A 72,089-nucleotide genomic window follows, 5' to 3' on the forward strand; every position below is an offset into this window, starting at 1 on the left:
CCTATGGTATTGCGACAAGCTTCCTGTGATTTTCAATTATGTAATGGCACTATTATACCCGAAGGAACACAAATTGGTATCGATATTTTCAACATGCAACGTAGTGAACAAGTTTGGGGTACTCACGCCACAACCTTCAATCCAGACAAACATTTTGCCACAACCCATAAACCACATCCATTCGCGTTTATACCATTCACAAAGGGGTTACGTATGTGCATTGGTTACCGCTATGCTTTAATATTGATGAAAATAATGTTGGCAAAAATATTTCGCAATTTTCTCATACACACAGATGCAAAAATGTCCGATTTAATTATAAAGGGGACAATATCACTGAAATTGTGCCAATATCCACTATGTATGCTCCAAAAAAGGACATCTTATAATGATGACAAAATTAATTAAAACAATAACGCTTATATAATCAAAAAAGTGTCATTAAAAATCAAAACCACTATATATATATATATATATATATATATATATATATATATATATATATATATATATATATATATATATATATATATATATATATATATATATATATATATATATATATATATATATAAAAATATTGTAATATGTATTACAATCGATGTCATATCGTTTTGTATCGTTATATGTCATAAAAGATTTTCAAATTAAATATTTTGAAACAAAAACAAAACAATAGTAAAAACAAGTATGAATTTATAGCCGGACTTTGCCGACCATATGATACCCTACACCAGTCAGTATGTTAAAATTGTGGATTTTTTTTTTTATAACATTTAATTTGTTTTATTGTGAAATTTTTACTTATTATTGACAAAAAAGAGATTTTCTACAAGGGGCTCATAGGGGAGAAGGGGTAAATATGGGCCTATTCTAATAAATTTTGGTAAATGAATTTACGTCTACTTCAAATTCATTTATGTAGATTTTGATCGTTTTATTAGTAATTATACCCTACACGACAATAGTGGGGAGGGTATTATGCGTTTGTGCTGAAGTTTGTAACACCCAAAAATATTGGTCCTAGACCCACCTTAAAGTATACCAATCGCCTCAGAATCACTTTCTGAGTCTATGTCCCTCCGTCTGTCTGTCTGTCTGTCCATGTGCCCATGTGCCCATGTAAATCTTGTGCGCACGCTACAGGTCGCAATTTTCAATATAATTTAATGAAATTCGGGGGTACGGTTGTATGGGGGCTAGGAGAAATAATGGACCAATTTCAACCATTTTCAATAGCGTTCGTCCCTGATCCAAAAGAAGAGTATGTACCAAATTTCATCAAATTACCTTGAAAATTGCTACCTGCAGCGTGCGCACAAGGTTTACATGGACACACAGACAGGCACAGCTAAATCGGCTCAGAAAGTGATTTTGAGCCGATTGGTATACTTTAAGGTGGGTCTAGGACCAATATTTTTGGGTGTTACAAACTTCAGCACAAATACTATAGTGGTGTAGGGTATAAAAATACAACATGATATGATACATCCTAACAACACAGATTGTGAATTGGAAAAATAAATTCAATAAAATTGTAATTATGTAATTAATATATGTAATTTTACTCCCATATTCACAAACAACATTTTATTTTATAAAATTTTTAATAAAAAAGATTTCCATAAAAAATTTTATAATTTGTTAACCTGAAATGGAAATAACAAAAACGAATAAGAAAAAAATAACAAATATGTTTGCTGATGTTTTCTTGTTTAAGATTGAGTTTTTCAGCATTTCAATATATATTTTTTTAATTATACAAAATAAAGGATTATTATCTACTAAATATGGAAACAGATTAGTAGATAATAGACTTTGTTGGCAATTTGTTCATGAATATTGCACTTTGAACTTTTAATATTTTGAATGAAAATGGTTTGGGAAAAAAGTCATGTTCGATTCATACAATTACTAATTACAAAATTCATTCCAGTTATGTATTATTTTTTTCTGTGTATATAATTTTGTATAAATAATAAAAAAATTATTGTATCTTATAATACATACAAATATAAGATAAATATAAACAAGTAAGATAAATATAAACAAGTAAGAGTGTTATATTCGACTAAGCCGAATTTTATATACCCACCATCACCATGCAGAGCATTCTGCTATAAACATTATATTAATATTATTATGAGATATTTTGTATCTAAGCCAGTAATGCGCGAAAAGTCAATTTAAAGTGACCTTATATGGGTCAATCAATAAAATTACTTGTGTCAAATTTAAGCGCTATGCATGCACTTATAAGCTAGTAGTGAACTTTAAAGTCATTTTTTGATGGGGACCTTATATAGGTGTAGGGTTAATTATAGACCGATCCTCATAAAATTAGGTTGATAGATTCTTACTTAAAAGAAACATACTTATAACGTATTTCGGCACTAAACTCTTATGTTTAAGCCAGTAATGGCCGTTAAATTCGATTTTTGGTGGACAGATCCTCGTAAAAGTTGGTAAAGAGAATTTGGCTCATATAAGAAGTATGTGAATTTCATTGCTATACTCGCATTTTTTAAACAGTTATGACTGTTAAAGCTATTTTTCGGGGGTTCACTTGAATGACATAATCAATATACCCATCTTTTTTGATGGTGGTTCATTTCATGAAAATTTTTTGTAAAATTTTATTTCATTAAAAACAATTTATCAAAGGTTTATTAAACAAATTTTGTATGAAAAATTGTCTTATAACCTGTGAATTGTAACCTTATAACCTGTGTAAATTGTTATTAATAATATATTAAAATTTGTGATAAAAATATATTCTGAATTTAATAATGTGTGTTTAAAATAAAAAATTCTATACCGGCAGATTTATTTGCATATTTTAAGTGAGTGCCTGAACTTAATTTTTTGTACATATTCATAAACTACTCCGGCGGAGTAGCCATAAAGTAGCAAATGCCGGCCGGGTAAATACCTCATATGGGGTTTGTAATATTAAGCGTTCCGGAAACATTGAAGGAAAGATTGCATACATGTGCACCAAAATAAAACTTTTTCTATGCAGTTTTTTACACCCTAAAAAAAAGTATACATATTCTGGGTCCTTATAAAATTTTGAGTCGATTTAGCTTTGTCCGTCTGTCTGCTGTGTAAAACACGCTCACACACTCAGCAAAAGAAATAAACGAAATTTGCCCAAAATATTTATTACTTTCCAGTACAGGTTGGTATTGAAAATCTGCAAAATCGGCTGACAACATAAGAAGTTATGAGTAAAAATTTCACACTTTTTCGAAAAAAATTAAGTTTGTTTTCGTAATTTTTAAGTAGTTTTCTCAGAAACTACAAAAGATAATTTTGAAACACATTAGTTTTTCTACTAGGGATCAAGTATGGTATACATATATTCATGGAAATTAGTTTATCGTTAATAACTCCCTCAAATATTTCGATATCAACACAAAGTTTTGTACATATATCTATCAATCACTCTACAAAAATTTTTTCCAATCGGCCCACAATTGGTCATCGCTCTCATATAAGGTCTACTTTTGAAAATTTGTTAATCACAAGTTATTAAGATAAAATACGTTCTGTATATGTATAAATTACTCTGTTATACATACCAATTATGTCATTATTTAAATAAAATGATATTTGTTTACGAGAAGCTTGGTATTTTCAGATTTTTTACTAAAATAATTCAAAATACTAACGTTTAACGGACATTTTTAAATATAAAAATGTAAACAATAACAAACTTTGACAGCTACGTAAACCAGGCGAATTAAGAAAAATATTATCAGCTGATTGAATAACACCACCTTATATGAACTCGCCTTGGCCACTACCTTGTATGAATTCGCCTTGGCCATCACCTTATTTGAATTCGCCTTGCTTGCATATGTCATAAAGTGTATATGTTGCCAGAGTGGAAAATTATAAAATCCACATTCAAAAACGAATATTTATAATCTGCCTTATTCAAAAACATATATACCAAATTCAACATGCATCTTGTTTTTGTTAAAAATTCTAAATTGGCACAAGAAGTCGGAAAAAGTCGAACTTTCGAAAATAGTAGAAAAAAGTCAAAATTAGTCGCTAATTTCAAAAAAGTGGAAAAATGTCAAAAACTCGAAAATAGTCAGAAAAACCCGAAACAAGTAAAAAAATTGTCGAAAATAGTCAAAAAGTCGAAAAAGTCGTAAAAATTCGGGAAAAGTCGAAAACTCAAAAATAGTAGAAAACGTCAAAATAGTAGAAAATTTTAAAAAAGTGGAAAAATGAAAAAAGCTCTAAAATAGTCGGAAAAACTCGAAAAAATAATAAAGAAGTCGAAAGTAGTCAAAAAGTCGAAAATTCGGATAAAGTCGAAAAATCGGATAAAGTCGACTATATATAAAATACTAAAAGTGGAAAAGTTTAATTCTATATTATGTATGTAATAACAAACGTTCACAAAAATAAGCAATAATTTTGAAGAAGTCAAAAATTGCGATTTTCATATCTTAACGGTAACACTGAATCCATTTATTGTGATTGTCTTCCCAGATGCAACTCAACTATGAGGTTATATAAAATTGAATGTTACAGTCTATCTCGCTTATAACGAACTTTTAATACAAAAATGTTTTCATGTCTCGATATTTTGGTAACTATTTTCATACAAAGAACATCTCTTATAAACAACTTTTCAGTCCTTTAACTACGATTTTTTTATAACGAACTTCAAATTATGTATAGAAATCATAAAAATTAAAAATAAAATTATATATTTAAATATTTTTGTAAGTATTTGAACAAATAACATCAATGGTGTCTTCTTTTTTTTATAATTAATATTGTTTTAATATCGAAACCACAAAGAATTTACGTCGTATTACGAACTTCACTTATAACGAACATATCTGACTGGTCACTCGGAGTTCGTTATAAATTAGTTTGACTGTACTTATAAAAAACGTCAAAATATTCTTGATAATCAATTTCATGTATTTTGTTTATGAAAAAAGTGATTTATATTAAATTTATTTCAATCAAATAAGGTATAAATCAATACTTAAACAATATTTTCCAAACATCAAGTGCAAAAAAGAAAATTATCAAACTTGTATTTAAAAATTTTATGTTTTATTGTTTGATATTGAGATTTTCACTAGTTTTTTCAAGGTTCTAATAATTTTATATATTAATTTGTCAGCATTGCTTATAATATTTTAACAATCTGATCTGGTATCACTGTCTCATTTTCTAATAATCTTTTAGCTTCGTGGTTGTGTGTTTCTTCTTATTTCTGCAGTTTTTTTATAGAACAGAAATTGCAAATACAAATAAAATCGGATTAAATTTAAAAAATACATTTGAAATCAATCATTGATTAAAAATTTCAAAGAAAGTATTCTTCGTTAAAGGTTGTGAAAGCCCATAAGAGCCGAGTAATAAGTAAAAATTTTATATGCACGATTATACGCACAAACATCCATACATAAGTGGAGCAAAATTTAATAAATCTTCCATTGTAAATAAATAAATAAAAACAACAAAGGAAACATTTCATTAATAAAATCAAAATTGTGTCAACGTGTTAATTATTTTTAGTGCTCAATCAAACATTATAAAAACCTGATATTCAATAAATTGAAAAAGACCCAAAGATATACATAGGTACAACCACCAAAAAATAAGGTAATAACTACATACAATGCGAATACGGGTGATAATGGCCAAAAGTAAAAATAATATACATAGGTACACAAAAATATGAAAAATGAACAAGTTCGTATTTCCACCATGATTTTTAAAATCAATGTTAACAAAACAAAAACAATACAAAAAGTTGTTTTGTTCATATTAAATTTGTATAAAAATATATGAACATATTTATATTTAATAACAAAGTGTGAATATTATCATTATACTATGTTTAAACGTACTTCGTTGTCGATTTGTTGTAATGCAAATCTTGCGGGTGTTTTCTAAAATGTCTATATTAATCAATTTGCAAATATCTAAAAGGACTCCTGAATTTTTTGTGAAGCAATTCTCTTGCCATTTCTTATTTTTAAGAAATATTTATTTATACATATGTACGTACGTGTATACATACATATGTATGTACATATGTTAATCAACATTGTATATACATTTGTACATACATATATACACATTAGGCCGACACACTTTTTATGAAAAACAAAATAGTGTTTTTTATTGCCTTCTTGTTTATTTATTTAATAACCATTCGCAAAAAATTTTATTTTTTACAACTAGTAACATCCATTGTTTTGCACAATATACAAAAAAAAAAAAAAACTAATTTACAATGTTTAAAGGTTCTAGCTGTAATGGTTTCCCTGCATATTTTTTTTGTATTTACTTCATATGTTCAAATGTTCGAACTTTTGAAGTTCGAACATTTTTTTAAAACGTCAATTTGAATTTTATTGAACAATTTAAATTATTTAATGATATGTGTCTACTGGCTTCAATTCTACTAGATTTAAGTAAACCTCTTAGGGCGGGTTTTTCTGATAAAGATAATTTTCATTCATTGGTTATGTTTCGTGTTTTTCAGTTATTAGTAAAGTTACTTATTATCTTAGTTTAACTGAGTGTAATTGGCCAATTAAACTCAGGTTATAAGTGAGAAAACACAATTAACAAAAACTATAAAACAATGATTTCGGAAGAACAAAAACATAATATTTTAAGTAAATTGCAATTTTCTGATTTGCTTTGTTTCATTAATTATTGTTTTAAATGTTTATTTAACATTTTTCCAAAATTTTCCATTCTACAAAAGTATTGTTTGCAAAAAACAGCTGTTCATTGTTTATGTTTTTGAGTGAAAACTTGGCAATACTAACAAAGTTAACTGAGCTTAAATCTAAAACTGAGGGCGATTTTTTCTGATAAAGATAATCTTCATTCTTTGGTTAAACCTGGTTTAATATATGTTTCGTGTTTTTCAGTTATCAGTAAAGTTACTTATTATCTTAGTTTAACTGAGTGTAATTGGCCAATTAAACTCAAGTTATAAGTGAGAAAACGCAATTGACAAAAACAATGATTTCGGAAAAACAAAAACTTAATATTTTAAGTAAATTGCAATTTTCTGATTTGTTTTGTTTTATTCATTATTGTTTTAAATGTTTATTTAACATTTTCCAAAATTTTTCATTTACAAAAGTATTGTTTGCAAAAAACAGCTGTTCATTGTTTATGTTTTTAAGTGAAAAGTTGGCAATACTAACAAAGTTAACTGAACTTAAATCTAAAACTGAAAAACACAATCATTGGTTAAAGTCCGCCTAAATTTGTTCCAAGTTTAATCTAACAGCAAGTTAAGCCTAGTTTAACTGAGGAGTAAGAAACCCGCCCTGAAAAATACAATCATCGGTTAAAGTCCGCCTAATATACGTAAACGCTGTCTTAAAAATGCTAAAACAGCGAAGAAATTTAAGATAACTAAGTTTATAACTAGTCAAAAACCCACTCTAAAAATTGTCTTATGCTTGCAAGTTTTTAAATTTTTTTAAGAGATTTGCAAATCAAATGAAAAAAACATAAAAAATCGTAAAAAAGTTAAGAAGCAATAAGGAACAAAAATTAATCATAGTTACGTTCAGAAATAAATGATTTTTCATTAATTTATTATTTACTAAACTGAATAAAACATTTTTAATCGCTTTCTTCAATAAACTTTTTTCTTAATTTTTATACACAGAAAAAAATTAATATTTAGGAATAAGTTCCTAAATTGTATGAATTTTTTAATTTTATTTTTCAAATATTTTAAACAAAAAAGTATATTAAAATATGGTGAAAAATATTATAAATATTATTGTGTAAACATGAAATGTATTTTTCGGGTTTATTTTTGAAAATTCGAATTATTTTCATAATATTTTTAATTTGAAGTATGTTAATACTCAGTATTGTAGTCTGAAAATACTTTAATTTTTACAAAAAATACAAATCAGATATAAACAAATTGGGGCTTGTCAGTTGGTAATTAAAGTAGTTGTCATTTAGAAATCTATGAATGTATTGGTAGAAATTTTGTATAAGTATTGGAGCTCCAACCGCTTTAACCACTCTTTCCAAACATACATCGTTGCATAAAATCGTACTTAAAAATTTTAGCAAATATAAAAACCCTTTAGCTTTCTCATACTTTTCAATTTATTTTGCCCATGTCTGATCAGTGAACATTTAATTAACATATTTTTATACCCTTCATCTTCGTAAGAAGGGTATATGTAAGTTTGTCGTTCCGTTTGTAATTTCTATGATATAATTTTTCGACCCTATAAAGAATATATTTTCTAGATCCTTATAGATAGCGGAGTCGATAAAGCCATGTCCGTCTGTCTGTTGAAATCAGTTTTTAGAGGACCCCAGATATCGGCGAGATCCGAATCTTCGGTCGGTAAATAACGGAGATATGAGCAAAAATCCGAGACAAAAAATTTCAACAAAAAATGTCATATTCTTTCATGCTTTGTTAAATAAACAACAACACTGTATATTAGAAAAAGATGTGTGTGTAGATGTATTTAGTTTTTTTCAGCTGTGTATTTTTTTGTATATTTTTTTAGTTTGGGAAAATAAAAAATATTTCGGGTTGTTAAATGCAATAAATTTGTGTAAAAAAATAACAAATAACTTTGTGTTAGGCTGCCAAACGGCAGAGCACTAAGAAGTGAAACGCTGGCTAGAAGTACTTAAGTCTACTGTCAGTCGGTACCTAACTCTAAAAATGTATTAGTTAAATTTTCAAGCCAACAGAGTTTCAAAAATTCGGATTTAAAAATATTGAAAAAAAATATTTCATTTATATTTATAAAGTTAAAAGATTTATTTAAATACTTTGCAATATAATGTATCTATAAACATTTTAAAAGAATGTATGTTTGCTTTTTAATCTGTAATATTGAAAAAAGTATAATAAAAATTAATAAGCAAACTATTGTGAATTAATTTATCTTTTATATTAAAAAACGTCAGAAAACTTCAATTATTTCGTGTTTGTTTTCAAGACAAGTGTTACGTTTTTAAATGTTCTATAATTGCACAAACGTGCTAAAAGTACTGTACGTTACAGTACGTGGACAGCAACGTTCGGGGAATTCTACCTTTAGTATTCAGTGTTCTTATTATTCTTTAATACAAATCAAAAGCAATTTGTATTTTCTGAGAAATAAAATACAAATCAAATAAAAATTTTGAAATTAATAATTATAGATAAATTATGCTGTAAAACATTAAATGCAATAATTTTTTTCAATATTTTTAACTCCGATTTTTTGCAACTATATTGGCTTGAGAATTCTACTAATACATTCTTAGATTTAGGTATCGTCTGACAGTAGAATTAGATACTTTTTGTCAACGTTTCAATTCTTAGTGTTCAGTGTATATACCGAATACGTATGCAAATACAAAGTTTTTAAATTGTTTTAAAAAATTTATGAATATTGATTGACATAATTTATTAGCAAATTTTGTATAATTAATTATTGAAAAATTGAAACACAAATTCTAAAACAAGAAAATATCAGCAAACATGATCAATTATCTTTTTCAATTTTGCGAACATTTAATCGATGTTAATCTAAAAATCATAAAAAAATAAAAAAATTCCAACAAAAATATCTAACATCTTTAACAAAAAGAAAAATATAAATTAAATTTTGTTAAAAAAATAATAATAATATGAAAATATTCATACTACATATATATAAACTTATTCTTAAACATTATTAACTTTTGTCAATGAAGTAGTTCATAATATTAAAATAATATTAATTGTCAAAATTTGTTTGATAATATTTAGTTTATCGATCCAAAGTTAGTTTCTTTATAGGTATGTTCGGTTGATTGTTTAACAGCAAACCAATTGAATGCCCTAATGTATAATAATCAATTATTCACTTTTTTTTGACCTTCACGTATCTAAATCTTCAACTGTGTGGAGATTTATCTTTATTATAATATTTTATCTGTATTTGTTTAATATTATTCTAAACAGGTTTCAAAAGTGAAAGATTTTTTAATTGTATGTGAAATCAAAAAAATATACTTAAAAACGACATTGAAAGCATTACCCTTTTAAAAAATATTGATTAAAACACAAAAGTTTCAATGTACATAGGTCTAAACACAAAATGATGTTATTGATGTTTTGTTTTTTGACTTAGTTTGAATTTAATATGAGAGGTAATTTGAATAAAAACTATATTAATTTTTATGTATCAGCTGTTTACGCTTCTGTATTTCTTGCTAAAGTTTACAAAATAACTAACAGAAACAATTTTCGAAGAATAATTTTTAATAATAATTTTATTAGCAAAACTACAAGTAGTTTAGATCTATCTATTTGCAGATTGGTGTGCATGAAATATGTACTGGCGTGGTTGGAATAGATTTTGTTTTCTATGAATCTTGTTTACATCGATTTTCATAGCTTCACATATATAAACCGAAACCGATAAGAATTGATAAAAGGATTTTTGCAATTTTCGATTTTCTATACAATTTTATTGCTTTACTGTTTTTCGTTTTACTTACGGAGATATGATACTTACGCTCTTGAGATTTTTTTCTGAAAACCAAAAGGGCGTAAGTTACATTAAAAAATAGTAAGGTTCAACATTTTTAACTTAATTCCAATCGATTTTTGCCGAAACATGGAAGGCATAAGGCTTTTTTGTTTTCGTAAAGATTTTCGAATTTTTTACACTTTTATTATTTTCTTTGCTATTAGAATTTTATGTTGATTAATATTTTAATTTAGTTTGAAAAATATTTTCCATTTTATAATTTTAAATTGAAGAAAAAATTAAAAAGTAAACAAAAAACTCGGATTTATAAAGTAATTACGGTAGCATATTAAGGGTGGGTTTCTTACTCTTCAGTTAAACTAGGCTTAACTTGCTGTTAGATTAAACTCGGAACAAATTTAGGCGGACTTTAACCGATGATTGTGTTTTTCAGTTTTAGATTTAAGCTCAGTTAAGTTTGTTAGTATTGCCAACTTTTCACTCAAAAACATAAACAATGAACAGCTGTTTTTTGCAAACAATACTTTTGTAAAATGGAAAATTTTGGAAAAATGTTAAATAAACATTAAAGACAATAATAAATAAAACAAAACAAATCAGAAAATTGCAATTTACTTAAAGTATTAAGTTTTTGTTCTTCCGAAATCATTGTTTTATTGTTTTTGTTAATTGTGTTTTCTTACTTATAACTTGAGTTTAATTGGACAATTACACTCAGTTAAACTAAGATAATAAGTAACTTTACTGATAACTGAACAACACGAAACATATATTAAACCAGGTTTAACCAAAGAATGAAGATTATCTTTATCAGAAAAACTCGCCCTAAATAATAAATCGCTTAAAAGTCAGAAGTTTAATATGGCAACGAAAAGAGAGAACGGTTGTACCCAGGATGCACTAAGTAAGGTGCAATCGTTAAGGCAGCTGATTTTTATTTGTTTATTTAAAAAGTGCTTGGTTGTGTCAAAATAAATTAATTTATTTTTAATCCAAAAAAATTATATTTGTGTTTTCAAAGCAAAAAATTAAATTTAAAATTATGAATTAAAATGTTCATAAAAAGTTTTCAAATAAGAAAATTCAAATGAAGAAGATTTGAAACATTGTCCTGCTGCAGATACAAGCTAAATGTAACGACAGTTTTGTGGGTAATATTGTGAAATACACAAGAACTATTTCTTTCCAATGTTTATTATTTTTCAAATTTAGAAATTTTATTTTGACAAAACCCAACTCTAGACAACAAAAAATTATTGTGTTTGTTGTGTTTACTTACCACCTTACTTTTTACATCATGGTTGTACCAAAGTATAACTAGTAGTCCGACTTTTTGACAGCAGTACCTAACTCTAAGCATGTGGTAGTGAAAAAGTACATAACTCTAAATATGGAAAAAATATTTTTTTCCAGTTTAGGAAAATTAAACAAAATTTTGTATGAAAAGTGAGATAGAATTATTTTAAAAAATTACAGATTTTTTGTGCACAACCGTAATTTCGCGTACAATCCTTAAAAGTGGCCAAAAAAGTAAGTTAAACATTCGAAGTTTTTTGACAAGTTTAAATTTCTCACAAGAGAGTCGAATTCACACGACACTCGTAGATGTGAGAGAGTAATTTCCTGTATATGAGAGTCGGACTACTTGTTATACTTTGGGTTGTACCTTTATTTTTTCTACTATGCACTGAACCAAAGAATAATAAGAAATTGGACTATGACATTGTTTTACAACAATAACATATCCTCTCCACACGGACGAGTTTTGTGAGAATTCAACACACTGGTCAAAGTCCGACTCTCTCACAATACGTCAAAACTTGTTCGCGAAAATATAAGGATACTTTACCTTCTTACACATTTTCTTACCCGCACAACACATTTTTTATTTTTTTCGCAATTTCATACCGTTAAATGGCCCGAAATTGTTTTATTTTTTGTAAACGGGAAATATTATTTTTTTAATTTTTTGGCGATTCATTTTGAGGAATTTTAATAAAATTAAGAAAAAGCAAAGTTGAAAATTTTGGTATTGAAAATGAGAAATAAATATAAAATAAACATAATGTTTTGCAAATATGAGAATAAGCAAACTAAAAAATGTATTTATTAAATATTTACAGATCAAATGTGCAATAAAATGATAAAATATCTGCGAAAATATACATTAAAATGTTTTATATTTTTCCTAAAAATTTTAAGTTTAACTATGTAGGTTTGGAATCAGTGGTGAAAGTGGTTGGAGCTACAATACTTATACAAAAATTCTACCAATACATTCTTAGAGTTAGGTACCGAATGACAATTCCTTTAGGTACCAACTGACAAGCCCCAATTTCTTTATATTCTTTGCACTGAACAACAAGAAATGAAACTGTGACGTTTTTTTACAACAATAACGTTACCCCAGCTGTTCGACAAAGAGTCAATGCATACGAAAAAGACAGTAATTTCCACTAATAGTTAACCACCTGGATGATCGTACATTCGTCACGGTACATTCGTGACGAATGTACGATGTAATCGAGAATGAAGACAGTCGTCACTTTAGTTTATTCTTTGTAAGCGGGAGCGGGACAGTCGTTACATTATTATCCCATAGTATTATAGAGGGTAGACACTTGAAATTTTTAAATTTTAGTTCCATTAATATCTTACCACCTGGCTGACCCCAATTCGAATTTTTTTGGTCTTTCGTCGCAAATAAACTCTTTGTAAACGAGAATGAAGACAGTCGTCACTTTATTGTCCCCTTTGTAAGCGAGAGCGGAGGCAATCGTCTCTTTACTGACCAACCATTTTAACAAGCCCATGTTAAAATGGTTGGTCACCTGGGTAGTCAGGTGGCTAGGGGCCAGCACAAGTGGTAGGTTAAGTGGTCAGTTCGGAACTGTCCCGTCGAACTGCTGGGACGCTCTTCTCAAAGACGAGTTCTGTGTAACTCCAACACACATGTAAAAATGTCACTCTCAAACCTTTAAAACTTTGTCGCGAAAATTCGTGGCTTATAGCACTATAAGGTATTTTTTATCACTTAAAGTTATATTTTATTATTTTTTTGCAAAATTTAAATACATTTAATAGCGCGAAAAGAATTTTTTTGACATTAAATTTTTGTTGTTGAAATTAAAACTGAAAAAAGACAATGTTGTAAATTTTCGAAGAAAAAAATATTTCAAATAATTTTTTTTCAGTATTGCGTATTAAAAATAATGTCTGCAATATTGAAATAATAAATAATTTAGTTGAAATATTTTTTTCTTGTACCATACGAAAAGTTACTACATTTTGAATAATGCAATTATTTTGATCGTAATGTTATAAGCAGTTTTTTTGAATAATTATGTTTTTATATAAAAAATATTCGAATCTTTCTTTGCAGATATTCTACATACCTATGAAGACAATATAAGGCCAAAAGCATAATTCGCTTTATTTCTTTTCTTAAAATCCGAAATATTAGTAAAATTTAAAATGCAAAACGACGTTGTTCGATGGTCATCAACAAATTGCAATTTATATAGCTGTAATAATAAACATTCTTATGTAAATAACAACAAATTATATAAAAGAACTGTTCATAAGTTGTCCTCTTGCAAAGAAGAAAAATATAAAAATGTGGACAAAACAACATCACATGATATTGAGTTATTATCAACCATAGCATTTAATGAATCAAAAAATTTATCCGTCAAATGTGATACTAATGTGTATGACTTATATTTAGTGCAAAATATAGTTAACTCTAGAACATTTTTAAAAAAGGATAAGAACCAAAAATATTTCTACCAGCAATTGAATGGTGTTAAAGGAAGTAGACGAAGCAACAATAATATTAATAATAGCTATGGTACTCGTTTAGTACTTTTATTACAATTAAGCGTCCTAGTGATTTTGTGTTCATACAATATCGGTTTCGTGACAAGTGCCAACCTTGAGGAAAAAGTTCTTCCCAGCTCAGATACACACAAATATCTACAAGGATTGCAGGAAGAAGAAAGTTTAGACAAAAAGGCTGGACATTATACACATACGTGGGCGGTACATATTCCTGATGGAGATAAAGACGGTAAAGCAGAAAAAGTTGCTATTGATCACGGATTCATAAATTTAGGAAGGGTATGTTATTTAAAAAAATTATTCTTTTTGTAATTAAGTACTTGTCTCATATGAACAAAAAATATTAAAACAATTGTATTTACAAGAAAAATCTGAATAATTTTTGTTAGATATTTTTTCTTTTCTATAATCATAATTTTTTTTATTTATTTTATTCATTTATTTTGTAATATTACATAGTAATAACAAAATCCTGAGATTAATTAGTTGGAATACATAATAAAATATAAAAAATAGATAAAATAGAAAATACAATTTTCGTGTCGAATATAAAATTATGTGGCAAAAAAAAGGAGTCATCTCAAGTTATTCAAGTGGCTTTTCAAGTCGTGTTTTTCTGTTTAAACGTTCTCCTGAAAAGTCACATTTGTCTTTATTCCACAGAGTATTCGTTACAGATTTATTCAAATTAATTAAAGTGATTGAAAATAAGATTTTAATAAGTAGCAAATGTCTACATTTTCCGCTATTATATCTTCGCATTTTAGAGTTGCCAAGTCCATATAAAGCCGAATTTTTAGGAAGAGTACATACAAACTAGTGAATAACAACAATAGTTTTTTAAACATACTTTTGTATAATTATATCCAAGAACACTTTAGTAGGGTTTGTCACCCCTATTATAAATTTTCAAATCATTTGAAGAAATGATCGTGATTATCTATTTATAATAAAAATATTTACTTTATTTAAAAAAGTGTTGACATATTTTTATTTTTGTCCCTTAACATCTCTTTTAGTTTTGGAAATGTTTTTTAGTAAGTGCTTTACAAAGGTTTCTAATTGTTTTGAACTTTGTTTAACACTATTTAAAAGTCTGTGGATTATTAAGATACTCTCAAATTAAGTAATCGTTCAATGTTTTAGTTATTATTATATATAATGACCCTAATTCGTTTTTCTAAATTAAAAATCATTATACTACATCGATTGAAAGATAGTTAGATCCATATAAATACTAAGTACTCTCTTGCATTATAGTTGTACCGATAATTCGAAAAACTTTTTTATTTAATAATTTATCGTATCGTGACCCTGTTAAAAACTGAAAACAAAAAGAAGATAAAGATAATCTTCATTCCCTGGTTAAACCTGGTTTAATATGTTTTGTGTTTTTCAGTAATCAGAAGAGTTACTTATTATCTAAGTTTAACTGACTGTAATTGGTCAATTATCACTTATAATCACTTATAATTATTAAGGAGTGAGATCGAAAAATTCTTAACATACATATATGTTTATAAAAAAGAAACCACTAAACTTACAGCTTTATTTTTTTTATTTGATTCAAATTATTATTACAATTTACAAAAAAAAAAAAAAATATTTTTATAGTTTTAATCACTAGTGATGAAATTTTAATTTAATTCATTTATTTCCTTTTTATGGTCTAGAATTGGACCAAAATCATACGAGGCTTTTGATACTAGAGATGAGCTCAAAAGCCCTTTCGGGGGATTCAGTTGTATGGGGGCTAGGTGAAATAACCGATTTTAACAATTTTCAATAGGCTTTGTCCTTGGGTCAAAACAAACGTGTATTCCAAATTTCATCCAATTATCTTAAACTGCGACCTGTGCTTTAATAACAACGTTTATATGGACACACGGACGGTCGACGGACATCGTTAAATCGACTCAGTTGGGTATGTTGTAATAATGAAAATATTTAAAGTTGTAATAATGGCTCTTAATAAATGTCTTAATAATAGCGATATAAATACCGAAATATTGCTTTAATACCAGTAAAATTTAAATACCGATACCGAAATAATAAAAAATTTAATACCGATACCATTGTTGTTGTTGTTGTAACAGCTTAAACTATACAATTTTAATCCGGGGGTTCTGTATTTAGGTCCAAGCCAAGAAATTGGGCTACTTCTATGGGGTTAGTCCATAAATCCATTGGGCTAAGTGAAGTAGGGTGGGCTGGACAGTTGAATATGTGGCGGGTATCATGGGGACCCTGTCCACAAGATGGGCATATGTTGGGGATGGCACGGTCTATGCGGGACCAGTAGGCGTTGAGCCTGTTGCTCCATCCCGATCTCAGTTGTGCCAGAGCAACTCTTATTTTCCGCGGCAGGTTCTCTATTTCTGCTATGGGCGGTGGGCGACCTCCAAGAACGACATTCATGTGGTAACCTGAAACCGCGGTATTGATGGCGTCTCTATGAATGTCGTTCAAAGCTGCTGTATACGAAGTCCGATCTAAGGGATCCTGAACATAACTTCGTATGCTCTCTTCGAATACACGAAGGTCCTTCCTGACATGCCTCGGGGAAGCATCCAACTGTGTGATGTTAAAGTTGGGATGACTCCTCCGGTGACATCCCAGGAGGAACTGTTTAGTCAGCATGACATTATGTTCCTTGACTGGGAGAACCTTCGTTTCCTCATGTAGATGGTGTTCTGAGGTTATTTGCATGCAGCCCGTTACAGTCCTTAGGGCGGCATTTTGGCAGCTTTGAACATTTCTCCACTGGGTATCACTCAGCGATGGAGACCACACTGGAGCAGCATTATTGACCACTGACCGGCCAATAGTTTTATAGGTAGCCAACAAGTCTTCTTTGTCCATTCCCCAGGTGCTGCCGGCTAGCGCTTTGAGGACCTTGTTTCTACTTCGCAATTGTGCGTAATTGCAGTGGCATGAGCTGAGGTAGTAAACAGGCTGTCAAAGGTGACCCCCAAAATCCTTGGATGGTTCACAGTCGGAATTTGGTTTCCATCGACTACGACGCCTAAGTTCAAGTTTACCTCCTTCGTCCAGGTGGTGAAAAGTGTAGCTGAAGATTTCGCTGGTCATAGTTTCAGGTTACGTCCAGTGAAGAAGTTGTAGCAACAACTACAACTACCGATACCGTTATTCGTTTCGGTTGTTTAGTTTTTATATTTTTAACTTTTTAAACGTCTGTTTAGATTTCTTCCTTTTCAATATGAGTTGTGAAACAATTAAGGATACAACAATACTGTTGTATCCTTCGTAAGTTTTAGTCAACGATTTATCATTTATACCGTACAAGTGGTTCCTCGGACAGTACACCTTGGTAATCAATGCAGCAATAGACACAAACTAACTTAAATCGCTTCACTCATTAATATGAATTTCGGTCCATATTTTATCATAGCTCATATATAAAAAACTATTAAGGAATAACAATTAAAATACCAGAATTGTAATGAAATTCGTCATTAAAAAGTTTATTGGAAACCAAAATCTATTTCAACATTTTTATGAGGATAAGGAGTTGTTTGAACTTTTAATATCATAACTGGCTTAAAATATCAGTTATTAAATTCAACATAAACAAGTTTTGTAGGAACCAAATTTTCTCTACTAACTTATACGAGATTGGTTTTATAATTTACTTTATTCTCTATATCAGTCCTCTCCAAAAACAATGGTTAACTGATATTGGTGTACGACAGTTGAGTTGCAATTTGTTACAACTGCTTTGGATAAGTTGTAATTTTTTTCCAAAAAAAAGAATTAATAAATTTCAACTTTAAATTTTTAATATACACTGCATTATTGTTATTAAATTTATAAATGTATTTAAAAGTCGTTATAAGCTAAAAAGACGTGAGTATAATCTAAGCTACATCATTAATGGGGCACAAAATTCGTAAAAATTATCATAATTTGCATGTTTTCTTAACACTTTTAAGTAAAATTTTGGCACATCAATGAAGCAAAAAATTGTAACAATTAAAAAAAGTTTGTTTTGTATACTCTAAATGCAAATAATCCTAGACAAAAATCGAAATTCCTAAATTAATATTTCTAGCTGTTGTGTTTAAAATGTGTTTACCGACACTTTTAAATCTAAATATACAAACGACATTAAATACAGGTTATTGTAATATAAAAGAAAATTCTAAAAACACTGTGTTGTCATAATTGAGTAATGTACATTTCCTACTAATAAATACATTATTTTTCATCAACAACCCCAATCTAGACATAGTATATATTTTAGGCCGACACAAAAAATACGCTCCTCAAACTATGTATAGCATATGGTGTCACTCTAAATATACTGAGTTTACTTTTGAACGTTTATGAGCTGAACCTCACAAAGAGTATTTTTTTGAAATCGTTCCAACACACGAATGAGATATTTGGCACGTTTATACCGACAAAAATAAACGCTTTTCAATAGATTTCCTAGTTATAATAAATAACAATCCTAATAATAAAGAATAATAATTTACTTCTAAATTTAATTGAAATCAGACCAGTGCCTTATGAGATATCAGTAATTAACCATATTAATTGAAATTGATTCATATTTGTTAAGGATTTTGTATAAAGGACATACTTTAAATTAATTAATTAAAAGTATTCCACTAGAATGTAGAAATGAGTTTAGGTGTACTCATAACATGTATTTTTATAATTTTTAACACAGGGATGTCTGACCTATTAGACATTGAACTACTGTATACATACTATGAACATTGACCTTAAACCTGTTGGAAATTAAAATATTTAATTTACACGATTTTAAAGACAATATATTTTTTTTAATATGAAATAAAAAAATTATGTTGGACTTTGTGTAGTTTCAGAGTTATGGACAATATTGTTTATAAACTTTTAGGAAATTTTAACATATTTTTTAATTTTCAAATCGCGATATTTTTACATTGAAATGAGTTTCCTTAAAAAAGTCAATAACATGTAGAACATATTGTATACATTATATGTGTGGTAATTTTCACTAAATTCGGATATGGAAAATTCGACTGGTGTCCGCTTTCACATGGATTGTCCCGTTTTGAAACTACCGTGTAAAAAAATATTTTTTTTAATCATAGCTGAGAACAGGTTCACTTTTATGTTTTTAGGACAAAACCTTATATTCGAGTAAATATTTAATAAATAGCTCTATTGGAATATTTCTCAAAATAAGTTAAATTTTTTTCACATTTTTTAATGAAGTGCTCCGTGACACGCCGAATTTTTAATAAATTTTACATTAAAAAATTTTTGTTTTATATCTTTTTAAAATACAAAATCTATGATGGTACATTATAATTCTTTAAAATATTTACCTAATAACTACATTTATCACATAATGTCAAAATATACAAAGTATGCTCCTACAGCGACTAGGTCACGTTTTTGGTGACAAAAGCTGTTGTAACTCTGTTTGACTTAAAGTAAACAGGAATTTTTTAAATAATGCTAAGTAGCTTTGTAGCTTTGTTTTGAGATGCTAAGTGCTTCTATTATGTACCGTTCTGGTGTTATAGGTTCATATCATATATGGGCAATTCCATACGATTGAATGTGACATTTACCGAATATTTTTGAAATTGTGATATCATATCTTTTATGAAAGTTTTTGGATTAGCACTAACATTGGTGTAATTATTTTGTTAAAATTTTAACTCCTTCTTCTGCATATCTTTGGCCAAAACGCCGATTTTAGGTGACATTTTTTGATAGACCGAAAACTGCTGAACATATTTCAAATCCGACTTTAGTAAACTTAATTTGACAGAATTTGGATGCACTATAAAAGCATAAGAGCAAAAGAAAAATTGCAATATTTTCGATTTTATCATTTGTAAATATTATATTTAATGCCCTTCAAAAATAGAGTTAAAATTTTTAATTTATTGTAATCCGTTTAGAAGTTATAATGGTTATAATGTTAACTTGAGAGTTCATCATAACCTCTGAATTTAATAAAACTCCACACAATTAATATTCCATATATAACATGTATAATGACAAATTTTTGGGCTTCTTACTTTCGTAGTTTTCGAAATATAGCGTTGTAAAGTTTGAAATCTGAAAAGGGTTAATGATAGAATTTTTTGTTTTTGCACCATTTGTTTTAGCAAAAAGAATACTTTGATTGTGCGTAAAGAAAACATTTTTTGAATATTTTTTGAAAAAGTGCATCTTTGGATAATTCTAAATGCACTTTTGAAGCATTATAAATCAAGCTCATTCTTATTGATTTTGCCTATAAAATCAATTATTAGAGCATGATTTCCTATAAATTCTGCAGTTTTTGCTTTGTAAAAAATGTCGCTCAAAATCATTGGTTTCCGCCTCAGATATGAAGAAGAAGAAGTGGAATTTTGAATCACTGATACAAAAACCTTTTAAAGAGTTGTGTGATCACAAAAACGGGAAACATTTTATAAACATTTTATATAAATAGAATTAGGGTCATATAAGGTCCAATCGTTTTGAAAATCGGCATAAAGGTTTAGGCTTATAAACATTTTAGATCTGGCGATTTTTGAAGAGGTAGTATTATAATTAACAGAATTATGAGCTAAAAAGTGATATTTTTGGGTACGTTTGTATGGCGACGAGGTGTAAAAATGGACCGATTTTAAAATATTTCAACAGTCTTCGTCTTTGTTCATATACCAAGTTATAATTGTTTTATTTTTTCAGTCGTGGTTTACCTTTTCATGGAATTGCCCATATAAAGTTTTTTGCCAAAAATTTGGATTTTTTCTTAGCGATATATTCAATAGTTCCAGAGATTCTGAATTATTTCCAAAAATACAAGTTTCTAAACCACTGTGCAACTGTAGATAGTAGAAAAAGAGGAAATCAATGAAACTAAAAGTTAGGATAAATAAAAAAATATAAACAAATAAACTACTGTACGATCGTTAAAGAAGCTGTAAAAATGTACTAAATTAAATTAGATCGAGTGATCTCATATGTTCATTCATATGAATGTAATTACAAACCCTATAACTTTTTAAATAACAAGGGTGAATTATAAATACATGTATCATAACTACAGAAGGCGTAATGATATAAAATGTATTTTTAATGGGGGATTTTTCATATTCAGCATGAAATTAGAATGGCGTTGTCTTTTATGTGTGTATTAAACGAAATTTTAGTTGAAAAAAAGGGATCATTGAAAGCACATCACAGACGCGGTTTGCCGCAGTCAAATATGCCTTCTTAAGGCACACAAAAGTTTTAAACCGATTTTTGTTTAAAGTAACAAAAAATGAGTCTGTTAAAATTATCGTTTGGACTATTTTTTGTCCTTTTGGTAAATGATGTTCGCTGTGGACAGTTGCGAAGGATATGGATGCAAGATCATTGTCGAAATGGAGTTTGCAGTGGAATTGAAATTGGACGGAACGATTACGTTATAATGTCTCAAGAGCCCTTTGAAAAACAAACAATGTTCAATTTCGTCAATTCATCAATTAGGAAAATACCACACCTAATGTTTGATACTTTTCCAGATCTTCAAATATTGCGCATGGAAAACTGTTCTGTAGAAACATTTGAAAACCCTCAGTTTGAGGGTGCTAGCAATTTAATGAGTTTGTTTTTGGGTCAAAACTTGCTAAAGGAAATACCGAAGAATATATTTTTGGGCGCTGATAATTTGAACACTTTGTTTATAAATAACAACCAATTAAAAATATTAAATAACCAAAGTTTTAATGCTTTAAAAGAATTAAAAAAACTTTCATTGGAAAACAACCAGTTGAATATATTGCCGTCAGGAATTTTTGCACATATGAACAATTTATTCGATTTAAATTTAGCTGGAAATCTGTTGGAGCTTTTTCCAAGGAATATTTTTGAGAAAAATGTCAACTTAAAACGAATTAGTCTAGCAAGAAATCGGTTTAAAGTGTTTGAATCAGAATTATTTAAAACTCAAACTCATCTGTCGTTTTTGGATCTTTCTGGGAATATAATGCAGGATTTGACACTAAATTTACCAATTTTAGATTCTGTTGTCGTCAATGATTGCGATTTACGTAAGTTGAATGTTTATGGCATTGTCAAAGAACTAGAATTGCGTAATAACTCCTTAAGAGAAATACCTCATATTCCAAATGCTCTTAACCTCACAAGTTTGGATTTATCATTGAATCCGTTGGGTAGTTTACAAGGTCATCCTTTCCGAAGGTACACCAACTTGTTGCGGTTAAACTTAAGTAGTACCAACATGCATGAAATCAGTGAAGGTGTATTTAAAAAACAATCTCAATTAAAGTTACTTGATATATCATCAAATTCCCTATTCAATGTGAAATTTATCGTATTCGATAATTTGAAAAACTTGCAATATTTTCACTTTCAGCAGAATAATTGGAATTGTGATTTTTTACAACTGCTAATGAATTCATTCGTTAAAAAACTCAATATATCTTTTATGGAAGACTCAGTTGCTCCTGAATTAGTAGATGACTACGTAGATGGGATTGCGTGTTGGTATGAATATAATAAAAATCCTAAGAAATGTGACGATGGTTCAATTTCTGATGCAGCCCTGGAATTGGCTATAGTTCGGAACGATATTAAGCAAATGATGGAGACAATGGAAAAAAAATTTGTCAAAGTCTACCGATTATTAGAAGACATGAAAATACGATTATAAATATGACAAAAGCAATATACATAAATTGGGAGAATCCATGTCAATGCCGGCAGCAGTTGAATTTGTCATTTGCAATTTCAATAAAATTAATCTCAGATTTTTCGTAGTCAAAATTATAACTTCTAGAAAATTTAAAAAAGTAAACCATTTTCAAAAAGTGTATGTATTAGCATTCTATAAACCGTTTTACCTTTTTAAATTGATTGGCGATCTACAATAACATTTACTTTAGACGAGATAAATATTGTATATAACAAAAAGAAAAATTCTTTAAAAATCGCATCGAATTCTTTCAAAACTTATAATATTTGCAAATCGGATAATATTTTACAAAACTTTTTCTTAATTTGAGGGCTATAAAAAGATAAATTTAGTACATGACAGTTTTCATATTTGGAAATAGCTTAACAATATACATTTTTAAACGAATAGAATATTTGAAAATACATAAAACACTATATGTTTACGACAGTGTTAATGGTTCTAATATAACTTGTTTGTTTTTGAGGCATAAATAATAATTTATGTACCTAATTACTTATAGAAATTTATATGATTTTTTGTCTAATTATAAAAAAGTAGTTTCTTAAAAACGATTGTTTATAATTTTATCCATATCAACTAAACAGGTTTTTATATATTTTTACTTCAAATACAAATTATGCAATCCAATGCAATTTTTGTATACGAACATTTAATAAAATCTTTGTAATTACTATATAATTTTGTAGAGATATATTTATTTATCCAAATTGAAAATATCAAATGTTAAATAGTTGTTTCAGTCGGTTTTGGGATGGATTCATCTAAATATCAATAAAAAATAATAAACTTATTTTTACCTATTTAATCAATTATATTACTCGCATTACACACATACTTATTATAACATATCCCTCGTTTTATGAAACGAAATATTCTAAAATTAAAAATGTTGTATGAAGAATTCTAAACATTTTCTATATTTAAATTAATTAAGTTCTACAATAAAGAGAACATTATTATATAACATATTTAGTTTATAATTAAGGAACATTTAACTATTAGGGGCCGTACAATATAAGCATATTATATGCAACTTAATATTAGTCTAATAAAAAACCTTTGTATGAAACGTATAATATAAAATAAACTTTATCTGTATTAGTGATTCATTTCGGACTTTCATATATTAAATGTCGCAACTACAAGATAAACAATTATGTTTAAGAATCTCGCTTACAATATCTTTCGAAAAATTCGAGCAGTACTTTAGAATGACAATAATCTTTCAGAGGACGAATTATTGATTATTGAGATTTTAAAATTTGTTCACTGACAATATCGTTCACTTACAATATTGAAAAATTCGTGAAGTACTTTAGAATGACAACAATATTACAGATGACGAGTTATAGAAATATATGTCGTTCAAGAGTCTGAAGTTGTTCTGTTTTTACTTGTTCTAGAGCAAGTTTTTTTTAGAACAGAGTCTAAAATTTGTTCTAGAATATAGAATTAAAAGTAAATAACATATATTAAGGAAAAATAAAAAGCTTGTATGTATTTACTAGATTATTTTTATAAATTCTCATATTATTTCCACACCCCAAAACCGAAAATGTTTACAAAATATAAAAATGAGAACAAGAAAAAAAGTAAAAAACATAATTTAACCCCCCATAACGCTCGAGCTGGATCCATGGTTGCAATGTGATACAAAATTAAAGAAAAATAAAATACAGGTGTTTCTATATACCAATTCCATTTCGTTATAGTTCGTAGAGTACGAATATATTTTTAGTTTTCTCTTATCACTTCGTTAAGTTGCTTTAAAGAGCAACAAATGTAAAAAAGAGTAATTTTTGAAATTTTAACATTGTTTAAAAGAGAAATTTTTCTTTTCAATCCAAAATATTTGAATTACAGGCATTTTAGTAAAGAAACGCTGTCTGTTTCCGCTTTTATTACCTTTGTAGAAATAAAAATCGATGGAAAAAGTGATGAGTTGTGCTAAGTTTTGTAAAAATATTACATGTTTTTTATACAAAAACGTTTATGTTTCTGGGTTTTTTGTAACAAATTTTAAAATACATAGTTACAAACATTTTTATACAATCATTTCTTTGTATGAAAAAGTGCTATTAAAAAATATTAAATAACACATCAAATTTTCATTTCTGATAAATCGCACATAAAAATATATTAACGAATGACATATTTATTCAATAATAGTTTGTTATTCAATAATAGTATATAGAATTTTAAAAATTCACGCCCATGACATGACAATCGCATTCAGCCTAACTTTGGCGATTGTGAAATCAAATTGCAAAATAGGTGTGATATAAGTGATGACAAACGCATGTTTATTAAAGCGCATACGATGACGATTTTCCGTTTTTAGTGCACCAAAACGCGCGAACTTCATCGCATAATTAAATAATTTTAGTGATTTTCAAATAGTATTCGATTTTATAATCGTACGATTGTCATCGCTAAATAAATGTTTAACTAGCTTTTAAGAAAAAATGCATTTACATTGTATTTGTATCAGCTCACTCATAACTCAAACATAAAAGTTCCGACAAAAACTTCCAAAACGTTTCAATTTCCAAGCTCTATACATTTGTTTCTGTTTAGAGTTTAGAGAACAAAAATTCTCAATACTTTGGCATTATGTCGTATGATATACATAATTGCTTTTTTCGATCTCAAAATCGTATAACACCAGAAATAGTATTATTTTGGCAATGCCTCCACCCGGGGCATGTTTCTTTGATGAATGACCCCATCTTAGTGTATTGTTGTCATCCGGGATTATGATCAAATTTCAAAATAAAAATTTAAATACGGTTTTGTATAAAAATACAATACCTTTATCTGTAGAGCGAAATCAAAAATGATGCTCTACTTAAAAGAATTTCAAATTTACATTTGTTTCTGTTTCTGTTTAGAGTTTAGAGAACAAAAATTCTCAATACTTTGGCATTATGTCGTATGATATACATAATTGCTTTTTCGATCTCAAAATCGTATAACACCAGAAATAGTATTATTTTGGCAATGCCTCCACCCGGGGCATGTTTCTTTGATGAATGACCCCATCTTAGTGTATTGTTGTCATCCGGGATTATGATCAAATTTCAAAATAAAAATTTAAATACGGTTTTGTATAAAAATACAATTCCTTTATCTGTAGAACGAAATCAAAAATGATGCTCTACTTAAAAGAATTTCAAATTTATGAGTAATAATACTATTAGGCAATTTTAACATATTTTTTGTCTTACAAACTTACAAACCTAAATATATGTTGGAAATTTCATTTAAATCGGGGATTGGTCTGGAACGGGATTCCGATCAAAAATGCCCTATTACAAATTGAATTTAAAAATGTTAAAAAATTCAAAAGTATTCTTTATATTAAAAATAGAATTAAACCTTTTTTCTTTTATTCAATTTGTAATAGAAGGAATTAAACAAATAAAAATGATCATTCAATTAAATTCATTCCTATAAAGAATAAATTCTTTTAGAAATTAATTCAACGGAACACAATGCCAAGGAATTCAACTTTATAATTTAAATTCAAAGAATGATTTTAAAGAATGGTACATTCAAAAATTTAAAGTCGAATTAAAAATGTTTTGAATATTAGTACTATGTGGATTTTAACTATAAGATTTTAGAATAACAAACTAACACTTTAATTTAGATGTTTTTAAGAAATATGGCGTTGCTTTAGAAAAATTTCTTCTCGCGGATTCGTTAATCAATATAATTAATAAGTATTTTGATCAATATAAATAATATCCCATTTTGTGCACAGATATTTGATCAATTATAATACCATTTAGCGGATGTTATCATTGCATCCATAACTTCAGCCATATTCACTTGTGTAAATGTAATCATCCACATTCCCAGAATTTAAGATAAAATAAAAACTCGTATTCAGCTTTATACAGAAAATCTAAAAGTCTGATATAGTGAAGAGCAAGGCGTTTCCTATGCACACGTGATTTTCGGACGTTACTAAATTTACAACAACGTGCTCACATGCAAAATTCATTCAGTCTCGTTTGAACTCATTCAGTCTCGTTGTCTTTTTGTTTTTCACATGATTAACGTTTTTATTATTAAAATCTAAATCAACTCTCATAATCACTTCTTTAATTCTCTCTAGCTATTTTTATACCCTTCACCTTCGTGAGAAGTGTATATATACGTTTGTCATTCCGTTTGTAATTTCTATAATATAATTTTCCGACCCTATAAAGTATATATATTCTGGATCCTTATAGAAAGCGGAGTCGATTAAGCCCTGTCCGTCTGTCTGTCCGTTGAAATCAGTTTTTAGAGGACCCAAGATATCGGCGATATCCGAATCTTCAATTATGTATGTATATGGTTTTATTCAGCTGTGTGTTTTTGTTTTGTGAATTCTCTTCGTATATTTGGATATAGGTTGGTTTTATTGCGTTGTTTTTTTTCTCTGTTTTTCGGTATGTATGTTTAGATGTTGGTTGGTTTAGATGCCTTGTGTATTTTGTTTTTTATTTGGTTTAGCGTTGTTGTTGTTCATTTTGTTTTGCTTTTGGTGTAATGTAGTCGGGAAAAATTTATAAAACTAATATGTTTAAAATACACTATGGTGAAGGGTATATAAAATTCGGCACAGCCGAATATAGCACTCTTACTTGTTAATACTTATTTTTGGCAAATATGAACGAATTGACTAATCAGTATTAACTTGCATTCCCCATTATAACTTCCAAATATTTTAGAAAATTTTTTTTAAATAGGTAATATTTGTCAAAGGTCATGAGTATCAAATCTTTGCATGTATCGTGATTATTGTTCGTGTATGACTTTAGATAACACTTTTATAGGGAATACAATTTCCAATATTTTGGTAAAGATTATTTTCACGGATCATCAGTTGTTTTCGAATTATTTAATTTATCTATTTTATTTATTCAAGTAATACAAAGCCTTCAAGGCCAAATTACATATTACTTAGCAATAAAAACCTAAGCTTAAAGAAACTTAAATTTTCATAACAAATACATAACTTACTTTAAACATAGTTGATCCTAACTATAACGGTTCCCCAACCACAATGTAAAAATTTTTCATTTTCCTTAGCTATGTTACTTAAGAATATCAATTAGATTTATACTAATAAATATATTTTGATTGATATTTTTGCATAAATTATACATATTTAATTCTTAAAAATCATTTATTTTAGAATTCCGACTTATTAGCACAGCACCTGTTTAAGCAAAATTTCAAATTGGTCTAGAACTTGCAATTTCACTTTTAAATTTAATTTTGTAGACTTAATTTACTCCGACAAAATAAAAATCGAAGGATATACTTCTGGACTGTTTTAAACACATCATGGTGAAAGTACATCCAAAAACACTTCTCTTACATGTTTTTGAATATTTTTTAATGTTTTTAAACTATTCCTATTTCCTAAGTAAAAGCAGGGTTATCGAAAAATGCGAGATCATATTTTTTGCTGCTCGTCGTATTGAGCACTTTATCAAATTCAGACAATTGCCTCGATTTTTATACACTTCACCTTTGTGAGAAGGGTATTTATATATAAGTTTGCCATTTTCCTACCCTATTTCCCATATCTTAATTGATTGTTTTCTCTCTTGTTCAAATACTTAAGAAGTCTTCACGCTGCTGCCATGTGCTCCTGGTGTGGATCCTTATTTCTCTGAGATAATTTACAAACCGAATGTAAATATATTAGGAGGCGTACAAATTGTCAGATATATCATGATCAGTGTTGCCATAACGGCATTAATGCAATTCTAGCACTTTTTTTTTCGTCGGCTGCACTTATTTTTTAGAAAAAAGTGTTAGATGCATTTTAGCACTTTTTCGTCTAGCATTAAAAGTGCATTTTTGGCATTTATTCTTCTATTTTGCACTTTTTATAATTGAAAAACTTAAAGTTTAATTTTCTAGAGAACTGCAAAAATTTAGTTTTGAGATATTTTGTCAAATTTTAAGAAATTCTCACAAAAATTTTTTGCATATGTTTATTGTTATTTAATAAATTTACACTGTAAAATAAATTAAGAGTGAATTATTTTAAATATTATTGTGCAATAATTGTGAAAAATTTTTGAAAAAATAAGCTTAAAAAGCGTTGTTTTGTTAAAAAATTTGGTGTCACTACAATGAAGTAACTAACACTTTTTACCAAGAATTGCTTATTTATTAGATTTATGCTTAAATTTTTATTATAGTGTATAAGTTTTATTTTGGAATACGATATTAATGGTTTGGATCGCGGACCGAGCTCTAAGAAGAATGTTTTAAAACAAATAATTTTTTCGAATGTATCTAATACTAATATGTTTTAATAATTTATTAGGAATAAATTTATTTTCTGAAAGAGGATTTACATATACAGTAGACGTCCACTAGTACGGATTATATAGTGTCAGGCCCTTTCGCAGTACCGAAAAATTCGTATTATTGAACAACACATTTTGTATGTTTAAATTCAAATATTACACATAAAATATAGGATTTTTATACATATTTACGTATACGAATTGTTAATGAAAGTATCGTGAGTCCAATGGTTGAAATGAGATATAGAAGATTTTAAATTTTAATGTTTTTTTTTTTTAATATGTGTGCCAAAGACATCCCAGTCAGGCCCTATCTGTTCTAAAATATATAAAACATGTTCAGATTACATAAAACTTTAAATAGAAACTTGAATGGAATATACTTTCAACAGCAATTCTCTAATTTAAAATTTTCTCTTAAAAACTAGGAATAGTTAAAGAATCACATATAGTAATGCTTAATCCCATTGGAATGTAGAGTCATACTACTTTCAAAATTGACAGTTCATACTGTATATAAATAACATTTTACTTATTAGAAAATCCATAATTTAACATTGATGTTTATTACTTTGTAAAATGATTCCTACGACCTTTTCAATAACAGCGCTTTTGAGGCTTCAATGAGAACAATAATTGGCGATATCATTAAATTTAATTTCTTCTCTTTGGGGAAAAAATTTAAAATTTATAAAACTAAGATGTTTAAAATACACTATGGTAAAGGGTATATAAGATTCGGCACAGCCGAATATAGCACTCTTACTTGTTTTATTTTAAATGTGATAATAATTTAAAATAATACCAAGATTTGCTGATTTTTTTTTTTTTTTTGTGGTCAAGTCAGGTAATGTTAATTTTTTTCTACCTTTGAGCGTTAACTAACACTCATTGATAGCAACAAAACACAACTAATATAACTCTAGTATAGTATCAATTTATAATTAGAAGTATTTTAGAACCATAACAATGTTCCCATGAATGGGTTCCAGTAGTTCCAAGGTGTACTAAAATGATATTTAATATGATTCCAGTAGTTCTAAGGTTGTTCGTCGCTATTTTAGTAGTAACGGTAGTGTACTAAAATGATATTTAAGCTGCAATTTTAATATGATTATATTTAAGCTGCAATTTTAATATGATTATATTTGGCTATGCAAAATTTATAGGACCACTTCCGAAATTTAAAAAAAATCTATTTTGTAAGTGGTCCTATATATGGCATTGACAATTAATCTAATAAACTTCATGGTGATTTTTTGAATAGGGCAAGCTTTAAATAAATTTTATAAAGTGTAATTTTTATGTTGGTATGACCAGTTATAGGCCCACTTATGTCTGTCATACTTTGGCTCTTACTCTGTTTATATATATTCTTGACTATAGTATATTCAAAAGTCCAAATTTTATCTTATATTATACATAATATATTATGTATTATATATTATATACATATTGTATTTATTTTTCAAATATAATAACGGTATCGATGTTTTAGCGTTATAGGTATTTTAAATGATTTCGGTATCGATATTTTAGAGTTATCGGTATTTTGACTTATTTCGGTATTGCTATTTTAGCTTTATCGGTATTTAAGCGTTAACGGTAGTAGTTCTGAAAAGGGATTTTAGCGGTAACGATAGCTTAGCAATAACGGTTGCCATCCTTCATTTTGTTCTGATTTTGCCTGTGTTCTGTAACTTTCGAATCGACAAAAGATTTCGAAAAATGTATAGACTTATTTATAATAGGGTGAACGTAATTCAAATATAATTAATTTAAATGCGGGAGACTTTCATAATTATATAACATACAATAAACCCAAAAATGGCTGTAAAAATCAAAGAAAACATGTTGCGTACAGACGATTGCCTATTACTGTATATTAGGGTAGCCCGACTAAAATTAAAGTTTAATTGATTACAAGATAACGTTTCTCAAAATTTTTGTCCTGCTGTCAATTCAAATTTCTTCCAAAGGAAAGATATAAAAATTTGGTCCTTGAGAGGCGCTTTCAGAAATTGTTCGTAAAATGTTCAGATTTTTTACATTTTAACATATATTGATGTAATATATGTAATTCATTGAAATTAATACACAATAAATTTTATTTAAAATTTTCGAAGGCTGTGTATCGATACCAAAACATAATGTAAATAATGTAAGCAATAACATAGAATCCGTTATTTACAAATCAAGCCTAACAAGTAAGTAGATGTTTGGTATAAATTGTGTTAATATTTCAGTTAAACTGACAAAATTTGATTAATAATAGAATGAAACCATTAAGTGTTATATATAGTTGTAAAGCTAAAAATTACGCGTATGCTGATGTACATATTATTTACGTTAGATAAATATAGCTACCAGAAAACGTGGGAAAAATAGAGTTTAAAATATTTAAATAAAATTTATTTCCTAAAAATGTGAAAAAAATCATAGAAACCTTAAAATAGGACCATTTTATCTTTTGATCCAGCTCACCAAATATTGACGTCAGGACAAAAATTTTGAGACATGATATCTTAGAATGAACTAAATTTTCATTTTCGGTGGGAACGTCTGTAACTTCAATTCTGGGGCCACCCTACTGTACATATGTACATAATTATAAAATAAATATATAACTAATTATCAAACTTATGAAATAATTTGTGAAAAAATTAACAAGATAAAATTAAAAATTAAATTATACCAAATATTTTTAACATTTATATTTCAAGATTTTCGACGATCATTATCATTTTGCTCATCGTAAAGTTTCAAAGCGTTCTTTGACGGCTGCTTTGTCACATCAAATTCGACTAGATGAAGATGATCGAGTTAGTTGGGCTCAGCAACAAATTGCAAAATCCCGGAGAAAGCGTGATTTTATACATATGAGGCCTTCACGTACTTCTTCTATATCAGCTTATTCTATGGTGGATGCAGTTCCTTTTAACGATCCAAAATGGCCACAAATGTGGTATTTGGTCGGTATTTTAATATAAAATTAATTTATACAAGCTTATGTAGATACATATAACATAAATGTATTTCTTATTTAAATATTAATATTTTTAGAACCGCGGTGGTGACTTGGATATGAATGTTATACCAGCCTGGAAAGAAGGTATAACTGGCAAAGGTATTGTAGTAACAATTTTGGATGATGGTCTGGAATCTGATCATCCGGATATTATTAGTAATTATGTAAGTTATAAATCGAAAGATATATACATGTTTTTGTTCATAAATACAATGTTTTCTTGACATCATAGGATCCCAAAGCATCATATGATGTGAATAGTCATGATCCGGATCCAATGCCTCATTATGATTTAACAGACTCAAACCGCCACGGCACCAGATGTGCTGGTGAGGTTGCTGCTACTGCCAACAATACAATATGTGCTGTGGGTATTGCATTTGGTGCCAGTGTTGGCGGTGTCCGAATGCTTGATGGTGATGTCACAGATGCGGTAGAAGCACGATCGCTTTCTCTGAATCCACAACATATCGACATATACAGTGCTTCTTGGGGTCCAGACGACGATGGCAAAACAGTTGATGGTCCAGGAGAGTTAGCATCTAGGGCTTTTATAGAAGGAGTAACAAAGGGTAGAAACGGAAAAGGAAGCATATTTATATGGGCTTCAGGAAATGGAGGACGAGAACTAGACAATTGTAATTGTGACGGTTACACAAATTCAATTTGGACACTGTCAATATCTAGTGCCACCGAAGAGGGCCATGTTCCCTGGTATTCGGAAAAATGTAGTTCCACTTTAGCAACAACATACAGTAGCGGTAGCCAAACAGAAAAACAGGTTGTTACGACGGATTTACACCACTCATGTACTGTCTCTCACACTGGAACTTCAGCTTCGGCGCCTTTAGCAGCGGGCATTGCTGCCTTAGTATTGGAGTCAAATACCAACTTAACGTGGAGGGATTTACAGCATATTGTTGTTAGAACCGCAAAACCAGCCAATCTTATTGATCCTAACTGGTCTAAAAACGGAGTGGGACGTAGAGTTAGTCATTCATTTGGTTATGGTTTAATGGATGCATCAGCGATGGTTAGGTTAGCGCGGCATTGGAAAACTGTGCCGGAACAACAACGTTGTGAAATAAACGCTCCACATGTTGATAAGTAAATATTACACAATGAATGCAATAACATTATATAACAATAACATTTACATAACTTTATACATTTCTAGAGTTATTCCACCTAAAGGTCACATAACCTTACAATTATCAGTAAAAAATTGCTTAAATATTAACTTTCTGGAGCATGTTCAAGCTAAAATAACTTTAACATCACAACGAAGGGGAGATATTCAACTAAACCTTATATCGCCAGCAGGCACTAAAGTTACTCTATTAACACCACGGTGAGTTGATCATTCAATGTTTATGAACTCTATTTATGAAGCATGTTTTCTCCCTTTATAAATCTTGTGGATATATTTTAATTAGAGTAACTGTTATAAGTATTAATTCAAAACTTATGCCCCAATTATGATACACAAACCGGCTTGGGGGTAATGATTGCATTTTCAATTACAATTGAAGTAAATGTAATTGAAGCTTCACAATTACAATTACCTTTAATTGTAATTGAAATTTTTCTAATTACAATTATGTATTTGTAATTGGTCAACTACAATTAGGGTTGCCAGCCTGGCTGGACATGGCTGGAATGTCATGTTAGCCTGATTGTAGCACTGATTGTACATTTGTTAAAATTTTAAATAATACTACGTATATATGTTGATAACAATGGAAATTTTAATAAAAACTTATTATTTTTTAAAATGGCGGTTTTCGCATCTTTTGCTCTTAAATACTAAGTAAACGAAGTGATCGAGGAAAACTAAAAATATATTCGTACTCTATTGACTGTACACAAAACCAAAATTAACATTATAAGTATTTTTTATGTCCAGCTTTTTTGTTTTGTCCATCTTTTTAAAACCCAATGCAGGACCTCTAGGCGTCCGTAAAACAACGTTTTGACAGCTTTTAATACTACTTGGGTGGCTCACAGTCGGTATTTGGGTTCCATCGACTACAACGCATAAATTCGAGTTAACCTTCTTCGTTCAGATGGACGAATCGCATAGCTCATCAACGTTTTGTCCCGTCATAATGGTGCTGTAGTCCGCATAAGATATAACTTCAATTCTACACTACGGGTTTTGGAATATTTTTCTTTAAACTCTACAAACGACTGACGGCCACTCAAATAATTCACAATCCATCTCTTCAAGTTGTTGGGCATGATTAACTGCGGGATGTACTGGAAGAGTATGGTATGGCGGTTAATGCTTCGCGACTGGTGACAAGAGGGAAATCAGCCTGTCGCATTCTTCCCTGGTTTCTGTATCAGATTGACTACCCTTTTCCATTGGTATTATCAGGCTTCTGTACTCGGCTTCCCGTCCCGTATTTCAGCATCAGCATTGATATGCCGTCGGGCTAATCGCTTTAGATGGTTTGGAGGCGTTGATGGTCTCAGCAACTTCAAAAAGGGTGAAGGGTTGTGGTATGTCCGGGACTGGAAGGTTGTAGAGTTTGCGAGCAACACTTCGTTTCAATAAAATGCCAGACTCATTTAGGGCCGGAAATAGTGGTGTCATAGATGACAGTATCGTGGAATTTTTTCTCTGCTTGGTGAAGGAGCTGAAAAATCATTGAAGATGCGATCAGCGAATTCTCTGAAGTCGATCCAGTCTGCTTTCTTTTCGATTATGTACAGTCGGCGTTCAAAGACGATTAAGTCGTTGGGTTATTCAAGACAAACGATTATGAGTAAGTAGTAGTTTCTCTAGCCTTGGTTTATGTAGAGTAGTCGTTCAAAGAAGATTATGGGTAAGTGGTCTGAGGCTAAAAAAAACTACTGCTCTTCAGGAATATTACAATGAATATAACATATAACTCCCTAATATCATAGTTATACGTTAACAAATTAAACAATTTTCTTAGTATGCTAAACAAAAATTCCAAGAATTACGAAACATGTGTCTCATAATTTTGGAAGATATTTCCAAAATATTTACAAAAGTGTTATGTTTATTAGTTTAAAAGTTATAAAGGGCCAAAAAAGATACTAAAATTACCTTTACAAACTTTCACCCCTTAAAAAAAATGTGCGTATCGTAATACAATTTGCTAGTCTACACATAATTTATAAATGCAATTAAAAACTAAACCAAAAGTGTAAAATATATTAAAAATATAAACGAAAAGTACAAAAAAGTGCGAAAATCGTTTTCAATCTCTATGAAGAAAATTCAATTCTATATAGAAATATAATAACAATAAATCGGAAATAATATTAGCATTATATTTATAGAGTTCACGACACTTCGCACTCTGGATTTAATCAGTGGCCATTTATGTCCGTCCATACTTGGGGAGAATCACCGCATGGAAATTGGCAACTTGAAATACACAACGAGGGACGTTATATGGGTAAGTTTTAATAAAATATATTTAACGTAATTGTGAAACACATACATACATTTGTATGTATGTACATTAAAAACTCCTAGCTTGTATGAAGAAAAAAGTTTTGTCCTCAGGCTGACCCTCTCTAGAACTGTTCTTTAGGTTATAAAACAATGTCATGAAAAAAATTAGGCTGGTAGCATAACGTTAACAGGTGGCGCAACTTTATTGTAAATTAAATAATTTATTTGTTTGTTTAGCCAACAAAACTTAGTTTAACTAAGATAACAAGTAATGTTACTAAAGACTAAAAACACAAAACTAGTCTTTATCAGAAAAAACAGCCCATAATTACATTATTAAACTAAGATAACAAGTAATGTTACTGAAGACTAAAAAACACAAAACTAGTCTTTATCAGAAAAATCAGCCCATAATTTCATTATTAAACTTAAGTACCTCCATTTTCGCCACCTCCAGTTATCGTTGGGGGTAAATATTATATTATTGGGAAACTAAAGATTATATAAATAAATACACATTTTATATATTATTATATTCTTTGTATGTACATACATATACATATGTATTTGATTATATGTTAATAATATTGATTGGTTGTGGTAAAATATTGCTTAAATAGTTATCTTTCTTTATTTCTTAACATTGCCGCTTGGAATATGTATAAAACAATGTAAAAATAATAATACTTTGACATTTGTATATAAAAATTTAAATATATACGAAGGTCACGCGTTGTTGAGGGAATGGTCACTTATATTTTACGGCACAACACAACCCATTTACCCTAACGATCCTATATCAACTGCTCGGACTGCACTTGTTGATATTACAACACCGAATTCTAGTTCCGCCAGCACCAATTTACACCAAATTTACTCTGCCCAATATCCTCGTATGTCAAACAACAATAACTTAAATTTCTCAAAATTTGGCCTGGCTGGCAAACTTTCGTCATCGAAGTTACCTCTAAATAAATCAGTATATGTTGCTGCTAAGAGCGATATAAAAAATGATCCATTATTTAAAGTGATAAATCAAGGGCCCGTCAGTAAAAAACAACAACAGTCTTCAAAAAACACAAAAGTTAATAAAAATGGCAAAGGGAAATCAGTGGAAAACAACAAGTCAAATAAAAATTCAAATAATGTCGGGAGGCCTTTGAAGCAAAAAGAATCTTCTACACAGGTCACGCCTGGTTCACATAAAAATAAATTTTACCGCATTTCTCAACAGAATAAAGCTATAAGTTCAAAATCTCAAAACCCTCTTGATGTTAATATTAGACAAAAAACTAACAAACTTCAGCAATCAAGTGAGAGATTACAATCCCCTGATGAAAAAGGCCGTAAAGTAATTGGAGACTTGCAATCAACTTCATCAACCAGCATTAATAATGGAAAATTGAACTCAAAATCTGCAGCAAAGGCAACAAAACACGTAAAAGAATCCTCATCCACAAAACAGCCGTTATTGAGTACCGATGTTTTAATTCCTATTCGGGAAGGATCTAGTTCTATGCAGTCTAATCAGCGTATAACTAAATTGTTCGAACGATATGAAAAGATTCAATCCATATTTCCAGAATTCCAGCCTTACCAACCAATTCTGAAAGATAAAAATGACAATGCTGTTGTTTTAAAAAGCACACCTAAACATGGACATTTGGGAGTTGCATCCAACATAGGTGCAGATGGTACAACCATTACTAAACCTTTACGTGAAAATTCTAAAAAATCGTCGCCAAGTTTTGTGCCTGACAAACAAATTTTGAAGAAGCAGCAATTACTTTTGGCAGCGGCAGGTGTTGACGCAACACAAGTACCCAGTGTGGCCATATCTACATCAAATAAAAAACATTCAAATGGTATAGGAAAATTGCATTTTTTATAGCATTTATAATTTTTATTTTTCTCGATTTTTGTAAAATGTAGTAGATTAGCAAAGTTATTTTTTATCTACTTGTTTATGTATGTAGCTTGTATATGTAAATATTTTCAGATGTTTATATTTTTACTCTAAATTATTATGTTTTTTAATTAACATAAACTTTTTTCTTAGCGCAAATTACTCAATGGGATCTTATATTTTATGGTACGGAGATTCCTGCTCAACCAGATGATCCTACGCCTACAAATTCTAAACAATTTAGTCCGTTTAGAAATGACATGGTGCACAATGATATTGACTATGAACCCAGTGATCAATGGAATAATATGCAACAGGTAACATTTTAATATTTTGATTTCTACTTACGTTTTATATTAACCCATTGTGCTACCATTTGAGATTTTTTTTTTGATTTTTTTAATAATAAAGCAATTAACTATTTTTTATCTTTATTCTGAAATATATTTACTTATTATTGAAAAAAGAGATTTTATACAAGAATGCTCATAAGTGGAGTAAGGGAAAATATGTGTTTATCCTTATCAATTTATGAGTTAAATGGAGCCCGATCATTACAAAAACTGTTAATATCGTTTATAGTTCTATAAAACTAAGTTCTCAGGTTTTTGTTGACATAATAGAACATTTAGCGTAATTATGAGTCCAAAATCCCTATTCGAAATAGCCAAATTAATAGCCCATTTTCAACCATTTTTAATTCAATAGCGATCGTCCTTGGGCCAAAATAAGAGTACCTTTAAGGTGGGTTTACAAACATCTCATAATACCCACCCAACTATAGTGGTGTAGGGTATAATAATCTTTAATAAATAAAAAAACAGATTAGAAAGAAAATTAATACATAAATAAAGTTTTTAAAAAATGGTTAATATTTCTAATATTTCGCTGATTTTTTCTGAGAAGTAATGCAATGTAGGGATACCGATCCGGAAAATGAGGATTTGAAAATACCAAAAATAATTTATAGCTTTAAGAGGTTTTAATATTACTCATCGATCAGATCTCCTCTGGAAGGCCCATTAGGCCAAACTCGACAACATATACTCTGTCCTCATGAAAAATTTCATTCAAATCGGACTAGCCATTGATAAGGCACAGAATTATTTTCCTCTATTATTTTTCTTATACCACTTTGCAAAATGGTGTCTTACTATGGATTACTTTGTGTAACTTTGTTATATGTATATCGCCTGCATCAGCCTCGAAGGTTATGTTTTGACTGTTGGAAATCATGTTGTTGTAGGGTACCTATATGAATGAATGGGCTAGAAAGAATTGTTGTTCTTATACTTATTTTAAGAAGCACCAAAAATTTTAATGCAAATGACACGCTTATGTAAATTTCATTGAGTTTTAAAAAAAATTTTGTGTAGTTCGAATATATTATTTATTGTGACTTTTATACATACATCTCTGTAATCACTTTTAACTGAGTTCTGATTTATATAGTCATATATCTAAATGATTATATGTATAAACTTAAAGATTTATAGTAAAATAAGTAATATATTATTTTTTTTCAGATGGGAAAACCAAGTATGATGACTCACGACCGTACAAATACAAGCTGTGTGAAAACCACTATTAATCAGCAGTGCTTAGGTTTGTCCTTGTTAATAACTTTATGTTTACGTTTCTTTTTTTTTAATAATTTTAAAGATGCAACAAGCTAAGTACTTTCATATAAAGCGCAATTTTATAAACAACCAGACGAAATTTTTTAAATATAATATAGGCTGTATATTAAATATAGTTAATATACAAAATGTGTATATAAATACATTTATATTAAGGGATCCTAATTAGACTATATAAACCAATATTTAGGAAAAAATTATTTGGAAATAAATATATGACATTTTCGCAAATGTACTTAACGATATATAAAAAAATCATTAAACATATTTTTAAATACAATATCTTTTCTTATTCAACCTTTTTATCATTTAAGTTATTTTCCTATGTAAAATTTTAAAATTTTTAAGAAAAAAACCAAACCCCCTTTTTCTCAATGTCTGATTATTTTTTATCCCAACGATAAATTTACGGTTTTCATATAAAAAAAATTAATTTTAGCCGGCAAAATATCTACTGGTTAAACGATAACCGGAGGTTAGATATTGGCCCTAAAACGAACAAAAATGTATATTTAACCATGTAGATAGCGGAGTCGATTAAGTCTGTCGGTCTGTTGTTATCTTTGGAATAACATTTTTAATAATTATAACTGATATGCTTTCGAGAAATTTAATGCTATAGTGAAGGGTATAAAATAATAAGCACAGCTGAATGCGTGTTAATTTTTTTTAATTTTCTTAATATCTTTTTTAAATGAAAAAAATTAAATACTGCCAGTAAGCTAAGAAATTAGGTCGTTATCACATATTAGCGATAAATGCGATTTTAAATTTGAGGATTTCGGAGAAATCAATTTTAGTAAACTTTTTGAAAAACATGCTTTATTCTTTACTGTTATACATTCAGAATATAAAATTAAAGATATAGAAAAAATACAGATTCGGTTTCAACAGCTAAAAATACAATAAAATCAGTTGAATTGTTTTTCACAAACATATTTCGTTGATTAGAAAATAAATCAGTTAGTCATAATAGTTATCAAAGAAATACTTTTATTTGTTATAATAATGAATTCGTAACGACTGTTTTTTAAATGTTATAATACACGCATGTATATGTATGTAATGTTAAACTAAAATTGCCTTTACTTGCTAGACTTGTATGTTTTACTCTAACTCCTCATTACTAGCATTGCCGATAAAATTCGAGTTAATAGGAAACAAAGTACATATATTTACTATATTTAATGAGGTCTGTCAAATTTTAAAGTTTCCTAGTGTGGACCGGCAGTTACCTACTTTTTGTTTTTCATAAGAGAGAATAATAAAGAATGACATTACTTTCGCTATCTTACTGGCATAAAATAGCAGTAACTTCCTATACGATCCATACATCATTATCTCTACATCCTATATCTATTAAAATTGTTCAACCTGTTTTTAAATAATTAAAAAATATGTATTTGACAAAGAAAACGTATTTCTCAAATGTACATAAAGTGTTTCAAAACAATGAGAAAAATAAAAATTTTAAAATTAAATTCTTCAATTTGCAATAAACTTACCTTCAATATTGCTTATACTTATTATAACTTTTCACATTCCGTAGAAGCATTTATAGGAGGTATATGTATGTGTATATACTTATACATATGTACATTACGGTGGCCCCAATATGTAAATTCCTGATGTCCTGCCGAAATTAAAATTTACTTCATTCTTAGATACCATTTCTTAAATTTTTTATTGTATAGTAAAAAATCCCTCTTTGAGATTTTCATGATTTTGTCATATTTTTTCGCAAGAAAATATATGGAAATTTTATTAATGTCGTAGCAAAGATTTTTGCGCAATTACAAAATATTTAACATTTTTTTATTTTTCTTTTTAATTTTTACTACAATACTGAGAATTAATACATTTCACAATTAAAATATTATAGAATTTGGTCGGTATGTCAAAAAATCTTTTATAAATTCAATGATGTTCTTGATTTTTTTTTTTTTTTTTTGTATTTATTTTTCAGAAGAAAATTTTTTCTAACGTTTCTTTTTATAAAAATCAGAAATTTTTGAAATTTTCCAAAAACTAAAAAATACGGTCGGAATGCTATAAGAATCAGAAATATTTTTTGTTATAATCAATAAAATTGTATTTAAACTACGAAATTGTATTATACTACATGATTTTTTGACAAGTATTAATATTCAGTATTGTTAATCTCATATAATTAGACCAATATTTTTTTCTGTATTTCAAAATTAAAGAACTAAATAACCTTTCATATGATATCAAATCATTTTATGAAAATCCTTTGTGTAAAATATAAGAAAATATGAAAACTTTAAAAACACCAAATATTGACACAGAACAAAATAAAAAATATTTTCTTCTCCATTAAGCGGGCACCCCAATGTACATAATTTAACAAATAAACAACTAGCACTCTTTCCTGTAAATTGAATTTAGAGCGGATTTTTGAGTTGGCAATTAATATTTAGATTAGTTAATATAAAAATAAAATTAATCAGATCTCCTTTGATGTTTTTGAGTTCAAGATTAAATTTTGCAGAGTGGAATACAAAACAACAGAGAAAACGTTACTGTTATCAAAACAAAAGAGGTATATAATTATAACCCCCATTTGCACCACCTTTAGTTATCGTTTAACTAATAGTTATTTTTTCAGTTAAGACCATTATTATATAAGAACTTAAAGTTAAAAAATTACTAGACACAGTGGAAATGGGGGTAGATGTATTATGGAAATGAATGAAAACTTAATTTTTTTAATTAAAAAATTAATACCATTTTAAAAATATTGTATCCATTTTTTGCATCAACTATTTACACTTTTGCATTTCTTGCTTAAGTTTAAACCACCTCCATTGGGCGCTTAAGGTGCTATTATCCATATGTAATTCCGAATGTATGTCAAAATTGTTATTTTACATACGATTCATAATTTTTGCTATCACACCTGTCTGTTTTTTTCCATATGACATAACCTTTAAATGTAATCAAAGCTGTCTTTTTAATGTGTAAAAAATGTTAAAATTATAAATTTGTTTATTAAAACATACTTACTTTTTCTTGTTCTTTATTCATTTTCTAAAATGCATATCGTCTAATAGTACCTTTAAACTTGCAAACAAAATTAACTATGTGAGTATTCATAAACAACTATAGAGGATTAATTTTAATTATAATCCTTTACCTAAAGATTGGCCCTTAATGTTTATTATCAGAACGTTCTAATTTTGCAATTACTTAAATAAAACTATTTAAGTAAATACTTTTACTATTTTCTATTAATTCAAATTAATTAAATAATAAGTTGGAAAATTTAAGCTATTTTGGAAACTGGATGAAATTACAGAAAAAAATTGAACTGAATATGAAATAAACATTAAAGAAGATATACATCAAGTTATAAAAGGTTATAAAGTAAGACATATATAATATAACCACTGATACAAATTGTGAAGGTTGTGTACGAAATTTCAAATTATGTAGGGTTGCTTTAATAAGTTGTGAGTTGGTTGTACGAAGGATCAAAATGTTCTACAAACGGTTCGCAATGTAAAATGGCTTGTCGTACAACATTATTCTTTTTTACTCTTTATTTTGTAGGGATCGCAGAGCACTAAAACAAAAAAATAAAAAAAATATATTAAGCTAAAATGCGAGTTTTTACTTTCTAAAATTATTAAGATTTTCATTATTAAAAAAATAAGAAAAATTTTACAACTAAATTTCATTTATACGCACACCATACCACCTTCCTCAAACGTTATTTTTACAAAATAAAGTTGTATTAAGAGATTGTTTAAAAAGCCGCATTGTGTATTCCTTGCATAAAAAGGGATGAAGGTTTATATAGATAAAATTATTTTTTTTTTTTTTTAATTTTGAAAGGAAAAATTATACCTGAGGAATGAAATAGAAATTAAAAAGCTTGGCGAAAATTACTTGTCATTAATTAATAAAACATTCAAAAGAGTGGTATTTATTTACATAAGAATTTATAAAAGCGAAAATATGAAATCGCATTTTTAGATTTGATTATATATTGCTGGGAACTAATTAATCTATTTTTTTTTCTTTTTTGCAAAATTAACTTGTACAATGACATATATGAGGAAATCTGTATACTCATTTATAATCAATAAAAATTGTTAATGAAAATTTTAAACTTGACCCAGAAATGTACTACAACTTGTGAATGAGGTTTTACATTAATATTTTATTTAAAGTTTTATGAGAATTTATTTTAGATACTAAATAATCCAATATCAGTTTAACGAAAGATATATTTTATACCCAAAAAACTAAAGATATGTATTTTAAAATATGTCGTGATTCTTTATATTTTTTACTAATTTACAAAATCTTTTTAATTGTTTTATAATTGAAGTAATAGTGTATAGTTTGTTTTCCCCGGGTTGCGCTAATTGCAAATTTAGATTTTTTATTGATCGTTAAGTATGCTCCAATTTACTATCCCATTCGTATTAATATATTTGTTTAATTTGCGTTAAATAATAGCTCATATCATTATACATTTAAAAAAGAAGATTAGTATTAAGTTAAAATATATTAAGTTTAATATATGTATGTATGTATGTATATCGTATTTATGTATGTATATGAAATCAAAGTTACTTATGTGCAATATTTTTATTATTATTACTATAACATACATATATGTTCTTTATATTAGTTATTTGTTATCAATTTATTTAACACGTAGGTACATATTTTTAATTATTTTATTTGAAACATAAATGATTAGCTTTTTTAAATGCGCAATGTACAATTTAATAGCCCTATTATTTGTTAAAAATCCTACTGATTTTAAGTTATGTTAAAGTTATGATGATCTCCCCGACTTCAAATACAATACATGTAATTTCCAAATTTTAGTTTTAATCTAGATTTATAAAGGCAAAATAATTGAACCAGTCGTTTCGAAAATTGCTCGAGTCACATATTCACTTTTTATTGCCATTATTCCCTGGGTTTTAATATATTCTTATATTTTCATGTATCACAAACCATTTTTATGCATACACACACGTATAAAATGGCACGAGTTCATTATTTGACATTTAAGTCAAAAGAGTTTTAATGAACAGTTAAATAGGTAGAATGTATCTAGAAAATCCAAAATATGACCAATAAAGGTTTTCTGTAAATTTTTTACCCAACACCACTATAGTGGGGAGGATATTATGCGTTTGTGCTGATGTTTATAACATCCAAAAATATTGATCCTGCACTACCACCTAAAATTATACCAATCGTCTCAGAATCACTTTCTGAGTCGATTTATCGGTCCATTATTTCGCCTAGCACCCATACAATCGTACCCCCGAATAGGGCATTTGAGCTCATAATTAGGTCAAATGTTATATTATGTCAAAAAAAATTAGTTTTATAGAACATTAAATGACACTGCCGATTTTTGTAATGATCGGGCCTAACTTTGAAGTAGACGTAAATTCCTCTGTCAACTTTTATGAACATGAGCCCTCTTGTATGAAATCCTTTTTTTATTGTCAACAGTAAGTAAAAATATTCCGGAATAAACGTTAAAAACAATTTAAACGCTTAATTTTTTGAAAAATAATCCACATTTTTAACATACTCAGGGCGAGTTTTTCTGATAAAGATAATCTTCTTTCTTTAGTTAAACCTGGTTTAATATATGTTTCGTGTTTTTCAGTTATCAGTAAAGTTACTTATTATCTTAGTTTAACTGAGTGTAATTGGTCAATTAAACTCAAGTTATAAGTGAGAAAACACAATTAACAAAAACAATAAAACAATGATTTCGGAAGAACAAAAACATAATATTTTATGTAAATTTGCAATTTTCTAATTTATTTTGTTTCATTAATTATTGTTTTAAATGTTTATTTTACATTTTTCCAAAATTATCCATTTTACAAAAGTGTTGTTTGCAAAAAACAGCTGTTCATTGTTTATGTTTTTGAGTGAAAACTTGGCAATACTAACAAAGTTAACAGAGCTTAAATCTAAAACTGAAAAACACAATTATCGGTTAAAGTCCGCCTAAATTTGTTCCGAGTTTAATCTAACAGCAAGTTAAGCCTAGTTTAACTGATGAGTAAGAAACCCAACCTCACTGGTGTAGGATATCATATGGACCATATGATATGGTCGGCAATGTTCGACTATACATTCCTACTTGTTTTATAACTAATATACTTTTGTACGGCAACGGATAATGAAAATAAACTAAAATATTTACCACAAATAACATTCTTGAGGTACAATCTAATGAAAATTACATTAGTTTGTGATATTTTTTTATGATACCTTATTTATTTGTACGATATTTTTTAGCATTGCTTTTATCTATCTAATTTTTTTAGTTCCATAAAAATTTTTTGTCACATTTATGTTTGCTCCTTCTGAAAAGATTGCATTAGTGGAATCGTGGCCTTTTCGAAATGACTGCTTTAATTATTAATAATTATTAATAAAATAAAAAGGAATAATAAGTCGGTTCGATCAAACATTACCATATACATAGTTCAATTTAAACTTTACAAATTATTATTATTATTTGAACAAGCCGTTAAAAAATAAACTAATAAGTAAAGCAATTTGATAAATAGAAAGAAATTCAAACTAGCAAATTAGAATCAAACATATCTTCCAAGTTTTTAAACTAGTGATTTCCGTAATCTATCTACAATTTAGAAAGATTTGTGCGTTTACTACCCGATATATATGTTTTTTTTAATAGAATGTTTAAGAGCGGGAGCAATCAAATGCCTATAAATAATCAGATTGTTTAACATAAATTTAATCTGATTTTAATCCCCTTTGATGTTTTTGAGTACAATAATAAACTTCACAGTGTTGTCATACAAAACAACAAGAAACGTCACTGTTTGTTATAAATACAATGCATGTTTTATAAAAAAAACAGAAGACAACTAATTGTATTATGTAAATTAATAAAAACTTAAATTAAAAAGATAAATTACTTATTGTGAAGTCTACAAAATTTGTACTAATCAAGAATTAAAACATTTTACTTTTTTAACTTTAATCCACCTCCAACAAAAGTTTTCCATTGTGGACCGCCACTAACTGAGTACTCGTGGATTAGTTTTAATTTAATCGCCAATCGTTCACTTAAATATTGGTTTATGCCTCTTCTGATTCAATGATTGCTGGTATTTATTACTAACACATAAACAAATTTTTATCAAAACCTATTAGTAATTTTCAACCACAAATTAAAGTTTGGTTTTTGTAAAGAATATAAAAAATTGTGTTGCTTCATGAGCGGGTTTGGATTAAAGTATAAAATGTTTGGAAATAGTTAATTGTTGTTCCATATTAAATTTAAGACTAACAAATCCTCTAAACAATATTGGACCTAAAAACCTAAAAAGTGAAGTCGAATTTAGTAAGGCAATCAATTAATTTAGCTATTTAATCTACAGAAATCTGAACATATCAATTCAAGACACAAAATCTTATTAGGATACTTCTGTAAATTAGTAGTACATATCGTTCATTTTTAATTAGTGCATAATTCAAAAATAAGAGAAACTTCTTTCAGAATTTCGTGTCATTATACCCTACACTACTTTAGTGGAGAGGGTATATTGGGTTTGTGCTGATGTTTGTAACATACAAAAATATATGTCCTATACTCACCTTAAAGTATACCAATCGGCTTAGAACCCTTTTTTGAGTCGATTTAGCTATTTCCGTCCGTCCGTCTGGCCGGCTGGCTGGCTCTCCATATAAACCTTGTACGCAAGGTACAGGTCGCAATTTTCAAGATAATTGAATGAAATTTGGCACACACGCCTTTTTTGACCCAAGGACCTATCGAAAATGAATAAAATCGGTCCATTATTTCACCTAGCCCCCATACAACAGATCACCCTAAAAGGGCTTCTGAGTTCATAATTATGTTAAATATAGCTGTATATCGATAAAAAGCTGCACAACTAAGTTTTATACAAGCCTTGATGACCTTGCCAAATTTCATTAGGATCGGGCCTCTTTTGACCCTAGCTCACATACAAAGTCCCCTTCAGAAAATTACTTGAATGTCCAAAATTCACTTAAAAACACAAATATCGCAATTAAATTCAGCACAAATATATATTATATTAATATAAATATATTCACAAAAATTCATCGGGCTTGGTCCATATTTTTCATAACTGTTGTAGGGTATCATATGGTCGGTCACGCCCGACTATACTTTCGTACTTGTTTTAAAATAAATCTGAATAAGTATATGTATAATGGCATAGAAAAGTATCTTTCTAAATTGGAGTAGGTAAACTCAAATTCCTTCATATTATAGCATGCTAAATCATACCACGTTTTGACTTAGCATAGTATAATTCGTCAATATTTAATTTTTAGTTATATTAAAAAAATTTTTCTAACACCAAAAATTACTACTTGTACTTAGTTCAAATAACCCGAATTTTGAATAATGCCTTCAGAAGCAAATAAACCATGTGTATATCAAAATTCTCGGAAAGTAATATATTTTAAATATAGTTACTTGACTTTTGCCAATGTATGTCGTCACAAAAGTTTATATATTATATATATGCCAATTATTAGTTTTATTAATGCTTTCCGTATGTTCCCACATATACCCAAACTATCCTTATAAAGTATATATGTTTGTCACACATACGCACATGAAACTCCGTTTTTGAGCGCATTATTTCAAAAGAAAATAAGAATATATAATAGCACAATATATACACATTAAAAAATAGACAAATTTTATTATTACAAGTACGATATAATTTATATAAATTTTTTATGAACAAACATGGTACTTAAGAATAAGAAAATAAACGCCAAATTGTTGAACAAAAATTAATAGGGAAGAATAACGTTTACTAAACCATTAATTATTAAAACGATAATATTAAGACATAAATACAAAATGCTAAATAACATATGTACATTAAAAAATAATATTAATAATAATTTATATTAATTACAGAAACTACTAACAAATTTGTAAAAGAAAATATAATTATATTAATACATAAGATTATGAAACAAATATCTATAAATAATACTATGGTATGTTAAAATATATGTAAATATATACATATGTAGTACACTATAGTAATTTTAAAAGCATTAAAATAAAAATTAACGAATGAAAATGTTTTCATAAAATAAGTAACATTAAAATTTTATGAGTTTTTTTACAAGGTAAGCGAAAATGTGCTTGAAATGAACACTACTGATTTGACCATTTTGGCCAGATATTTAGTAAGAATGTTTCAAACGAATAAAATCGTATATAATCTTTCTTATTTGTCGTGCCATTGCGTGCGATATTTACAAAATAATTAAAGCCGCTATATAAATAAGACGTTTTCAATTAAAAAAGGTGAGTGATGATTTGCTATGATAATGTTCATTGTCCTCATTTGGCAATGTTCTTTTTTCTGTTATTAATTTTTTAATTACATGTTAGAATTTCTGTTAAATTAATTCAACTTTTCGTTTTATGTATTTGTAATATTTCCATTGTTCGCCTAAACTCACCTTTTTATAAATGATCTTCATTTTAATAACACATCATATTTATATTTAAATGCTTAATTATTTATTTATTTTTATTTATTTTTTTTTTTTTTTTGGTGGCTGATTTTGACATTTTTATTTTAAAGTTTTTAAAAAAGCATGTTTTCGCTAATTTGTGTAAAATAAAATTTTAATTTGCTTGCTTGGTAACACTGTAGTTATTTACTTTTTATATTTTAGAAGTTTTTTATTACATTATAAATTATTTGCATCCATTAACCACTTTACATAATTAATAAAAATTTTCTTTATAATGTATTCTCGACAGACAAAATTTATCAAATCAGTAAACTAAGAACACCGAACAACGATAAAAATTACTTTTTGAATAATTTGATGTGCTATAAGTCCTATCACCTTTTTTTGTATCCGTGAATGTAAACTTGTGTATCAAATGTGCAATTCTTTAATTTTACAGAAGTTACAATTGGAATATGAGCAATTATCATAGCTTTTTAATTCTTTTGACCTGGCGCTGACTCCTTAATGAAATACAAAAATTGTACACAGTATGGTATATATCTTATTAATGTACCTTGCATAGGAGATAGGTACGACAGCTACAGCTGTTAGAAAACTTGAACGTAAATTTTATTAAATATCAGTTTTTGGCGCTGCACATTCGCACTTATATAGGAAAAAGTTTGAATTATTGCGTAAATTGAGTTTTTTATTTTTAATGTATAAAATCGGAGCAGCATTTAAAAATATATAAAAATTTTGAAAAATTACATTTTTTTATTTTTGCGGTTTTATATATCAAATAACGATTTTTAAAAACATTAAATTGTATGTACATGAAGATGATGATACACGCAATGGATAGCAATCATAAATGTATTTAAAATGTCCTTGTAAGCTAGAAAGACGTCAATTTTGTCTGTCTAAACACATTTTGTCAAGGCTCATCATGGATAATGCACAAAATTGGTTAAAAGTAAGTTTTCTTAATACTTTAATGTAAAACTGAGGCACATTTAAAAAATAAAATAATTGTAGGATTTGTGGATCAAATAAAATGTTTCAAGCTTTAAAGAGCATCACTTAAATAAGAAATTCCTTTAAATTATAATTTTTTAATTGTATTACCTTATAAATCAAACTCGTAGAATTCATATATTAACTGTTTTCTTCTAAAGTTTAACTAATTCTAAACTATAACCAAAAAGTTAAAAAAAAGACTGAAATGAAATTTCTTACTGTGCATTTATAAAAATTTTGAATATAAATGTTATGGTGTTTATTTTATGCTTTGAATTTAAATTTGATTTACTATTATATGCAATTTTTTAGATATAATATATTTAAATACAATTTTTAATTCTTTTTTAATACTAAGTTGAAAACCCCTGTAACTTTTGCACTCTTTGATCAAAATGATTAACGCGAACGGATTCATTACGTGTTAGGGTGTGTTTATAAGAGGAAACTTACATTTCCAGAGGGATTAATTTAATATGTACATAATTCAAAAATCCGTACAAATTATACATAATTTTTACTAGTAAAGCGTTCATTTACTTTTAAATATTTTTGATATTTTAAGAAATTAATAAGCTATTTTAACTAAAAAAAAAATTGTAAACTATTATGTCGTAGTAATAATAATCTTATACAAAATTGAACAGTGTTCTTTAAAGAGAGATGTTTTTAACTATTTTGAACACATTTATTCCAATTTAAAACCAAAATTTGCAAACATATGTATGGTTTAGAAATTACATCTTGTACTCTCTAAAGTTTTTACAAGTAATGTGTTCATTTATTAATTTAAAGAGTAATTTTGTAAATTTTGATTTTACTCTCTCGTTGCTGGGAAAGCAAATGAACATATCTATTTTCTTACATTGTTTTTTTAGGATCCAACGAACAGACATTGTTCGTACAAACACCGATTTGTACCGAATTTTATAAAAAAATGTTTTTTATGAACATATGTGAACTTTCAAAATTCAAAAAGACACAGAAAAACGCCGAAACACGGATACTTAATTTTCGATCGTAGAATTTAAGTTGGGTCAAAATCAGGCGATATTGCATTTTAAAGTTTAAACTCAAAATTTCGTTTGGTACCGAACACCAAAACCGAACTTCCGTAAATTTGAAAGTTCGACCGAACCCGAACTTTGTTCGGTTTTCAAAGTTCGGTGAACACGAACTTTTTTCTTAAATGAAAAACGCATTTATGATTAAAAAGTAATAAATTTATAAAAATTAAAACCAAAATGTGAACATGTTGAAGATTTTTTGAAAAAATTAGCAATTGGGTCAATTATCAACTAATTCCAAATCCCAGAGAGTGATAAATTTCTATTAACAAACTATTTTTGTGAAATGCATATACATATCTTTATACCTTACAATGACAATGATATTCTCTGTAAGAGCACGCAGAGAAAAAGCATGGTTATGGTTAAAATTATGATTGTAGTCTAAACATATTATTGTAATTGTAACAATTTTAAAATATCTTATTATGATTAAATACCGTCAAAATATTTCATCATGATATTTTTGTATTTATCATAATATTGTTATACATGATCATATTATGATTCAAGGTGATCAAAATTTATTTTTAAATATGTATCGAAATCAAAATGAATTTTATCGAATCAGTAAAATTTCAGTTTCTAAAAAAATAAAATATATATATATAATATAAGATAATATACTTACAATATTCGCAAATTTCAATTTGCCGATTTATATGAAATTTTGGTTCATAAAAAAAATTTAAGTATAATTTCATAAAAACACTATTATTTTTAAGCCTGTTATGAACGTAAATCATTTTCTAAAGCGAAGCTTATATGGATGCCATGTCCAAATGTAAACCGATCTTGTCTATTTTGAATACCAATCGAACTGCAACAATAGTTTAGGTCCTATTTCTTATAGGAGACTGACAGTCTGACTGACTGACAGACGTGTCTAGATCGTTTGAGAATAAGAACCTAGAAAATTTCAATGTTACAAATTAGACCAAAGATTTATAGTCGAAACTAGACAATTTAAATTAAATGTTTCACTTTTCTAAGCTTTTTAATCACTTTCTGGTTAACAGTTTTTCAAATCAACCGAAAAAACGAACAGTTAAAAAGGCGTTTTTTTTAAACTTTTTGATGATGTAAAAATGATGTGATAAATAAACATTTTATAAAAAGTTCGAACAATGGCCGAACCTCACTTTTTACCGAACTCCTACCCCGTACCCGAACGTTCGGTCGGACAGTAACTGTTTCTGAGGTGATTTTTGATTATTTAAATTTTAAAAAATAAAACCGAAACGCATATAAAAGTAAATAAATACAGTCGAACTTCCCTATAATGAATCTTGACAGGACCGGAAAATCACTTCATAATATAGAAACTTCATTATACAGAAATTATATTTTTCCCCACTCTTTATTTAAAATAAAAAGCATACTAGTTTGGGTTACACTTTTCCATTTTTCTTACACATCAAAACCCTGTAATACCAAATAACAAAACCATTATATAAAAATTATATTTTTTTCTATTTTTATTTAAAATAATTAGGTATTTTAGTTTGGATTACACTCTTCCATTTCTCTTCCTCAACAAAACCATCTAATACATTAACGGACTAAATACATTAGTCGGCACGATATTCCTCATCTCCACAAAAGTTTAAAGTACAGTTGATAAAGAAACGTGCTCCAATGTAGTTATCGTCCTATTGAAGTCAGCCAATTCTTCATCGTTATCTGACTCTATAAACGTAAAATTTATTTGGCATTAGGATTAAAATTCATTATATGGAGACAAAAACGCATGTGAGTCAAATATTACACCTGCAAAATTGCTTCATTGTTAGAAAACTACATTATATAAAAATTCATTATAAAGAGATCAAAAACAATAAAATTGGAACGGAAAAAATTGTGTGTATGAAATCAATTCATAATGGGGAGAGCTTCATTGTATAGAAGTTCACTCTAGAAAAGTTCGACTGTATATGAAACTAGAGTCCATTTAAATTATGCTGCATATATATTAAGTTATTCATAATTAGTTCGTATGTCTGTGTGTGAATATTTTTTCAAAATTTAAAAGAAATAAAGTATCACCTCATAAAAGTTCATACTTTAAAACGCAATATCTATTTAAATTTCGATCCAACTTTTCAAAACGGAGTATATTAAAAATATTTGGAAGTCATACTTTACAAACAATATCTTAATTACATATAAAAATGCAATTTACATTTTTACTCTTTTATAAACGTAGAAACCTTCCCAGCAAAAAAAAATTGAGGAAAAAGAAGTAAAATGTTCACCACAAATAACATACTTGAAGTGCTTCCAATTTTGGTGAAAAACCTATGAATTTTACATTAGCGTGTCATTGGAGGGATATTGTTCATTTTTGACAACTATGAACTGCATCTAATCTTATTCATAGATGCAATAAAAATCCGATATTTGGATGTCAAAAATAAACCGAATTCGATATGTTAATTTTATTGGTTTTTCACCAAAGTTTGATGTACTTCGAATATGTTATTTGTTGTGACTTTTCTACATCTCTTTCCTCACTTTTAACTGGGTTTTCATTTGTAAGGAAATATTTGGTTTATAAAAGAGAAAAATATATTATCGCATTTTTATATGTGATTAAGATGTCGTTTGTAAAGTATTGCATCTATTATTTTTTGCTGGGTTCTTAAAGATAAACATTAAAATGCATAAAATTTTAAAATTATCTTGAATCTTTAACTTTGAAATTGTAAAATGTCACCACTAGCCATTAGTGGTAGTAAAAATTTTGCAGTACAATAAAATAGTGCAAATATTTAACAGTCACTACTTAAATACTTTAATATGCATTAAAACCTCAAAAAGTAGTGTTCATAAAAATATTTCAAACAAATTGAAAATACAAATGTTGTCTTTAATTTTATTACTTAATGTTAATGTTAGTGATAGTGCAAAGTTTTTCACTAATAGGTATTTAGTGATGAGTTTAAAAAGTACAACCTCACTAAGGGCGAGTTTTTCAAATAAAGATAATCTACATTCTTTGTTTAAACCTAGTTTAATATATGTTTTGTGATTTTCAGTAAACAGTAACGTTACTTATAATCTTAGTTTAACTGAGTGCAATTGGCCAATTAAACTCAAGTTATAAGTTAGAAAACACAATTAACAAAAACAATGATTTCGGAAGAACAAAAACATAATATTTTAAGTAAATTGCAATTTTCTGATTTGATTTGTTAATTGTCGTTTTAAATGTTTATTTAACATTTTTCAATAATTTTCCATTTTACAAAAGTATTGTTTGCAAAAAACAGCTGTTCATTGTTTATGTTTTTGAGTGAAAACTTGGCAATACTAATAAAGTTAACAGGCAAATTTTTAAAAAAAAGTGATAAATAAACATTTAAAACAATAATTAATGAAACAAAACAAATCAGAAAATTGCAATTTACTTAAAATATTATGTTTTTGTTCTTCCGAAATCATTGTTTTATTGTTTTTGTTAATTGTGTTTTCTCACTTATAACTTGAGTTTAATTGGCCAATTACACTCAATTAAACTAAGATAATAAGTAACGTTACTGTTTACTGAAAAACACAAAACATATATTAAACTAGGTTTAAACAAAGAATGTAGATTATCTTTATTTGAAAAACTCGCCCTTAGTGAGGCTGTACTTTTTAAACTCATCACTAAATACCTATTAGTGAAAAATTTTGCACTATCACTAACATTAAGTGGAAACTTCAAATTTAGTGCACTATCCCGAACTCTATAAAAACATTTTCTTTTTCTGAAATATTTCACGTATTAAATAGTTTTTTATTCGTGTGATTTAGAACTATCTGAATATCGATGTGTTTTTAATTTGAAATTTTTTTTTAGAAAACGCTTTATTTTTTTACACATATGTATGTATAATATATTTAATAAATTTAAACGCATTCTTATTTATTTCCAATATAGCTTGTGCTCCACCAAACCTGTTTTACAGAGGACGATGTTACGATATTTGCCCAATTCGCACTTACGCTCTCAGTAGTTTTAACAGTGTAGAGGAGTTTAAAAATGATACATTGAAAAATAACGAAGAAATAAACCGGCAAAAGAACATGCAGGAAGAAGAAGAGCTACAATCAATTGATCGAAAGAGAAGAAGCATGTATTTGAATGGAAATACATCTAAAACAAGTGCACATAATCGAAAAAGTACAGATTCCACAGTAAACAATATAATGACCCTAAGCTGCGAGCCTTGTGATAAATCCTGCTTACAATGCTACGGACCCTTAAATTCACAATGTAGCAGTTGTTCATTTGGAAGTCAACTAAAACGAATGAAACATACAAATGAAACTTATTGCATTAACTTTTCAGAGCGAAGCTCCGGAAATGCTTTTACTAATTTATCAACTCGTGAATTCAATATTAATTCAATTATGTTACTTTTAGTTCCTTTTATTATTATTGTAGTGTTAGGCATTTCTTTAGCTTCATATAGAAAAGGAAAATGTTTATTAATCTGCCGTCGAGAACTGAATGACAATGAAGATATCCCAACGTATTCTTACGACAGAGTTGCTTTATTTGCAGAAGAAGACAACCAGGAAGACGACGATGATATTAAGTCGCACCCGTGTGTTATTAAAATGTATACAGACGAAAAAGAAAACGATAAACTTATCAATAAATAATATTTAAATAAAAAACAATCACCCCTATTATGTAAGTCGTTGTCGACACAATCGACGTCAACAGCAATTTTTAATCGTCGTTGTGTCGACTCAATATTGATTTAAACTCGTACTAAAAGAGATTTCTTGACTTAAAATAATACAAAAACAGAACATCGGAAATTACAAAAAAAAAAATGTATTTTTTCGACGTCGACTTGGTACCGACAACGATTCACATAATAGGGGGAATATTGTACATATGTATAAATATACTGCTAATTTGCTGTTCGCTTTTTCAAACAGTAATAAAAAGAACCTATTTTCGAAAAAAGTTTTATTTATTTTAAGACATTTTTAAAATTAATTTTTAAAAATAAAATTAAAAAAAAAATAATCATGAACGTGAATTTAATGTGGAAAGGCTATTACTTAGAATATTTCTCACGAAATTTTATTAAAATCAGGCTTTATCTTTAACTAATTTGTAACAATTATTTATCTTTAATTACTTTGTAACAATTATTGAATTTTTAAGAAGAATTTTTAAAAATACTATGGTATACATTAATATTGAAAAGAAACTAACGCCGGTTGTCTATATTAGAGCTTGTTGAAATCTTAGTCTGATTTCAATAAAATTTAGTGGAAATATTTTCCTCACTTTGTAAATTATGTCGACAAATTTTTTTCAAATTATATATTCGCTAAAAACAGATTTTCATAACCTTTGACCTCCCAAATCTCACTTAGCGCATACGATATTTTCGGTGACTTTTAGTCCCTTACTATTATATATGTTTCAGGGGTCGTGAGAAGTGTAAAGTTTTAAATTTGGCATCATGTACATATGTACATGTCGAAGCCATTACTTTTAGATGAAAAAAAAAACAATTTTTTCTAAATAAGTATATAAAATCGATTAACAATAAATTATATGTGTTTGTGGGGATTTTTTTTTTTTTTTTTGTAAAAATATATTGTTAGGTCATGGTCAAAATTTAATAATTTATGCATAATTTTACTTTACTAAGTTATATACAATTAAAAACATTTAATTTATCAAAATCGGTCAAAAAAAGCTTTACATTCAAATTTGTGAACTCTTTTTTTTAAAACAAAATATGTTGTTTAGTTTATTTTTTTTAAGATACAAGAACATATATGTATATTATTATTCAAGTAATAAAAGTCAAAATTTATGATGAAACTTAATTTTTGTCCGATAACTGACATACTTTTTATGTATACTCGGGTATGTTGGGTTATATTTCTGGTGAAAAGTTATTGTTATCAAATAACTATCTACTAGAATTTAATGATAATATCACAGTATATTGAGATAATATAGGTACTGAAAAAAGATTAATCAAATTACATAGAGGACCTTGCGGTATATTTATTAAAATGGCTTTTGTGCATTTATTTTTAAAAGTTGTAATCATAAATGACGTTTTAAATATAAAGATAAAGATTTTTATTTCATTCTTTTATGTTAATGTTGATTTTTCCAACACTTCGTTTAGTAGAACTCTAGATATCTGAATAGACCCATCACTTTGAAAATTGTTTAAATAAAATGAAGGGTATAATTAATGAAGTTCATTACATAACAATCATAAATTGTCTTTGAAATTAACCCTTAATAGCCTGATTTTTTGTCTGAGCGGAAAAAAATAATGTTATAAAACTTTAATTTCTGAGCAACTTTTGTTCCACAACTTTGTTCGTATGTAGTATTTACAGGAGTTACGTTGTTGTTGTTGTAACAGCTCGACTGTGGCCGATAGTTCTTTCCTGGGGAAAAAACTTTCGGTTGATACAGCTGTCGCTGGGTTGACAATCTCTGGCCGAGTACGACTCGGGTCGTTCCGGAGCGAAGATCCAATTGTCATGGGAACGACAGGAGTTACGTGAAAATACCTGGTTGGTTCCTAGAAGAACCACCTGAGTTACGTGAAAAATACCTTGTTGGTTCCTAGAGGAACCCGGACTTCAAAATTATATACTTTTAATCCTGGCCAAGTCAAATGAAACTATTCCAATACCGATCAAAGAAATAGATCCGCTTGCAATTAAAAAACATTTTAAAAGTCATAACATAACAAGTTGACAAATGTTTAAATAAAAATTACGTTCTCTGAAGTAAAAAAGGTATAAATACCAAGCCATTATTTAAAAATATTATTATGCCATAATTTTTTTTATTAGATTGCAAAAAAATATTATTTTAACATTAGTTTCAACTTGGACAACAATAAGAATATTTAATTTAATTTCAAATTTAATTTCAAATTCTTTATTTCAATAACCTAGCCTATATAGGCCATAATCGGTTATAAATTTCTACTTATGAATATTTTAACAATATTTTAACAAGACAATGTTTTAAATATTTTTAAGTTAAAGAGTTTTCAGTTTTTATAAGGCATTAATCTAATACTAAAAACTATAGTTGACATTGTCTAGCCCTTTAACTCAAAAATAGGAGGAATTTTATGCTTTAATAATTTAAAAGGATAATCAAGGATTCCTCGAAACTTTAGCAGATTATACTCTGGTTTCTTGTGTTAATGCTGTCCAAGTTTTATGCAATTTAGTTAATAACACTATGCCGAATCTTACATACCCACCATCAAACCATGTGCAGCAAATGGAATGCTCTCCTATAAACATTAGGATGATATTATTATGAGAATTTGGCTTGTATGAAACTTATTTCTGTGAATTGCATTTCATAGCTAACTATCATTTTTAATCCAATAATGTACATTTAGGTCAATTTCGAATTTGGGCGCTAAAAATTCGCAAGTTTTTATATTCGCTCTAAAATCTTAGCATGCTAATATTTTATCGCGGCGTTATGATTTCAATATGTAAAATTACAAGCGTTTTGATCACGCGATAATTTATAGAGTACATTTTGGAGATATACATCAAACAACGCGTAATTATAATGTCTAGTTTTTCTTATTTATACATTTTGCAAAAGTGAAGAGCCGCAAATATTCTATAAAAATGCAAATTTTGTAAAATTTTATAAATTTAGTATCAAAACTTTACGACTAATTAATACTTCACTTATAATTGGCCCTACTATTAAATACGCACTATAGTCATTTAACAAGTGTATGCAGCCTACATTAGCGGAATTGTCTTTCTCAGTTGTATGTCGTCAAAAAAAAAAAGAAATGCAAATTTTGTAAAATTGTTAAATTTGGTCTATATTAGCAGAATTGTCTTTCTCAGTTGTATGTCGTCTTCTTAATATCCAAAATCTGTATTTATCCAAATGATACCACATATTGTATATTTTGTTGTAAAATTACAAAAAAAAAAAAAAAGATTTTTTTAAGCGGTCTACCCTTTTTTGGGAACAACTATAAAATATAACAAAGATTATTTGAAGCTGTGTAAAATATTAGGTTTAACAAGAAAAATCGTGTCCCTTATACAATATTTTCTTGAAAACTGTTTAGCTCGCGAATGGACAAAACTTAACCGGAAAATATTTTGTTTTGAAAAAAATATTAAGTTTTGAAAAAATCAAAAATTAAAACATTCGCTTAAAGCTACTTTTGAAGTACATATTGATAATTGTATTTATTGTGGGAGTATATCGTTTTTTGTTGAGTACAAGAAATGTTTAACACAAATTTCGACATTTTTAACATATAACCTTATAAAACGTGCAAAATTTTATAGAACTAGTAATAGTATGGATTGCTGTAATTTATTAATTGGCCAATAAGGCTTACGAATTACAAATGAAATAAAAAAATAAAAAATTGGTATATAATTAATCTCCTAATTATAGTTACGATTTGAAATGTGATGAATTTCGAGACGAATGGTTTATTATTTTCTAGCAAAATTATACACACATATTAAAATACTTTTTATAGAAGTGAATACATATAAGAAATATAATAAATTGTGTGAAAAGCAGCTGGAATTTAATGTTAAATAATACAAGAAATCGTTTTGTCGACTTCAATCGATTCGGTTTTAAAAATGAACTATATCGCATACCTGATTATTACAAATATTATTAGGATTTGATTTCCATTCCAAGCTATTAAGGATTAATAATCCCTAATATATATTTAAGTTTTATTTTTATTCGAATGTCTATTCTAAACAAGAAAAGTTGAAACGTTCGTTGATTGTGGTATTAAGCAATGTGATTGAGTCAATTCCTCTTGAGAATTGGGACGTTTATCTTTTTCAACAGCTTGCTTATGCATGATAGATCGAAAATGCACTACAAGATGAGTTCTTCTCGTAAAAGATCTATTACAGACTTCACACCTAAATTAAAAAATGTAAATTAAATATAACTTGATTAATAAATAAGGTGAATAATCATACTTAAAAAGTCGTTCGCCAGTATGTGTTAACATGTGATTTTTCAGTATGTAAGATGTAGTAAAGGATTTACCACATTGGGAACACATAAATGGTCTTTCATTAGTATGTGTCCTTTCGTGTTTTATACGTGTACTATAATCAGTAAATCTTCTCTCGCAAAATTTGCAAGCGAATGGTCTTTCTCCAGTGTGCCTCCTCATGTGTCTTCTAAGCTCTGAACTTGTGAAAAATTTGTCGGGGCAAAGCCTATAAATTAAAAATCATACTAATGCTTTTTAAAAGCTCACATATATTAAGAACTATTTATTTCTTACTCGCAAGCACATCGCTTATCACCTGAATGTCGCCTTAAATGCAGTTTGAAATGGTGACGACAAGTAAAATGATTTCCACATTGATCACATATAAAAATATTAGGATGTTCGTAAGCATCATTACGTTTTTTCCTGCTTTTAGTTATTTCTTTTTTTATTTTATTTTTTTGTCCTTCAGCTAGTAGTCTCTCTGCCTTTTTGCTTTTGCGGTTAGTTTTTAGCTTCTTTACTGGACACTCTGTAGTTTCTGGACTGTAATCTACATCACTATCATTAATGTATAAGGCTTCTTCATCGCTTACCGGTTTTGTAGTATCAAAATTCTCATCAAATTTTTCAGAAATTACTTCTTCTATGAAAATCTTTGTATCCTCTAATGTGTTTTCTTCGTTAGGTTTTAATTCCAATGCATTTATTTCGTCTTTGCTTCCTTTAGCAAATGTCAATATTTGTCTTTTGTTTAAATCTTGCGATTCAATTATGTTTATTTCCTTTTCTTCATCTGCAGAAGATATAACTTCATGCTTTTCAATTACTATATTTCTTTCTTCCTTTACGGGAAATACCTGAATAAATTCAGTGGCTTCTATTAAGATTTCAGAGGTTGGCTTCCTATATCCCCTGGAGCTTTTTATTTTAAAAGATGTCTGAACTCTAAGAAAATTATCTCGAAATTTGTATGCACTAGTTAAATCCTTTTTGCAATCGCAACACATAAGTTTCGGAAAACCCAAATTGTTTTTCAGCTAATTTTGGAACATTCAGAAAGTAACTCTAATATTTAGTTTACATATGTACATACATTCATATACATATATATGTATGTACATACATATAATTGATTTTAATGAAGAATTCTGTTTAACATCAATAGTAAACTTACCCTTACTCCAGTAAGATCTTTAAGCTGAAGCAATATGTTTTTATTTTGAATGTCGAAGAGATTCGTAGCATCTTTCTCTTGTACAGTTTTAGCACATATTCTACATTGGTCCTCACACATCTTTTGGAAAATTAAAACTTTTAAAAACAATAAGAATATTATGGGAATTCGCGAGCACAAACAATAAACAATATTGCATATACAGTCGAAGTAAATTAATAAAGTGGCGACATCTTTTGTTGTACAACAACATCTACAACACACAAGTATTCAAAGTAAATTAATAAAGTAGCAGCACTTGAACAGCTGACTATTTTTTTTTTAACTAGATAAATGAATTAAGTTGTTAAAGTTTGTTTCGGAAAATATTAACAGTCTTATGCAAAAAAAAACCTTATTATGACCTTAAAGTGTACATTAGTTAACAACGACTTTTAGCTTAATAATCCATTATTAAAAAAGTATATGCAAAAACAGTATTTTAACTAAAATACATTTTAATGTTTTTTTTATATTTGATGCTGGCAACACCATTATTTTATTCTGTCAATATTTTCATAATGTTGTATATGAACGATTATTAGTTCATTTGGTATTCGTGTCTAATATTATTTTTTTATGCTTTTATATAAAATAATTGTATTTAATAACATAAAAATGGGGTTGTATTTATTTATTTAATTTATTTATTTATTTAATAAAAACAACGTATAAATCAAATAAAACAACTAATGCAATAGCAAAATTATATTTTGATTAAAGAAAGTAATCGAGTAACGTTTTCTTTAAATTTGCATTGATATTTTACACATCACTAAACTATAACATAAAAATGGGGTTGTATTTGTTTATTTAATAAAAACAACGTATAAATCAAATAAAACAACTAATGTAATAGCAAAATTATACTTTGATTAAAGAAAGTAATCGAGTAACGTTTTCTTTAAATTTGCATTGATATTTTACACATCACTAAACTATTTTATAAACAAAATTTATGTTTTTGGCAAAAAGAAAAGAAAAAATATGGAGACAATTAAATTGAGTGTATCCATATTGTTTTTTATTTATTTATTTTTTTTTATAATTTATTTAAAAAATTAACACAACAATATTTTTCACAAAACGTCAACAGTTATAAATTGTAATACAATAATGACATTTGACTTTAATATAGGTTTAAAGTACGGTTGAACCATTATTAACTTTCGTATATTTAACAATGGTTTACTACAGGTATTTTAAGCTAATTATCGTTTTTGGATATACTTTTATCGAATTTAGCTTAACAACGGTTAGTAAGCATGTTGTAAGTTTTTTTGCATAAGACTGTAAGGATTTAATTATATTATTATATATTATACAATTTATAACACTTTAAAAACATTTTTAATTCACTTTTTCAACTTTTCACAAATTTTAACAAATAGCAAAACACAATTTAAAAATGACGACGTAAACAATGTTAACAATTTTCAAAACAAACTTTGACAACTAGTTAAAAAAATAGTCAGCTGTTGAAGTGATGCTACTTTATTAATTTACTTTGGTGCCAACAGTACTTTTTGTAAAACAAAGATCAGCAAAAACCGCCTGCACTTGTTTTTGTTATATAACTACCGAATTGTCAAAAATTGTCTTTTGCTCTTATTATAATCTAAACTGCTGTCAAAATTTCATAGTTGTTTTAGTTACTTACATATATGTTTGGAGAAAGAAAAATAATTAGTCGCCACTGTATTAATACACTTTGATACAAAGTAAATTAATAAAGTAGCGACATCTCTTGTTGTTCAACAACGTCTATAACAAACACATGTATTTTGTTTTTGGAATTAACTATGAATGTGTCAAAATATAATTTAAGAAAATTTCCTTTAACAACAAACTGAACAAAACATAAATGTAAAATATTACTTTTAAGTTGAAAATATTAAGGATTTAATTATATTATTATATATTATACTATTTATAACACTTTTAATTCACTTTTTCAAATTTTCACCAAATTTTAACAAATAGCAATACACAATTTAAAAATGGCGATATAAACAATGTTAACAATTTTTAAAACAAACTTTGACAACTAATTTCATTTTTCTAGTTAAAAAAATAGTCAGCTGTTCAAGTGATGGTACTTTATTAATTTACTTTGCTTTGATATATACTTTAATTTCATCATAGGATATAAAAATAATATTTATCTATTGATCTGTAAACAAGTGAATTTCTCGAAATGGAGAACGCAAAAAATAAATTAACAAAAACAACTATAATGGCTGCTGCTGGATTAGGATTGTTAATTGTAATGGTCTCGAAGCGAAAACGCATTTTCCAATACTTGAAATCAGTGAGTGATCCTCTAAAGTACAGGCGTATAGAAGTTATTCACACAGTAGATGATTGTCATAGGGTAGTTAACCAATTAAAGAAGTAAGTTTTTATAAACAAACAAAATTAATTAAATTTATTATTTAAAAAATTGTGCAGACACTGTAATACACTAAAAGTTTTGGGATTTGATTGCGAGTGGGTAACGGTTGGGGGTAGCAGGCGTCCTGCTGCATTACTTCAATTGTCTTCTAGTGAGGGGCTGTGTGCCCTTTTTAGGCTATGTTGTATGAAACAAATTCCTAAAAGCTTAAGAGATCTATTAGAAGACGATGAAGTCGTTAAAGTGGGTGTTGCACCTCAAGATGATGCCAAGAAGTTGGCTCATGATTATGGTGTGGGTGTGGCAAGTACCTTCGATCTACGATTTTTGGCATTATTAACTGGTAAAAAACCAGAAGGGCTTGCAAAGATGTCGAAATCTGTTCTAAATATAGAGTTAGACAAACACTGGCGTATAGTTTGCTCTAATTGGGAGGCTAAAGTTCTCAGTGAGAAACAGTTAGATTATGCTGCAAATGACGCTTATGTTGCTGTTGAAATATTTAAAAAATTATCAAAGGATCTAAATCCTAAAAGCACGTGGCAAGCGAAAAATGATTTTGAACGCATCCGTCGAAAGTTGGAACCATTTTATGAAGTTAATTTTAAAGAAGGTTTTTTTAAGGATTTAAACAAAGAGAAAACTAATAAAAATATAATTAATACCAAAAGTAAAATTGACAAGAGTTTAAAAAAATCACAAGTTCGAGGAATAAGTACAAGGTCAAAAGCCTTATATGATAATTGTCTATTGGAAGCTCCTGATGGTGAGCTGCTATGTACAATTGACAGACGCAAGGCGAAATGGTATTTAGACCAGGGTCTTGGAACTGAAGTGTTGTTAGATCCCCTCACGGTCAGACTTAATTTTGAACCCGCTGGAAGAGCTGTGGGAGATGTTGGTAAATATTACCAAACGCCAAAGGAAAATCAGTGCGTTGTATGTGGTTACAGGGATTCCTTCATAAGAAAAAATGTGGTGCCACGAGAATACCGTAAACATTTCCCTGGTAAAGTATTATTTTCGAATAGAAAACTTAAATAATAATGTATATCTATGTACTTTACTTTCATTAATAGATGTAATGAAATCGCATACCTCTCATGATGTTCTATTATTATGTCCAAAATGTCATCAGTTAAGTAATATTTCTGATCTAAAAGTACGACATAGATTAAGTCAAATATGCGACGCACCTTTTACTTATAAGGAAGGTGCATATAAACTGATAGAAATTCCTGAACTCAGGTTGAATACTTATTGTTGAATACTTTATTTTCAGTATTAAAATTTAATACACTTTTGTAGGCAAGTTAAATCAGCGGCTCGAGCATTATTGAAGTGTGGAGATCAAATTCCTGAAAATAGACGACAAGAATTAGAATCAATTGTTTTAAACTACTATAAGGAGGAAACTAAAATTTGCCTTGATCTGTTACAAGAAGCATCGGAAATTGATACAAAACGTAATAACGAAAATTATTCACAACATGGAGAAAAAGTTGTTCAAAAATTTCAGAAGAATCTCGGTGGTCTCTTGGAGTTAGAAAAAATTTGGCGAGAACATTTTATTCATACTATGCAACCAAAATACTTACCTCCTCTGTGGAATATCAACCACAACGCAAACAGGTTTGGAATATAACATTTAGAAAACTTTGGCATATGCAACATCACAATATTTATTTAGATTGGAAATCAGAGCCAATGAAGGAAGAGTTAATCAAGAGGATCTAATTTTAGCTGGTGTAATTTTGGAACAAGAGCAGAAGTTGAACAAAAAGGAGTGAGAATTTAATTTTAAATTATCATCTCTATTTTGCATTTCAATTCGAATCGAAATTTTCTCTGTTTTTTTTTTTGCTAATTTTTGTGTATTAAAGTTTAAAGAAATTTAAACAATAATCATTACATATGCAGATGTTGTTTAATTGATTTCTAAAGACCAACTGAGAAAATAAAAACTGAATTCACTTTTATAAACAAGCTTGTGCATGATTTTTATAAAAAAAAAACAAATATGGAAAACTTTGGCATATGCAACATCACAATATTTATTTAGATTAGAAATCAGAGCCAATGAAGGAAGAGTTAATCAAGAGGATCTAATTTTAGCTGGTGTAATTTTGGGATAAGAGCAGAAGTTGAACAAAAAGGAGTGAGAATTTAATTTTAAATTATCACCCCTATTTTACATTTCAATTCGAATCGAAATTTTCTCTGACAACATTGATACTCTGCATTTCAATTCGAAAATAAAAACTTACAAAAACGTAGTTATGATCGTAATGCAGAATACACACAAGCGTAAAGCATTGAAATAAAATTGATTTGCGTTTTCTTTTACTTACGATTCCGTTTTTTGTTGGAATACCAATATTGGATCGTTGCATAACTGAATGCGGAAATCTAATAAAAATGCAAAATAGGGGTGAATTTATTCAATACGTTTATTTTTAATATTATTCGCTTACAGTAGATATTAACACCGAGTACATACATACATCTCATCACCTAAAAAGCAAAAGTGCGTAACAACACATTAAATTTCTCCAGGAAATACAAAAAAAAAAATGAATTTTTCTTACATATAATGAACTCGGTATTTTCGGCAAGTTTTCATAAAATTTCGCCCGGTTGCATTTTGGGTGATGATATGTACGTAAATAAGTTAACACATACATACCAAGGTTACGTACGTTTATTTATAAATATTTCTTTTAATGCAAGGATTCTGGATATACAAATATGCAGATTTTTATTCTTCATTGAATACAAATTATAACTATTTCTATACTAAGCATTTGATTTTTTATTTGAGCAACTTTGCAAAAAGTCTTAACAATTGGTAAAGAAATTTCATTTATTTACTTAATTTATTATGTGTGTATGAATAAATATCGGTTCAATTTAGTTTAATTAGTTAGTTTGATTTGAATTAAGAGAAGAGAATGAGATTATAATACTAATAATAACTATATTAGAAAAAAGAAACCACAATGCATTTAGTTATTTGAAAGTCGATGATCATATTCTTATTAAAGACTTAATTAATTTATGTATGTATATTAATTTATTTAATCTCTTTACTCAAAAATCAAATAACGCAGTCGTTTTCGAACTGTAGATTCTCGGGGTAAGGATAGCGCCCATTTCTTTAGGGCTGCTAAGATAACTGAACTTACTACTAGCAATGCTCCTATTAATGAATAGATAGTAGGAGTCTCACCAAAGAATATTATTTGCCATATAAAGGCAAATACGATATCGGCACAACGAGCTATAGCCACAGGTCCCGCTTGTTCCATTTGTAAAGAGAGTGTTAAGAGAATTTGTCCAAGAAAACTAAAAATACCTAAAATGACTACCAACCATCTGTCGCGTCCACAAGCAGGCCAACAAACGGCTCCAATTGATCCACAAACAACTAGTGTGTAAATTAAAGCAAACGCTCCAAAGTTTGTCATAATAACCGAAAAGTGCAATCCTTTTAATGCTCTCAAAAGTATATAAACGTTGGCACCAAATAATGTAGATGAAATGGCTGCAACAGGACCCCAAATGTCATATTTTTTTCCTTCATATCTTTCGGCTTCGAGAGAAGGTGCAGCATCGCCAAATACAAAAGGCGGGCGAGTAATCAGCACCACTCCCACCAATGTTAAAAGAATAGTAACAACATTAAATAAACTACATTGCTCTTTAAGAAAAACTCTAGCAAATATGGCCACAAATACTGGGGTTGAAAATATTATTACACTGGCATCAGCTAAGGGCATATGACGAAATGCGTAGAAACTAAGCATAAGTCCTGTAGTCCCCATAAAACATCTTAATAGTAATATGATTCTTTTACCCTCTGGAAACACAGGTTGTTTGGTATATACAACTATGGGTATAGCTGGTAATAAAACGCCAATAAATCTAAACAAATATATTTACATGAAAATTATTACATATTATAATTTAAAGTAATTCTCACCTAAATGATGCTAACTCCATAGGATTAATATCAACTAGTCCTTTTACTATCACAGAACATAGTGAAAAGAATAACGATGATAGCGTGGCTAATATAATGCCCAAATATGGACAGTTCAACTTTGACTTGATTCGAGTAAGCCAAAGTTTGGAGGTCTCATTATTACGAAAACCATCCACAAACTGATGTAATTCGAAATTTTCAGGCATTTTCTGTTTACAAACAATCTTTTTTTATTCTATAATTTTCATTTTACCTGTAAAGACAGAATCAGAAATATTTAATAAAATTAAGGTGTTAACGAAATGTTAAAATCGATTTTTACCCTTCTAGAAATTTGTCTTTATATTAATGTTGAAATTATTGGATATTCTTAAATGTTTAATTATTTGCATTATTTCGAATAATTATTTAAGTTATATCTTTTATATTTCCTATGCTAATATGGTTATTTTGATGAAATTTGATGTATTTATTTGGATTGTCTTATAAACTTTGTTGACAGAATAACAGCAAATCCTTCGTTGTTTTATTCTACAATAATTTCCTTATTTGTTTTAGTTCCTTCTTCGGGATAGATGAAGCAGTGTTGTATTTTGTTTTCTTCGTTAAAAATATGGCATCATTTCCGCGTTAGACATATACAGTCGAAGTAAATTAATAAAGTAGCGACATCTCTTGTTGTACAACAACATCTACAACACACAAGTATTCAAAGTAAATTAATAAAGTAGAATCACTTGAACAGCTGACTATTTTTTTAACTAGATAAATGAAATAAGTTGTTAAAGTTTGTTTCTGAAAATATTAAGGATTTAATTATATTATATATTATACAATTTATAACACTTTAAAACCATTTTTAATTTACTTTTTCAACTTTTCACAAATTTTAACAAATAGCAAAACGCAATTTAAAAATGACGACGTAAACAATGTTAACAATTTTCAAAACAAACTTTGACAACTTGTTTCATTTATCTAGTAAAAAATAGTCAGCTGCTCAAGTGATGCTACTTTATTAATTTACTTTGGGTCCTAATAACTAAATTGATAAAATGAAGATTTTTTTTAAATGAAGCAAGTTGTCAAAGTTTGTTTTGAAAATTTCAACATTGTTCATGTCGCCATTTTTAAATTGTATTCTGCTATTTGTAAAAATTAAAAAAAATGATTTTAAAGTAGTGAAAGTTTTATAACTAAATCCTTAATATTACTTTTAATTTATGTTTTGTTCCTATTGTTGTTAAAAGAAATTTTTGTTAAATTTTATAAACAAAATCCATATGATTTTGACACAATCAGAGCTAATTTCTAAAAAAAGTGGATGATGTATCAAAAAATTAATGGATAGAAACCATTCTTCTTTTCACAAAATTTATTTATTATTTAGAGTTTCTTTTATAAAAAAATTTAAAACTTCCCATAAAAATTAACATTTTTTACGTAAAGGAAATTGCTATTGTTTGGCACTCACTTTAAAAAGTAAAAAATATTTAGATAAAAAGTGTCACACTAGGAAATTTTTATGAAAAACTTTTGTTTTTGTGTGTGAGAGAAAGAAATATCAACTATCTCTTTCTCTCACACACAAAATCAAAAGTTTCTCAACAAAAGTTTCCCAGTCAATCTTTAGTTTATTATTCTTGGTAAAAACATCATTTTTATACCCTCAGAATAGAACTCTAGAGCTTATAATTATGTTAAATGTTTAATTTTCTCTAACAAAATCGGCACATCTTAGTTATTTATAAGTCTAAATGTTACTGTTAAGTTTCGTAATGATCGGACCTCATTTCACCCTTGTCCCCATACAAGGTCCGATTCAGAAAAAGATAAATAATTGACTTATAAACAGTAAATGCGGGGTTTCAAGTTGACAATCAAAAGCCAATTAATAATCAGAATAACTAATCTAAAAATAAATTGATTCTGAAGTTAATTCCTTTTGATGTTTTTGAGTAAAAGATTAAACTTTGCAGTGTTACCATACAGAACAACAGAAAACGTCATTGTTTCTTATCAAAACAATGCATGTTTTATAAAAAAGAAGACAATTGTAAATGTAATATGAAAATTAATGAAAACTTAAATTTAAAACAAAAAAATATATTGTGAAGTCTCTATATTTTATACTAATCGATAAATCAATAATTTTAATATTTATTTTTATAAAAATTGTTTTAATTTCTATGTATTAGCTGTTTACAGTTTTGCATTTCTGGTTTAAACAACCTCCATTGGGCGCTTAAACTAGCAAACAAAATTAACTAATTGAGTACTCAAAAACAACATTCGAGGATTCATTTTAATTTAATTCCTTAACCTAAAGATTGGCCCTAATAGTTACCACGATCTGCCAATTCCTGATTAAAATTCTTATTTGACCAGAGACCAAAGTTTACTTTTTTGAATTATTGAGCATCGTTTAATCCAAATCTATTTTCCACCATGCCATTAAATGAAACGTGAAGATATGACGGAGGTTATATATTTTTCAATCGACAAATGCGACTTTTAGATGGCATAATTAATTTTGTTAATGAACTCGTCTTCCCGCTTTATAAGTTCTCAAATATGGTAAACAGGGACGGTAAAAGTTATGGCTTTTATAATAAAAAATCATTATAGGATTTTTATTATTATTTCTGTCAAAAATATAAAAATCAGGAAATAATTATTATTTCTGCTTACGAGTGTGGTACTTGTCTTTAATAAAATCATCGTGTTGAAAAAATGAACTGAAATGCTAAAGAGTAAGTGAATCACTTCAAAGCTTTTTAAATCATTCTTTTTAATGTAAGTTTTCTGGGCTTCTAAAAACATAAAAAACTATAACACACTATAACAGGTGTGTTTTTGTGTGAATATTATTTTCTTTAGATTAATGATTATTTATAAAGGAAACTTATTTTTCTGAGTTTTACATAAAGCGGTGGTATTTTTTATTTACCTCTCAAACATATTTATAATCTTATAAATCTGCCTTTATATTAAATAAAATCATTAGAGTATACGAATATGATTACATATTAATGCATGTAACTTTGTATGTATAACATTACATGTATAATTAATAATTAGTGTTTCTTATGTTTACTACAATATGTATATAAAAAATAATATTATTAAATTGAATATTTATATGTTTAAGCAATACTTTTTCGATTTATTTTCCAATAATATTGCACCATATAATAGAAAAATGCATATGTATGTGTGTATTGTATGTGTGGTTACTTTATATAGTTATAATAAATTTTAAGTTTTTCTTTTGTAGCAGTTTTTACTTTAAATAGTGATGTAGTAAGTTTAATTTTAAAAAATGTTGTTAGAAGTGTAATTAGGCGGAAAAATGAGCAAACTGTGGAATTTTAAATAAGTAACTAAAAGTTGGTATAGGGCTTCTTGGAGTCTAAATTAAAGGGCTAAAAGTTGATGTTTTTTACAAATATCTCATTGCTACTACACATCTGTAGACAATTAAATTTTGTACACTTTAGTTAAACTCTCCTTTTGCATATCATCACAACAAAAAAAGTTGTAAATGCATGGGTTCCTCTAGTGAAACATAATTTGAACATTAGCGTGTATTGCAAAAATAGTTCGACTTAAAAATGAGTGCACTATATTTATTTTAAAGTGAATTATTAAACGGCTTAGAATAACTTAGTTGATTTAGCTATGTCCGTCTGTGTGTTCATGTATACTTTGTGCGCTCGATTATTAAAATAGTTAAAATTCTAGCCCCCATACAACCATACCTCACGAATAGAACTTTTTATTTTATAATTGAAAATATTTATTTATATTTAATATGACAACTATTAACAATATTACAAAATATTAGTAAAATATTCTTGCATCTCTACAAAAATAGGCAAAATTAATTTTTATAAAAGTCATTGTTGTTATAAAAAACAACAAACACATGACAACATCGCGCGTTTAGATTTCTTGCAAAGTACATCACACCCCCTACATGAAAAATGATCTACAAAAATTGGTTAAAATTAAGTAAAAATTTCAACAAACATTTTAACATAAGTTCGAACTTAATTTCGATTTCAACAAAAACTGACCAAAAATTCTGTTACAAATTTGTATCATTACAAACCAACAAACATGGTTTAAGAGATACATATTAATTGTGTGTATTGTTATAAAAAAACCTTATTTGAGATATAGTTTTTTAACATTAAAATTAAACAATAAACAATGGAATCAATATGGAAAATTCTATGTACATTAGAGTGCTCCAAGCTTGTATGAAAAAAAATTTCCGACAGCAACACTATGTCATGCAAAAAATTAGGCAAATATGATAACGTTAACAAAGGCTCTGAAGTTTCCAAGTGCATTTAGAAACATCGAATTTGGCTTTAATTTTCAATTATGTGTATATACTTTTTTAAAAATTTTAAATCGCGATATTTT

At 28.0% G+C, this 72,089-nt stretch overlaps 6 protein-coding genes across 11 annotated transcripts in view; 4 read left to right on the forward strand and 2 right to left on the reverse strand.

Annotated features, from left to right (window-relative positions):
- Positions 1–452, forward strand: part of LOC111674506 (probable cytochrome P450 313b1) — a 9,998-nt gene extending 9,546 nt beyond the window's left edge. The window contains exon 7 of the mRNA XM_023435122.2: positions 1–452. This exon is cut by the window's left edge and continues 285 nt beyond it. Within this exon, the coding sequence (XP_023290890.2) occupies positions 1–408 (408 nt within the window). The 3' untranslated portion in view covers positions 409–452.
- Positions 453–4,987: 4,535 nt separating this feature from the next.
- On the forward strand, positions 4,988–56,035 carry LOC111684383 (furin-like protease 1). 3 transcript variants are annotated; one of them, XM_046948432.1, is made up of 11 exons: positions 4,988–5,006; positions 13,909–14,645; positions 32,138–32,386; positions 32,478–32,606; positions 32,675–33,549; positions 33,620–33,793; positions 35,758–35,876; positions 36,601–37,740; positions 37,935–38,098; positions 39,308–39,386; positions 54,962–56,035. In XM_046948432.1, the coding sequence occupies exons 2-11, from the start codon at positions 14,001–14,003 to the stop codon at positions 55,687–55,689; spliced, it is 4,302 nt and encodes a 1,433-aa protein (XP_046804388.1). In that variant the 5' UTR covers positions 4,988–5,006; positions 13,909–14,000; the 3' UTR covers positions 55,690–56,035. The 3 variants fall into 3 exon arrangements, with proteins under 3 accessions (XP_046804388.1, XP_046804387.1, XP_046804389.1); XM_046948431.1 differs by lacking the exon at positions 4,988–5,006 and adding an exon at positions 5,197–5,646; XM_046948433.1 differs by lacking the exons at positions 4,988–5,006; positions 36,601–37,740 and adding an exon at positions 5,204–5,646.
- LOC111684384 (leucine-rich repeat-containing protein 15) lies at positions 21,534–24,196 on the forward strand. The gene has a single exon (XM_023446539.2). It carries the CDS (start codon positions 21,652–21,654, stop codon positions 23,044–23,046), a length of 1,395 nt encoding a protein of 464 aa, XP_023302307.1. The 5' UTR covers positions 21,534–21,651; the 3' UTR covers positions 23,047–24,196.
- A 3,209-nt stretch (positions 56,036–59,244) lies between the features above and the next one.
- On the reverse strand, positions 59,245–63,057 carry LOC111684385 (zinc finger protein 572-like). 3 transcript variants are annotated; one of them, XM_046948436.1, is made up of 5 exons: positions 62,936–63,057; positions 61,237–61,356; positions 60,354–61,099; positions 60,040–60,285; positions 59,245–59,979 (listed from the first exon to the last, which is right to left on the reverse strand). In XM_046948436.1, the coding sequence occupies exons 2-5, from the start codon at positions 61,354–61,356 to the stop codon at positions 59,805–59,807; spliced, it is 1,287 nt and encodes a 428-aa protein (XP_046804392.1). In that variant the 5' UTR covers positions 62,936–63,057; the 3' UTR covers positions 59,245–59,804. The 3 variants fall into 3 exon arrangements, with proteins under 3 accessions (XP_046804392.1, XP_023302308.2, XP_046804393.1); XM_023446540.2 differs by lacking the exon at positions 62,936–63,057 and having other exon boundaries at positions 61,237–61,487; XM_046948437.1 differs by lacking the exon at positions 62,936–63,057 and having other exon boundaries at positions 60,354–61,127; positions 61,237–61,371.
- A 294-nt stretch (positions 63,058–63,351) lies between these two features.
- Positions 63,352–65,653, forward strand: LOC111684387 (exonuclease 3'-5' domain-containing protein 2). Of its 2 annotated transcripts, none has more exons than XM_023446541.2 (5): positions 63,352–63,669; positions 63,727–64,679; positions 64,750–64,918; positions 64,979–65,302; positions 65,361–65,653. In XM_023446541.2, exons 1-5 carry the CDS (start codon positions 63,473–63,475, stop codon positions 65,458–65,460), a joined length of 1,743 nt encoding a protein of 580 aa, XP_023302309.2. In that variant the 5' UTR covers positions 63,352–63,472; the 3' UTR covers positions 65,461–65,653. The 2 variants fall into 2 exon arrangements, with proteins under 2 accessions (XP_023302309.2, XP_046804390.1); XM_046948434.1 differs by having other exon boundaries at positions 63,495–63,649.
- A 449-nt stretch (positions 65,654–66,102) lies between these two features.
- LOC111684388 (solute carrier family 35 member G1) lies at positions 66,103–68,286 on the reverse strand. Its single transcript, XM_023446542.2, has 3 exons — positions 67,978–68,286; positions 67,653–67,908; positions 66,103–67,594 (listed from the first exon to the last, which is right to left on the reverse strand). The coding sequence occupies exons 2-3, from the start codon at positions 67,859–67,861 to the stop codon at positions 66,757–66,759; spliced, it is 1,047 nt and encodes a 348-aa protein (XP_023302310.1). The 5' UTR covers positions 67,862–67,908; positions 67,978–68,286; the 3' UTR covers positions 66,103–66,756.
- Between the last annotated feature and the right edge of the window lie 3,803 nt (positions 68,287–72,089).

Source organism: Lucilia cuprina, chromosome 4, assembly GCF_022045245.1.
Source record: "Lucilia cuprina isolate Lc7/37 chromosome 4, ASM2204524v1, whole genome shotgun sequence".
Lineage (NCBI taxonomy): Eukaryota > Metazoa > Arthropoda > Insecta > Diptera > Calliphoridae > Lucilia > Lucilia cuprina.

What these genes read in the sequence shown, in the direction of transcription:
- LOC111684383 (XM_046948432.1), top strand. Translation starts at nt 14,001, where the DNA reads ATGCAAAACGACGTTGTTCGATGGTCATCAACAAATTGCAATTTATAT. An exon ending in AAATAAAAAACATTCAAATG is followed by an intron (nt 37,741 to 37,934) that starts GTATAGGAAAAT and finishes CTTTTTTCTTAG; the next exon opens with CGCAAATTACTCAATGGGAT. An exon ending in TATTAATCAGCAGTGCTTAG is followed by an intron (nt 39,387 to 54,961) that starts GTTTGTCCTTGT and finishes TTTCCAATATAG; the next exon opens with CTTGTGCTCCACCAAACCTG.
- LOC111684384 (XM_023446539.2), top strand. Translation starts at nt 21,652, where the DNA reads ATGAGTCTGTTAAAATTATCGTTTGGACTATTTTTTGTCCTTTTGGTA.
- LOC111684385 (XM_046948436.1), bottom strand. Translation starts at nt 61,356, where the DNA reads ATGTGTGAGGACCAATGTAGAATATGTGCTAAAACTGTACAAGAGAAA. An exon ending in GATAAGCGATGTGCTTGCGA is followed by an intron (nt 60,286 to 60,353) that starts GTAAGAAATAAA and finishes TTTAATTTATAG; the next exon opens with GCTTTGCCCCGACAAATTTT. An exon ending in ACTGGCGAACGACTTTTTAA is followed by an intron (nt 59,980 to 60,039) that starts GTATGATTATTC and finishes TTTTTAATTTAG; the next exon opens with GTGTGAAGTCTGTAATAGAT.
- LOC111684387 (XM_023446541.2), top strand. Translation starts at nt 63,473, where the DNA reads ATGGAGAACGCAAAAAATAAATTAACAAAAACAACTATAATGGCTGCT. An exon ending in ATACCGTAAACATTTCCCTG is followed by an intron (nt 64,680 to 64,749) that starts GTAAAGTATTAT and finishes TTTCATTAATAG; the next exon opens with ATGTAATGAAATCGCATACC. An exon ending in ATAGAAATTCCTGAACTCAG is followed by an intron (nt 64,919 to 64,978) that starts GTTGAATACTTA and finishes ACACTTTTGTAG; the next exon opens with GCAAGTTAAATCAGCGGCTC.
- LOC111684388 (XM_023446542.2), bottom strand. Translation starts at nt 67,861, where the DNA reads ATGCCTGAAAATTTCGAATTACATCAGTTTGTGGATGGTTTTCGTAAT. An exon ending in ATGGAGTTAGCATCATTTAG is followed by an intron (nt 67,595 to 67,652) that starts GTGAGAATTACT and finishes ATATTTGTTTAG; the next exon opens with ATTTATTGGCGTTTTATTAC.